The sequence below is a fragment of the Zingiber officinale genome, chromosome 6A (genome assembly GCF_018446385.1).
Source record: "Zingiber officinale cultivar Zhangliang chromosome 6A, Zo_v1.1, whole genome shotgun sequence".
NCBI classification, from domain to species: domain Eukaryota; kingdom Viridiplantae; phylum Streptophyta; class Magnoliopsida; order Zingiberales; family Zingiberaceae; genus Zingiber; species Zingiber officinale.
In genome coordinates, this window is record NC_055997.1 from 129,504,693 (window position 1) to 129,576,781 (window position 72,089).

The following is a 72,089-nucleotide window of genomic DNA, read 5'->3' on the forward strand; positions in this document are numbered from 1 at the left end:
GAACGCCCCTGCATCCAGACTATGAAATGGACAGAAACCAACTGTGTGGACTGGAGAACGCCCCTGCCACTGCTGTGCCCTCGGACGATGATCGCCGGAGCTCAGGAATCGCCACCGATGAAGAACTCTGCTCTCAGATCTGGTTTTGGTGAACGGGAGCTGCGGATCGCGCGAAGAAGACGACACTGTAGATGAAAATCGCGACCGAGCCCGTCTTCTGCACTGTAGCTTCTCGCTATTTAAACAACTCCCTCTCTGATCGGACGGCTGAGAAACTTCTGAGCTAAATCAACGGTGAAAGTTTGCCCAAAATATGATCTGAAGGTACTGATGTTAATCTAGGGTTTGGATCTACTCTCCTGTAGGTCGGATCAAACAGATCATCACTGGATGGTCCAGATCTGTCCTATTTTTGATGAACGGCCCAAAACGACCCAAAGCTTGATCTTCTTGTTTGAACTCCGATTCGAACCCAATTTCAATCCAAATAGATCCAAATCCAAGATCCTTTGATGCCTACAAAATAAGAATTAAATATTAGCACCAAATAACACCAAAAATAAGATAATTTGTAATTATGTCCAAAAATACACACAATGTACAAAATGTGATGTAACCATGATTTAAACTATGAAATCAACATCAAACCATGCATATATGAATCAAAATAATGCAATGAAAATCATGGTTATCAGACATTCTCAACCTAGATGACCAGGACACAGTTTCTTTCTATAATTAACAACACACACTATAAGTAATATCATTTACCAACTTATCGGACCTATTGATTTATCGAGCTAAATCTCACCCTTTGATAAGTCAAAGAAATAAATACTAAATATATGTACTTGTTATTATATTAGGATTAAGAGCACACACTTCCATAATAACTAAGGTCTTATTCTTTTATTAAGTCAGTATAACAAGAACTTACCTTAAATGGTCTTACTCAATGCACTTAGAGTATATTAGTGTAATTTATTAGTCAAGATAAACTAATATCTAATTACATTACGACTATTCCAATGGTTTATTCCTTTCCATCTTAGTCTTGAGCAACTGTTTATAATTTATAAAGAACTGATAACACGATCTTCTGTGTGTGACACCACACACCATGTTACCTATAATATAAATTAATTGAACAACTACACTTAACAAATAAATGTAGACATTTGACCAATGTGATTCTTTTATTTCAAATATAAATGTTTACAAAAAACTAGACTTTTAGTATACACTCTAACAATCTCCCACTTATACTAAAAGACTAAGCTGTCATATCTCTTGTCATACATTTGATTCCCAACCCTTCAACATGCCCATCAAAAGCTCTTGTCTTAAGGACCTTAATGAAAGGATCTCTCAGGCAATCATCTGATGCAATCTAGGTGGCAACAACTTCTCCTCGTTATACGATGTCTCGTATTGGGTGGTACTTGCGCTCTATTGTGTTTTACTTGCCTTATGGACTTATGGTTCTTTCGAGTTTGCTACTGCACCACTATTATTACAAAAATTGTAATAATTTTGGACAAACCAGCAATCATGCCTAAGTCCATCATGAAGTTTCTAAGCCATATAACTTCTGTGGCTGCTTAAGAGGTTGCCACATATTCGGCTTCTATGGTGGAGTCTGGAAAAGCACCTATGTTTAACACTCCTCCATAGATATGGCTTCACCTCCTAAAGTAAACACAAAACCCCGATGTCGTCTTACTATTATCCCTATCTGATTGGAAGTCAAAATCCGTGTAACTTACAGGGATCAAATCATCTGCCTAGTAAACTAGCATATAATCTCTAGTCCCTCTAAGGTACTTTAATATATGCTTTACGACAGTCTAGTGTCCCGGTTCTGGGTTACTTCGATATCTGCTAACTATGCCTTGGGCAAAACAGATATCTGGTCTCGTGCACAACATAGCATAAATTAGACTTTTGACAGCCGAAGCATAAGGAACTGCCTTCATGTCCTTTTATCTCCTTTGATGTCTTTGGAGACATCTCTTTAGAGAAAGCTACTCCATACTTAAAAGGTAAGAAACCTTTCTTAGAGTCTTACATGCTAAAACGAGCTAGGATTGTATGAAGCTCAGGATAAGCATAATATTTTTTTCTTGGGATCCCTTGATCCCTAGAATATGTGTGCATTCTCCCAAGTCCTTCATATCGAATTGCTTGGACAATCATACCCTTACTTCCGACAACACTTTGATATTGTTTCCAACTATCAAAAATGTCATCTACGTATAGTACAAGAAATACCACCACGTTTCCATCACACTTCTTGTATACATAAAAACTCATCCGAACATTGAATAAATCCATAGGTCTGGATTACTTCATTAAATTGGATGTTCTAAGATCTTAAAGCTTTTGCTTTAGTCCATAGACCGATTGAGCTTACATACTAGATGTTCTTAGCCCTTTGCAATAAACCCCTCTGGTTGCTTTATATGGATGCTTTCTTCAAGACTTCCATTAAGAAAAGCTTGTCTTGACATCCACTTGCCAAATCTCATAATCCATATGAGCAACAATAGATAAAAAAAATCCGGATAGACTTAAGCATGGCTACCGGTAAAAGGTTTCCCTTTTTCAACAAGTATTGTTTTGAAAGTTTCCACATTCCCGTCTGTCCCTCTTTTTCTATTGTAGACGTAATGACTTTTACATCATTTGGTAATTCAACAAGCTCCCAGACTTTATCAGAATATATATATTCTAATTCTGTATTCATTGTTCTTTGCCAAGATGCTGCATCTTTATCTTGGAGTGCTTCGTCATATGTCCGGGGATCAAGTTCATGTTTACCAGAGATTTTTTGGAGTGTATACTGAAAACCTAAGCTTTTGTAAACATTTATGTTAAATAAAGAATCACATTTGGTCAATTTATCTACATTTGTTTGTAGTTGTTTAATTTATTTATATTGTAGATAACATAGTATGTGGTGTCACATATAGAAGATGATGTTATCAGTACCTAATAAATTATAAACAGTAGCTCACGACCAAAATGGAAAGGAACAAACCATTGGAAGACCGTAGTGTAATTAGGAATTAGTTTATCTTGACTATATAATTACACTAGTACACTTAGAGTGTATTGAGTAGGACCATATGAGGTCGTTTCTTTTATACTGACTTTATAAAGAAACAAAGATTTCGGTTATTATAGAAGTGTGTGCTCTTAATCCTAATATAATAACAAGCACATATATTTGATATTTATTTCTTTAATTTATCAATGGGTGAGTCGATGAATCAATAAGTCTGATAAGTTGGGAAATGGTATCACTTATAGTGTGTGTTGTTGATTATAGAAGGAAACTGTGTCCTAGAGATATTAGGTTGATAATGTCCTCAAGAGTAGCTCATAAGGATTGTCATATTAAACCCTGCAGGTGGACTTAGTCCGACATGATGATAAGGTTGAGTGGTACTACTCTTGAACTAAGATATTAATTAAATGAGTTGTCAGTAACTCACTTAATTAGTGGGCATTCGATATCTTAAACACAGGGAGACTAACACACTCATAATAAGAAGGAGCCCAAAAATGTAATTTGGAATTGGTGCGGTAGTTCAATAATAGTTCTCTAGTGGAATGAATTATTATTGATAAAATTAAGTTGTGTGTTCGGGGCGAACACGGGATGCTTAATTTTATCGGGAGACCAAAACCAATTCCTCCTCTCGGTCCCTATCGTAGCCTCTTATTTATAGAGTACTATACCCACCTATACCCACCTTCATACCCATGAGAAGGAGGCCGGCCAAGCTAGCTTGTGGTTCAAGCTAGGGTCGGCCAAGTCATGGGTAGCCGGCCCTAGCTTGAACCCAAGCTTAGGTGGTCGACCCCCATTAAATTAAAAAGAGTTTTAATTTTAATTTTTATTATGTGGAAGATATAATTTATTACAGAGAATTAAAATTAAAATATTTCTCTTTAAAAGATCTACAAAAGATTAAAAGAAAGAGATTAGATCTCTTTCCTTATTTGTAGATTGGAAAGATATTTTATTTTTTCTCTCTGAAAAATTATTCACATATTGAAAATTAAAATTATAGAAATTTCTTTTTATCAACCATGAAGGGATTTTAAAAGGAAATTTTATTTTAAAAAATTTCCAAAGACAAAAAAGGAAGTTTTAATTGTTGTTTAAAATTATCCTATCTGCTCTACATGAGGTGGCCGACCACATACAATTAATTAGGAAAATTTATTTAATTTTTTCTTAATTAATTGTTGTCAAGGAAAGTTAAGGAAATTTTATTATAAATAAATTTCCTTATTTACCAAAGCCAAGGAATATAAAAGAAGGGGAAGAGGTGCCTTCATGGTACACAACCTCTATTATTTCTCTCCCTCTTTTGTTCCTTGGTGTGGCCGGCCATCATCATCATCCTCTCCCTCTCTTCCTCTTGTGGTGGCCGAACCTCTCTCTCCCCTTGGAGCTCTTGTGGTGGCCGGATACTACTTGGAGAAGAAGAAGAAGAAGGAGAGAAAGCTAGCATCTCTTGGAGCTTGGTTGGTGTTTTGATTTTCTTCCTTGGTGAAGCTTCCTTATTGTGGCCGAACCTAGCTTGGAGGAGAAGAAGGTGGTTGGTGGTTTTCTCATCTCGGAAGATCGTTGCCCACACAACGTCCGAGGTTAGAAGAGGAATACGATAGAAGATCAAGAGGTCTTTCTAGAAGGTATAACTAATAGTTTTTTTTCCTTTTCCGCATTATACTAGTTATTTATGGAATAATACCAAATACAAGAGGCTTACGTTCTAGTATTTCGAATATGTTTTTCGAAGTTGTGTTCTTTTGTTTTATTTTTCCTTGTGATTTGATTGTTCTTTTCGGTTAACCTAAAGTTATTTTAGGAAATTAAATATTAGATTTCTATAAAAGGTTTTGTCTAGTCGGTGGTGGTTGCTCCCATATCCAAGAAGGTCATGTGCCTCGCCACGTCAGTACTGGGAACTAATTATGGAAATTAATATTTAATGGAATTAATAACTTAAGGTGATTTGGGTCGAACGTGTTAAGTTCCGCAGGAGATCCAAGTCAAAATCTAAAAGAACAAATAGATTAAATTTTGGATCAAACGTGTTAAGTTCCGCAGGCGATCCAAAATTTAATTTAAAAGAACACATGGTAGCTAGGAAAAGGTTCAGACCTTTGTACAAAATTTTTGTACAGTGGAACCTCTAGGCTTTCCGAGTAGCAACCAATAAGATTAAGTCCAAAGACTCTTCTAAAACATGAATCTTTGTGGTTGCCTAACAACCCTCCCACTACGATGAGGTACTGTCTGTAATTATGTATCATTTGTGATACGTGTTGCAGTTTCTTGTGATATTTCATTTTGTACAGTTGGTACTAGATTAGACGTGTCCTTTATTATTTCCTTAAGAATAAATTTACTTATGGGCTTGTGGTTCATTACATAGTCCTCTTCTAAAAATCGAGTTTTGGTGCTAACAATGACCTTCTGATTTTTAGTACTATAAACCTCCTTTCGTTTCTCTAGGATAACCCACAAACAAGTGAATTACTGTCCAACTTATCAGTGTCTCCCTTCAGCACATGTGTTGGATTATCCCAAAACCGAATATTCTTTAGACTAGGCTTACGCCCATTCTACAATTCTATGAGAGTAGAGGATTCTGACTTAGAAGGTATTATGTTCACTTCTGTTTCTAGAGTATATCCTCAAAATGAATTTGGTAATTATGAATAACTCATCATTAATCTAACTATTACCATAAGAGTCCTATTCCTTCATGTCGGGTGGATGATGCCGAAAGCGCAACCACGAAGAAGTCGACCGCTCGAAAGGACGTCGAGTGAAACATGCACGTGGCTGAGTGGACGATCGGGCAAAGGATCAGGCGGCTACCAACGTGTCGACCGAGCGACAAAAAATATGTCCCGAGCGACTGTTAAGTAAGCTCAGGGCCGAACGGCAAGTAGGGGTGAGCATTCGGTCAAAATCGAATCGATCAAACTGAATAGACCGAAAACCGAATAAACCGAATTTCTTTTCAACCAACCGAGCCGACCAAATTTCCCTATGAAACCGAACCGACCGAACTGATAAGATATCGGTTAATTCAGTTTTCGACCGAATTAACCGACTTTTAAAACCCTATTCGGTTTTTACCTTTAAAAAAAAGATTTTATTTAATTAATTATATTTTAAAATAAAAATTAATTAATATAATATTCTTATTCGATTTATTCAGTTTAACCGAATTACAAAATTTAAAACCGAAACCGAACCAAATTAATCGAAAACTGAACCGAATTTTCAAAAAAAAATCAAAAACCGAATTAACCGAACCGAATTTCTAAATTTGGTTAGTTCGGTTCGGTTAATTCGGTTTTTCTGAATTTTTGCTCACCCCTAACGGCAAGTGAGCGCACAGGCGAATACAAAGCGAGCGATGAAGTAGCGTCGGGCAGGAGTGGAGCTCGAAAACGGAGCGGAAGCATAGCCCGCAAAATCACATGCTCACGGAAATGAAAGTCGTGCGCCGAGCCGACGCATCGCCTGTGAACTGAACCAGAGTGTAGCTCGTGAGTCGAAGGCGCATGGCAACGAAAGTCGTGAGCTGAACGGGCACATCTAACGTGAATTGAACTGGAATGTAGCCCGTGAGTCGAAGGCGCATGGAAGTGAAAGTCGTGAGCTGAACGGGCACATCGCACGTGAACTGAATTGGAATGCAACCCGTGAGTCGAAGGCGCATGGAAGCGAAAGTCGCTAGCCGAGTGGGTGCATCGCCCGTGAGATATTCTGGCCCAAAACCAGAGTAGATACTCTCGTTCGCGACCATTCAAGATAGCTCGACCCCGAATGGGGGAGATAAGCTGCTTTGATGCTCCGTGACAAATGAAGACCTCTTGACCCCGGACGGGGGAGATAAGAAAATATGATATGCTGGTTCGAGACCGGTGAAGACCACTCAACCCCGAACTGGGGCGGTAGAGTATCCGATGGTGGCAATTGCTCAACCCCGAAAGGAGGAGATAGCTTATCCGACGGACTGGTTCGTGAAGGTGGGGGTTTAACGTCACGGCTCGATGGTCTTCAAGCCAGGTATTTATAACCGTCGGCTCAGCTCTGGCGTTTAACTTCGCCGCTCGACAGTCTCCAGGTCGGGCATTTATAGCCGCCGATTCGGCTCTGGCGTTTAACGTCGCCGCTCGACGGTCTCCAGGCCGAGTATTTATAGCCGCCGGTTCGGCTCTGGCGTTTAACGTCGCCGCTCGATGGTCTTCAGGCCGGGTATTTATAGCCGCCGGTTCGGCTCTGGCGTTCAACGTCGCCACTCGACAGTCTTCTAGCATAACTCAAACTTGACCGATCGATACGGGGTCTTCGGCAATGAAATCGCGGCTCGGATAATATACGCCCGACCGATCGGCACGGGGTCTTCGACATCGAGCACATGACTCGGATGATATACGCCCGGCCGATTAGCACGGGGTCTTCGACATCGAGCGCGTGGCTCAGATGATATACGCCCGACCGATCGGCACGGGGTCTTCGACATCGAGCGCGTGGCTCGGATGATATACACTCGGCCGATCGGCACGGGGTCTTCGACATCGAGCGCATGGCTCGGATGATATACGCTCGGTCGATTGGCACGAGGTCTTCAACATCGAGCCTGTGGCTCGACTAATATATGTCCGGCCGATCGACACGAGGTCTTCGACATCGAGTGCGTGGCTCGGATAATATACGCTCGGCCGATCAGCACGGGGTCTTCGACATCGAGCGCGTGGCTCGGATAATATACGCCCGGCCGATCGGCACGGGGTCTTCGATATCGAGAGCGTGGCTCGAATAATATACGCTCGGCCGATCGGCATGGGGTCTTCGACATCAAGCCCGTGGCTCGGCTAATATACCCTCAGTCGATCGACAGGGGTCTTCGACATAGGAACTAGGGCAGATCATATAACTAAAAGAGAAAAGATAACGCAAAAACTGACCTGCCGACCAGCAGAGGATTTGACTCAATTCCTCGACTCCCGAATACCCGTGGAGTGAGGAGAATGACACATTCGTCAAAACCTACCGAGGTCATGAGGATGGTAGAATTTTCCGACATCGTCCATCTTCACGTACCAGATCAGGTGCTTTCCCTCAGATGACGCTAATTTGATCCTGTCGGGAATTTGGGAAGAAGGGGATGCCGGAATGACGTGTCTGGAATGTTGACCGCATCTCCCTGACCCGGGTGGTGAGTTGTGTTCTGCATTGACCAAGTCATCCGAAGTCCTCCGGTCAACGCTACCTGCAGCTAGCGACCGGGTCGCCCCGGTCTCCGGTACCCCGATGTTTGAGGCGGATTCCACGGATATATGAGTATCCGAATAATAGTAGAACAACTAACTAAATGCAACATAAGTACAGTGACGTACCCTGGCCCCGGGGGGCGCCCTTTGATGGATCGGTGAGCCGATCGCGCTGCTGATCGAGTCGTCACGGCCATGAAGGATAGATGAGTGTGTCAGCTGAGGAGCTAGATCTGCCCGCCAGGAGCCGAGCGTAACCTGAATCCGGCAAACAATAGGCCGACTAGGAGATACTAGCGACACACTGACCTAGAGATGACATCAGCACGCAGGGCAGGATATAATATAGGCACGCAGGCCAAACACACCACAGCGGCTCACAGGCCGGAATACAACGGTGGCTCGCAGGCCAACACAGTACCAAATCGGAGGATGACAACATCTATGGAATCGGTGGTGGTCGTGGATCGGCTAGTGACTGTCGCTGTAGGCGGCATCGTTGGGCGGCGAGGGTCACTAGAAGTGGTCGCGATGACTGCGGGACTCGGCGACAGAAGTGGTTACTAAACGTGGCGGCAAAGGCCTTTGGTCGCGTCGGGGTGGCCGCTGGACGCGGTGGTGATAGTGGCCGCTGGACTCGACGGCGGCAAGGGCGAAGTCGTGTCTGTGAGAGGCGTTGCGAGGAGGAGTGCAGCGGAGATGTTGCTGTCGGCAGCAAGGTAGGCTGCGTCCGGAGCCCTTCGTCGGCGGTAGTGGCGTCGGCACCCGTCTCGACGGAGGAAGGGACGAAGGCTAGGGCGACACCCGTGACGTTGGCGGTGGCAGGGAAAGGGCTCATGTGTGGAACTCCGGCCGGTAGCAGCAGCGACGGCGGCATCCAAAAGGAAATGATGGCGACGGCGCGGTGCCTGAGCCACGAGGAGGAGGGGAGCAACGGAGGTGGCGGCCGGCGAAGGCCGGCGTCGCCAGGAGCGTGGAAAGGGGGATCCCTCTTGGCGGCGGAAAACCATCACTCGAGCTCCTCCTCCCCTCCTCCCCTGCTAGCGGCAAAAAAACCCCATACGAAGAAGAACCCTCCTGCTCCCTGTGCTCAGCGGCGACGGCGAGAGTCCTGCACCAAGCCCCCTCGGCCCTCACCACGTGGAACAGTGTCCACTATAAATCCCAAGCCCTAATCCTCAAAAGATCAAAACACCCCTCCCCTTTCCCTTAATTCTCTTTGGGCCCTCTAACATATCCGCATCTAGGGCTGTAAATGAACCAAGCGTTCGTGAACAAGCTTGGTGTTCGGCTTGGTAAGAGCTTGTTTATGTTCGTTCAATATACATAAGATTAATTAAACAAACAAGCTTGAACAGCTCGTTAAGCTAAACAAACAAGCTTGAACACATATGTGTTCAGCTCGTTAACGTTCATGAACAACGTTCGTGAACAACGTTCGTGAACAATGTTCGTGAACAACGTTCGTGAACAATGTTCACGAACCATATTTATTAATAAAATTCTTTCAATATGCTAAATAAATAATAAAATAAAATAAATAAATTTAAATTATCAATCTTAATAACTAATCAAACAATTAAAAGTTTCAAACAATCAAACAAGCTTGAATCGAGAGTTTGATAACATCTAAACGAACCAAGCTCAAACCAAGCTCAAGCCAAGCTCGAACCAAGCCCAAGCCAAGCTCAAGCCAAGCTTGAATTGAGAGCTTGATAACATCTAAACGAACCAAGCTCAAGCCAAGCTTCAAACAAGTTCAAGCTCATAAAAAATAAACCAAGCCAAGCTTGAACACTCATTTCAAAAGTTTGGTTCATTTTAAGCTCGGCTCGGCTCGGCTCGATTATCTTATCAAACAAGCTTGAACACGCCAAAGCTCGACTCGGCTCGGCTCGTTTACAGCCCTATCCGCATCCCCTTTCCCTTAATTCTCTTTGGGCCCTCTAACATATCCGCATCACTGATGTTCTTGATTTTCCTATTGGATTCTTCTTCATCTTCTTTAATATTTTCCTGGGTTCTTCTCCATCTCTGAGTGTATAATTGTAAGCGGAGAGAATTGTTACCATGCTATCTAAATATTTCAAGTTTACAAACTATTGTGGCTAATTAATTTTGCTTCTGTTCCCAGCTTGAGAAACTTGTAAAGTATAGTGGAAGATTTCGTGCATCATCTTGCTTTTGGTATCAGTAGATGAGTTGATCTTGTAAGGCATGTCAAAAGAGAAGTTGGAAAGTTAGAGCAGTCTAAAAAAATTCTCAAACTTCTCGTGTTGTTCTAGTACATGAGCAGCTTGAGCTCGAGCAAGTCATCAATACACACGAGTCTGCAGTGCAGCTCTCTGATCAGCTACCTCATGAAGAGAAAAAGTTATTGCCTCAAACGGCAACTGAGGATTTAATTCAATCCTGAGGATGGACATGGATAGTCAAGCGGCAAATCAGAAGCAAGGGCAAGTATCTAGGGACAAAAGTAAAATGAGAGGGCAAGTCTAGTTTCAATTCATGTCCAATATATGAATATGGGATATCAAATGTGTTGTTGAATTGTGGGGTTTTTCTAGACTACAATGAGGAGTGTTGCTCATTGATGGTTCTCTATCCTAAGATGGGATGACTCCTAATACCCATTTGATAATAATTGGATTTTTTTTTAAAAAAAAGAAACATAAAAATAAAATCCTAAACAGACTTGATTGTTATAGTAAAAGAAACAGTGAAAAATGCTTATAGATTCTCATGCAGATATGTTTCAAGATTGGTGCATGAACAAAAAAATACCTTCTTCATGGGATCAAGTGGAAGTGTGAGGGCTGCACAATAATCCCATCTTCTGTTTTTTTTCCTTAAATTCTGAAAATTTTTGTTTCCCAGCCACATTGAAAACTAAAGAGAATTTTGAGATTATGATTAATATTATTCTTCCATGTATAAACAGCATAAGGTTTTACCAATTTTCTAGATAAAAATTATAAATAAAAGACAAAAAATTAAAAAGGGGCATTCCGAGAATTGAACTCGGGACCTCTCGCACCCTAAGCGAGAATCATACCACTAGACCAAATGCCCACATTGATTCATAATCAATTTTTTTAAAATAAATATTCTAAATTATATATATTTTCTGGATACATTTGATTCACGAACGCAAAATAAAATAGCAATGAGTGAAATTGAGAAGAATAAAAAAAATAAGTATTTTTATTTTATGGTTGATTGGTAGGAATATTATAATAAATAAATATGGACTATTTTTTATAATAATAAAATATTTATACATAAAAGATGTTTTTCAGACTCCTTTAAGTTTACATGAACTGCTTGATCTAGTGTGACTGATCGAACCTCAGATTTCATTATGATAACACCGCATGCGCTAGTCATAAGACTCATCCGAGAGGACTTTTTAAGTTTATTCCTCAATGTATATAAAAAAAGAAGAGATTGAAATAAAATAGGATTGAAAGTGTTGATTTAGTTTCTAATTGTCAAGACATGCACCAACCCAAAAAAAAAAAAAACAATAAAGGGAAAAAACTATTATTATTGGGATTTCACATAATACAAAGCAACAAAAATAACATAAGGTAATAACTTATTTCTTTTGTAAAAGGATAAATCATGTGAAGAAGAATGATCTCAAATACGTTAATTGTATAAAGAAAGATTTGTTCAGAAGTTAAGAAGTTAATATAGTCTTAGTACCTAATGGCACTTTGTGGACATATATGAGTATAATTATTTATGTAAGTGTCACGATAGCTGTTTAAAGAGTCGATTGCAAACTTAAGGGAGGCAAATGCTTTAAGCTTAATTTTAAAACTCTCCGTAACCTGTGACGTTGTCACGTGAACCGCCGGCTATAAATCACCGTTTCATGTCACAAGGATCGCTGGACTCTGCACCGCCTCAGGCTCAGTCACTGAGTCGCCGACTCGTCCACCGATCGAGCGAAAATAGTCGTCTCAGGGATGAGCTCCACGGTCCTTATCCGTGTAGGATCCTTCCTCACATCTCCGAGGACGGACGGAGTCCACGATTCCGGCTCCGGGAACTCGTTCCTGAGGTGGACCACCAGCTCCTTGCATTCTCCCCAGTGCCAGTGCGCTGCCGCGATTCATCTTGAAACAGAGGGCGGGAGGAAGAAGTGTCTTTTCGACGGGCCGGAGCCAATCTCGCCGGATCGAACCGCTCTCCTCCGATCCCGGAGAAGGTGGCGGAGGAAGAGGAGGATGATCTGGCGGTGAGATGGTGCGATCTTGGAATGTCGGTGCTGGCTGGGCTAGCGGGGCAGATGGAGTACTCAGGCGGCGGGACGGGAAAGGGGAAGAATGTCGGCCGAGGCAGGAGGGGCGGAGACGGCGATCATGACGACAACAGAAGGATCTCGGATTACTACCAGCAGATGTTGGAGACCGACTGCTAATCCGCTCCTCTTGAGAAACTACGGGAGATTCCTTCACGAGGTGAGAGGGATCGAATTCCTCAAAAATTCGAGATTCGATTGCGATTATTCAAAATGGGGCAGAAAATAAATTCCTACTTCGAGCTCGCCGTCAAAGCATCGCCGGACGACTGGTAATTATAAGCTTCATCTCCTAAATTCTTGATTGTGACATGATCTCTACAGCTCCGGTCCTAACAATCAGGAGGCCGGGGCGAAACAATCAAAATAGATCCTTAATTTTTTTCCATAAAGTAAAAATTATTTATAATGACTTCTTTTAGTTTTTCTAGATGTAAAATCATCTATAATATTATTAATTTCAAGATTTTCTAAAATCTCTTTTTCAATAGATAAAATTGTTAATCCATGCAATCTCTTTGTGATATTATTGATCTCATGTATATTCTTAACAATTTTAATTTCGAGAAACTCCTTTCAGTTAATCTTACGGTAACAGACATAGTTAACAATATTTTCTAAGCAATTGCAACATTTGGATAATAATCTATATTTTTCATAAAATTAAAAATATCAATTACTGACATTATCTCATTTGGTAAAGTTACTTGTAATATTTTTAATTTCATAAACAAATCATCTAACTCAACATCTAATAAATTTTCATGCGTAAAAGTGGATGTTAATACAATATTTTCTCAACTCATTATTATCTAATGATTTTAATGTTTTCGAATCAAACAAAAAATCAAATATATTTTCAAATATTATCATTTCACCAAATGTTTTCATTACAATAATTGTAAAACTATAATTTAAATAAACTGAATAAAACTATAATTTAAATCAATTAAAATAATTATACTTGGATGAAAAAGATGAGTAGATCTGTAGATGACAGTCCGTAACCGTCACAACTCGCAAACCTCCGTACCGTAAGCTCAAAACCTCCAGGAGCAACGTGTCAAAGGTGGTAGTGCAGCTGTGTAAAGAAGTGGCAAAGTCACAGCCTCGCTGTGATGCCGTCGCGGTCTCATGGAGTCGCTAGAAGAAAAGAGAGCAAACAAAAATCAGACAACAGTTTACCAAACCTAATTCTTAAAACAATTAATATATATATATATATATATATATATAATCATTTAAAAGTTAAAAGTTGTGGGCCCCTCCAAGAAGTTGAGGTTGTGCGACGGCGAAAGTCAAGTGCAACAGTGAAAAGTTATAAAACTTAGTTTTTAAAATAATTTATATATATATATATATATATATATATATATATATATATATATATATATATATATATATATATATATACACACAGAAGTGATATGCTGCGGACAAAGCCGTGCAGACCGCTGCGGACATGCCTTCCTGATCGATGTCTGGACCGATCAGGGAACCTCCTGATCGGTCTGTAGACCGATCAGAAAATGATCGGTTCCCTGATCGGTCTCTGGACTGATCAGGAGGTTCCCTGATCGGACTGGTGACCGATCAGGAGGTTCAGGAAGGCAAGTCGCGCACTGGCGATGTCTGGACCGATCAGGGAACCTCCTGATCGGTCTGTAGACCGATCAGAAAATGATCGGTTCCCTGATCGGTCTCTGGACCGATCAGGAGGTTCCCTGATCAGACTGGTGACCGATCAGGAAGGCATGTCCGCAGCGGTCCGCACGACTTTGTCCACAGCATATCACTTCTGTATATATATATATATATATATATATATATATTTAATATTTGTGGGTCCTCCCAAAGTTGGGGCCCTGGGCAATCGCCCAGGATGGCCCTGCCTCTGGGCCGGGCCTGGATCTCTAATCCAGAGGTACGTGTTTTAAGCTACGTGCTAGGTTCTTACACGCAGTTCCTATGGGACGCCGTCGAGGAGGACGAAGAAGAGGCACCGCCGGTGGCGAGAACGGAGTCATCCTCACCATCAGTGGAAGCATTTTGATGGAGAATGTACAAAAGCAATAGTAATATTGTCGTCATAATTCTAAGTACGACTACGAGAAGCAGAACGATGAGGAAACAGATCGTCAGCAGAGAACGCTGATGACAAATGTTAATTTTCTGACTGTCACGTCCCTGATTTTTAACTGTCCAATTTTATCAGATCACACCATTATGCATCGTATCATATCATGACTAATTAATTTTACTTCTATTCTCAGCTTGAGAAACTGGTAAAGTTGTGGAAGATTTCACACCAGTTCGGATCATCATCTTGCTTTTGGTATCAGTAGAAGAGTTGATCTTGTACGGCATGTCAAAAGAGAAGTTGGAAAGTTAGAGCAGTCAAAAAAAAAATCCTCAAACTTCTCGTGTTGATCTAGTACATGAGCTGCTTGAGCTCGAGCAAGTCATCAATACACACAAGTCTGCAGTGCAGCTCTCTGATCAGCTACCTCATGAAGAGAAAAAGTTATTGCCTCAGACCAGCCATGAGAAAGAAATTAATCACGCATTGTGAATGAACTCTCAACTAATTTGTCAGTTGCAAGTCAAACGGCAACTGAGGATTTAATCCAATCCTGAGGATGGATGAGGAGAAGTATCTAGGGACAAAAGTAAAATGAGAGGGCAAGTCAAGTTTCAATTCATGTCCCATATATGAATATGGGATATCAAATGTGTTGTTGAATTGTGGGGTTTTTCTAGACTACAATGAGGAGATTCCTTCGGTGGGATGACTCCTAATACCCATTTGATAATAATTAGATTTTATTTAAAAAGAAACATATAAAAATAAAATCCTAAACAGACTTGATTGTTATAGTAAAAGAAACATGAAAAATGCTTATAGATTCTCATGCAGACATGTTTCAAGATTGGTGCATGAACAAAAAAAATACCTTCTTCATGGGATCAAGTGGAAGTGCGAGGGCTGCACAATAATCCCATCTTCTGTTTTTTTTCCTTAAATTCTGAACATTTTTGTTTTCCAGCCACATTGAAAACTAAAGAGAATTTTGAGATTATGATTAATATTATTCTTCCATGTATAAACAGCATAAGAGATCAATACTTTTACCAATTTTCTAGATAAAAATTATAAATAAAAGACAAAAAATAAAAAAGGGGCATTCCGAGAATTGAAGTCGGGACCTCTCGCACCCTAAGCGAGAATCATACCACTAGACCAAATGCCCACATTGATTCATAGTCAATTTTTTTAAAATAAATATTCTAAATTATATATATATATATTTATTTATTTTCACTGACTCTATGCATTTTGTTCACGAACACAAAATAACCAAAAGGAGAAAGAATAAAATAGCAATTGAAAGAGAGTGAAACTGAGAAAAATAAAAAAAGTAAGTATTTTTATTTTATGGTTGATTGGTAGGAATATTATAATAAATAAATATGGACTATTTTTTATAATAATAAAATATTTATACATAAAAGATGTTTTTCAGACTCCTTTAAGTTTACATGAACAGCTTCATCTAGTGTGACTCATCGATTTTGATTTGCACTCTTGGTCTAATTATTATGGCTTGATAGACACTTGCGATGGTCTACCTTGCTCAGAGTCTAAATTGTCTAACCAGTTTGTCGACTAAATCTGACCAATTGTCCCATTCAGTTTGACAAACTTTCTTGGCAAACAATTTGTCATCCCTTCTTGATCCTTTTGATCAGTTTAGTCAATCTCCTTCAACTCATTTGGGTGACTAACCTATTTACTTAGTTAGCCTAATCAACCTTTTTTTACATGTTTAGCCCCTCTACCCACCAATCCATTAGTCCAACTTGGACTATCTAACCCGAGTCCATTGGGTTGTCACACAGCACGCATCCAACTCTTAATATTAAGAGGTAATTTTACTCGTATCAACTCTCAAATAATATACGAATCAGTATAATGAAAACACACCTTAATGCGTTTTATATCAGATACTTTGTAAGTAATAAGCAGGAAGGTGCCAACAAACTTAGATTGTAAGCAACTTACAAGTAATAAAAATTCTAAGTTTAAGAAACAAAATCTCAATGTATGAATGTTTAAGTGCTCTGTTAGGCATTTTAAAAACCAGCTACAGAAGGCGAGAGATGTGAACGTTTTGTTTGACAAGAATCTCACTAGATGAACCACAATATCTACAAGTAGCACATGGTCATGGGAATCACCCACCATGATGTATATTTACTTCTTTTCGTTGGTCAAAACTGTACTCACCTTGGGTAATGATCTATCAAGCATTTATCTGTTTCCATACACCCCAGTAAGTTGCGAGTTGCCTTGCAGCACGAGAGCTTGTCTGAGGGCCTAGGACCTACGATGGTCACAGACTTTTCAACCTGAGGTTGCATATTGTTCAATGGGGCAAACTCACTAGCTATTTCTACTTCAGTCAGATGCACTTGACCGAGTAGGGATTTTTGTGCCATGAGTGAATATTTTTGAAGGAACTTCTAAATATGATAAACATCTTTCTGATTTGTTTATAGATTCCGTCAACCTGAGTTTAAACCTAATGACTATGCCTGCAGGGAAGATAAAACTACATGGAGATTTTCAGGAAATGTAGAGCACAGAAATATTTGGATGCAAGGCAACTTGAACAAGCGAGTTTTGCTTTTACAAGGACATAAACCAAAGTATTCAACTACAAGTCATCCATTATTAAAATTCATCTCCAGAGTATTAAGCAGATTATGGGCAAAACATCAAGTCAAAGAAGAAATGCAGTAGATTGAACCAGTGTCGTCTGTTGTTACTCCGACTGAGTAAACCTGGAAAAGAAAAATTAATTAATTATTTTGATTTTCGAAGAAAAAACACTATATTCACTCAAATAAGTACTTAGCGTATAAAAATAAGAGGTCAACTACAGTAGGGCCTACAGGGATTGAGTAGTGGCAAAACCAATGGATATCCAACAAAGCATCATATTCGGGAAAAAAATCACCATTTGTTTGGATTAATGGAAAGCGAGCCAAAGTTTTTGGATTAATGGTAAGCGAACCATTTGTTCCTCTCACAGATTTTTGTTCCAGTCGCAGAGGCCTCTGGAATCTGGAGCAATAGTTGACCAAATAGAGCCTCTTATAAGGTCATCCAATGTTTCTTAAGACACTAATCAACAAACAACCCTTAACACAACTGGACACAACGCTGTTGGCCACAATTGCATGGAATACGGCAACAAAAAGTGAAACATGAATGCCATGAGCGGATTAGTACATAAACTAACACAAATCTACTTGGTGTACTATTCTTGGGCACAGATGCAAACGTAGAGTACTGAGACTGCTGGGGCAAGTTCCTCAGAAAGACACATAAGAAAACCCAAACCATTGTTCTCATCATCCATGCAGTCTATAATATGTTAAAGGAGATCTAGCCCGGCATCAATAAATATAACTTCTTCCAACAATATTAAGTAGCTGATACATAGCAACCAGCTTTGACAAAACCCAATTGGACAATTACAAAATAATCCAACAAATACCTATTTAGAAGGAATTTGACATTTTTCATTCTATATAAATCACTTATAAAAGCTAAAGCAGATGGCAAATTCTCTCCTCAGTTGAGGTTCAAGACATTGAAATAACTAGTATAACATATCACCAATAAGTTTGTTAGGGTATGAACATAAGGCACACTCCTAATGATAATCATGATTAATGTGCTAATGGCAGCTCAAGAGATTTTTTTATTATTATTCATTGTGTGTCATTCTTGAAAAAATATCTAATCAATTTTATTTTTCAACCAAGTAGGAGATCATTAGGCAATAAATGGATTGTGAATAAAAAAGGATTTTAAGCAATGCTTTAAGGCTGTATTTACTATTTACTTTAGCTAAGGAATGCAGATAAGGGTAAGGGAAACAGAATGGGGGGGGGACAGAAGTTGAGATGTTAGTAATTCCATCATGATGTTTCTCTGAGCATGTAGAATCTAGGAAGGGAGTATTGTACTGCATTATAATGAGATAATCACAGGTATATTTAGACTCAAATGATAAAATCAAGACCTAAAGTACCAATACGAGAAAAAACACATTCCTACCCAATGCCTTTAACACTATACAAAAAACTAACACCAGATGAGAATTCTCCTGAGATGGAAACGGGCAAAGATCATTCTCCTTAGTACAGATTAGCATACCCACACAAAAGTCTGCATCTATAACTGCTTATAATCCTCTCTAGTACAGGTAAACTATCCATATGTTTATTCAATAAGCTCAAAAAAATTCAATAATAAAAGCACTCAGTTCTTGCTCATTGGAACAGATGAAATGGTTATCCCTGTATCTAATTACAAAAACCAGAAGCTGAAGTGATCTAAGAACTATACATAAAAATCTTCTCAGAAGATTTCCAAAAAATAGAATGTGTAAGAATTTAAGCAGTGCAGACACAAATTTTCCGTAAACACATACAATTTAAGGTAGGAACATAAGTTTAATCTATGTTTAATGACCAATAAAGTGAAAAATTAGCAGTGATTCGTGTAAAACATAATTGACCTTTGCTATATTCCTCCTATTTGTTCGCTAGGAGAAATTTTTATTTTTATTTTAAAAAGATGGCACTAGTCTTTCATTACATACTGTATCGTACGGCACATCTAAACTCCAAGTGCAAGGGCATTGTAGAAACCAAGCAAGTAGACATTTCTTCAGTTCCATAAAACAGTTTTTATATCATACTAAGGAAATAGACAAACCTTGAAGAGGAACAGCGGCCCTACTCGGAAGTTTTCTTTGGACCTTAAAAATTAGAAAGAAAAAATCATTTAATTTACAGGAAAAATAACAAGACGGGATGGATAGAGATTTGACATATTAGGGAAAGAAACGCAGAAGAAAGACTCTGCACCGTGGAATTCAGGGGGGCGAGCATCCTTGCCCCAGCCGATTCCGCGAGTGGAATCAAGATACTGTTCGACGAGGTGACGGCACTTCTGCTTGTGGTTGATCCCTTCAACGCGGTAGCACCAGAGGAGGCGGTCCCGGATGATCTTAGCAGTCTCGATCTGGATCCACTTCTCCCGCACCAGGTGCTCCCTGTAATCGAGGAACGCCACCGGATCCGCGTAGGGATTGTTCAGATCGATTTCAGGAGGGGTCTCATCGAACTCTACCTTCGCCTTCCGCACCATCTCTTCCGCCTCCGAATCACCGTCGTTATCCCCCTCTTCACTTCGGTGAGCAAATGCCTTGTTTTTCCTGTCTATTTATTGGGTTTTGGAAGCAGGCCCAAAATTGCATAATCGGCCTGATTCAGATTGTCAGCCCATTTTAGTTGATTGTTGTGCATGGCAGGCTTTGATAGCTCGGTTTATTTTGAAATATAAATTAATAAATTGGCACATTTTATAAATAATATCAATGAAGCCCAACACTCATATTTTTTTAAGAAAAATAAATAATGCCCCGGATTATAGTGCAACTGGCACTTTTCCATGATTAATTTTGTGGTGCCGGATTTATCACCTCCGATTAATTGGTTCAAATAGGTGAGGTTTTAAATTTGTATTAAATGGTTAAGAATTTAGCCTCGTTTTAATAAATAAACGAACGGTACCAGCTGTTATCACTTATCAAATTTTGAATTTTATAAATCACACAATTTGGTTAAACCAAGTTTACGTATCTCTCACAACTGCACACCCTACCCAATAAATATAAAGTTTAAGCAGAAGAACCTTAGAAAAAAAAATTCTAACATCGTGGGAAAAAAGTAAATCCTTTGAAATGTGAGTAAGAATTTAAACCTCAATGAGATTTTTTTTAGCCCCAATATATCATATTAATATTATATTAAAAATAAAAAAATCTACTAAAAAAATCTTAACATAATTTTTTTATGGGTCGGTCCTATATTACAAATCATATATCTATCTATATTACAAAATATAAATCACAATGCAATACTATTTGATCATTAATTACGAACTTCATCTTTAAGAGAAAAAAAAATTAGGATGAGTTTGGTTTGTTTACATTTTCATTTCATTTTCTAGAAAATCATTTTTTCTCATTTTTTAGAAAATAATTTTTCAGCGTTTTTCGTTTTCTTAGAAAATATTCTCTCTTTTTCTTGAAAATGAATGTGGAAAATATAAACCAAACATGTTTTATATTTTTTTCAAAAAAAATAGAGAATAATATGGAAAATATAAACTAAACGCCCTTGAATTTTTAATATTACTTATGAATTATAAAATTCAAATCTTACCTTATAATGGTTCAATCTTTTTCATTAAGATTTTTTTTAGTTTTATAAATCTCTTACAAATCTTACATTGGATTGGAGATTGGAGATTGAGAATAGAGGTTCAGGATGAATCCACTCTTAGATCATTTGAATGACAGTTTAGTTAGTTGATTTAGTAGATTGTTTAAAGTCCAGTGAAGAATGTGCCCGTGAATTACATAGAAGTCAAGACAGAATCGATGGATTATCAATTCGTTTGTGTATCGTTTTTTATTTGTAGAAAATAAATATACTCTTCTTCATCCTAATTAAGTAAAATCTCAACCGCAAGCTCACTGGCTGGCGAGCTCACGACCTACTGGGAACCCATTGTTGCTTGCCTATGAGTTCGTCGTTGCCGGCGAGCCCACTGGACCTCGCGAGTCGGAAGTCAGAAGTCGGAAAATGAAAGAATGATGCTCGAAACGATGCCAACACCGATTCTTCATCAATTATTGCACCATTCAATCTTCTTCTTCGTGGTCTACTAGTCTTCCTACTCCTGGAGAAGCAGAGGCGCTTCCCTTTCGTCACCGGTAAGCCTTTCAACACCACTACGCTTGGCAAAACCGAAGCAGCCTCACCCCTCGCCTCTTCTTCCCCTTTAATCTCGTCGTCGCCATGTGTGCTTCCCAGAGAACTCCGACAGTCTCGACTTCTCCTCCGCCACCCACATCTTCCTCCTCCTCCTCCACTTCTTCTTTGTTGTGATATATATTACTAGACGTCATTGTTAAAAGAGATAAAGAAAATCATCAGAATTGAGCAGATCAATCGTCAAATTAAATTAATATTAGGATTATTCTAATAATTCTGTTATAATTATTCTAATAATTCTATTATAATTATTAGAATAATTTTTAGAATAATTCTATTATTTATTAATTGATCAATTGACCAAATACTTTATAAACATTATATATTATACTGTCCTCCTTATGACAAATATAAATAAATAATAAAATTTATCATTACTCTCACATTTTATCTTACCCTCTTTCTATTCTTCTTCTAACATAATATCTATTATTCTTCTAACATAATATCAGAGCTAGCATCTTGCCCTCTTTTTCTTTTTTATTTCTCTCTCTCACCGCTTCTCTCCCACTTCCATTTCCTCGTTTCTTAAAAATAAAAAAAAAACAAAAAAAAACACGAGAGGACTTCTTCTCTCCCTTCTCTGTTTTTTTTTATTTTTTTTCGTCGAAACGAGAGAAATTTTTCTCTCGCCTTCTTTTCTTCTTTCTATGCTTCCCATTGTTAGATTATATAATTAGAATTATTTATTTATAGCCTTAGGGTAATTTAGTCTTTTACCTTTTTAATTTAGGGTTTAGGTTTTATGATAATTCTCTATATAAAACTTTGTACTCTTTATTTTCTATCAATCATTTTTTTGGATTCATCGATAAAGATTGCTACTTTTCTTTAGCATCAATTTCTACATGATATCAGAACCTTCATCTTTATGTTTTTGATAATCAGATTGAAAAATTGTTAATTTGATCCACAGTTTTTAGCTTAATCGTACACTTTTGATTGGGTTTATTTTATTTTCGCAATACTTGGTTTTGTTTGGTGTTCGGTAATTCGTGAACACAATTTGTTTTATTATCATGAGTGGTCGTACAGAAGATTCGCTTCAATCGATTAGTGTCCGATTAGATGGAAAGAATTATTCGTATTGAGGATATGTTATGAAAAAAAATTTGCGAGGAAAATGTATGTGGAAATATGTTTCAGGTGTTAGAGTTCAACCTACGAACATTAATGCTGATGATTATGCAATTCGTTGGATGTGTTGGAGTGTATACTGAAAGCCTAAGCTTTGTAAACATTTATTATGAATAAAGAATCACATTTGGTCTAATTATCTACATTTGTTTGTAGTTGTTCATTTAATTTATATTGTAGATAACATAGTATGTGGTGTCACATACAGAAGATGATGTTATCAGTACCTTATAAATTATAAACAGTAGCTCACGACCAGAATGGAAAGGAACAAACTATTAGAAGGTCGTAGTGTAATTAGGCATTAGTTTATCTTGACTATATAATTACACTAGTACACTCAGAGTGTATTGAGTAGGACCATTTGAGGTCCTCCTTTTTATACTGACTTTATAAAGGAACAAAGACCTCAGTTATTATGGAAGTGTGTGCTCTTAATCCTAATATAATAACAAGCACATATGTTTGATATTTATTTCTTTAATTTATCAATGGGTGAGATTTAGTTCGATGAATCAATAAACCCGATAAATTGGGAAATGGTATCACTCATAGTGTGTGTTGTTGATTATAGAAGGAAACTGTGTCATAGTGATATTAGGTTGATAATGTCCTCAAGAGGAGCTCATAAAGATTGTCATGTTAAACCCTGCAGGTGGACTTAGTCCGACATGATAATAAGGTTGAGTGGTACTACTCTTGGACTTAGATATTAATTAAATGAGTTGTCAGTAACTCACTTAATTAGTGGACATTCGATATCTTAAACACAGGGAGACTAACACACTCATAATAAGAAGGAGCCCAAAAATGTAATTTGGGATTGGTGCGGTAGTTCAATGATAGTTCTCTAGTGGAATGAATTATCATTGATAAAATTAAGTTGTGTGTTGGGAGCATGGGATGCTTAATTTTATCGGAGACCAAAACCAATTCCTCCTCTCGGTCCCTATCGTAGCCTCTTATTTATAGAGTACTATACCCACATATACCCACCTTCTATACCCACCTAAAGGGGCCGGCCAAGCTAGCTTGGGAACCAAGCTAGGGCCGGCCTAAGCTTTAAGGTGGCGGCCCTAGCTTGAACCCAAGCTAGTAGGGCCGGCCATAATTAATTAAAAGAAAATTTAATTTTAATGTTTATTATTATGTGGAAGATTTAATTTAAAAGAGAATTAAAATTAAAATATCTCTCTTGTAAAAGATTTACAAAAGATTAAAGAAAGAGATTAGATCTCTTTCCTTATTTGTAGATTGGAGAGATGTTTTATTTTCTCTTTAAAATTATTCACATGTTAATAAAATTAAAATTATAGATATTTCCTTTTATTAACCATGAAGAGATTTTAAAGAGAAATTTTATTTTTTAAAATTTCCGGAAACAAATAAGGAAAGTTTTAATTGTTAATTGAAACTTGTCCAATTTGCTTCCTATTGATTTGGCCGGCCATCATTGTTTAATTGGGGAAATATTATTTTATTTTTCTCAATTAAATCATGTCAAGGAAATCAAGGAAAATTTATTGTAATTAAATTTCCTAATTTACCTAGGCCAAGGAATATAAAAGAAGGGGTGAGGGTGCCTTCACAAGACACAACATCTATTATTCCTCTCCCTCTTTTGTTCCTTGGTGTGGCCGGCCATCATCTCCTTCTCTTCCTCTTGTGGTGGCCGAACCTCTCCCTCTCCCTTGGAGTTCTTGTGGTGGCCGGATACTACTCGGAGAAGAAGAAGAAGGAGAGAAAGCTAGCATCTCTTGGAGCTTGGTTAGTATTTTGGTTTTTCTCCTTGGTAAAGCTTTTCTTTTGTGGCCGAACCTTGCTTGGAGGAGAAGAAGGTGGTTGGTGGTTTCTCATCTTGGAAGATCATTACCCACACAACGTCCGAGGTTAGAAGAGGAATACGGTAGAAGATCAAGAGGTTTTTTCTACAAGGTATAACTAGTAATTTCTATTTCCGCATCATGCTAGTTATTTATGGAAATAATACCAAATACAAGAGGCTTACGTTCTAGTATTTCGAATATGTTTTTTCGAAGTTGTGTTCTTTTGTTTCTTTCTTTTCCTTGTGATTTGATTGTTCTCTTTGGTTAACCTAAAGTTATTTTAGGAAATTAAATATTAGCTTTCTATTAAAGGTTTTGTCTAGTCGGTGGTGGTTGCTCCCATATCCAAGAAGGCCATGTGCCTCGCCACGTCAGATCGGGAACCTTTTATGGAAATTAATATTTAATGGAATTAATAACTTAAGGAGACTTGGGTCGAACGTGTTAAGTTCCGCAGGAGATCCAAGTCAAAACCTAAAAGAACAAATAGATTAAGTTTGGGATCAAACGTGTTAAATTCCGCAGGCGATCCAAAATTTAATTTAAAAGAACACATGGTAGCTAGGAAAAGGTTCAGACCTTTGTAAAAAATTTTTGTACAGTGGAACCTATAGGTTTTCCGAGTAGCAACCAACAATTGGTATCAGAGCTAGGGTTTTGCCTCTGTGTATTTGGTATTTAGTTTAATTATGCACATGTCATACATAATTTAGGCAGGATAATAGTAGGATGTGCTAACTTTGTGGATGCAGGATCCAACTATTATGGCTTTTAGTTAATTATGTGTGTGATTGGACCCTTGGACATGTCAAGGGCAATTTATATGTGTGTGCATGATTGTATTAAAATACAGCAGGAGCTGTATTTAGTTTTATTAGGATTTTATTTTTGATCTAAATACATGTACATTCCTTTTATGGAATATAGGATCAAAAATGTAAAATTCTATTTATGTCGCGGATCGAATCTTGCAAAGCGTGGAACCTTCTAAGGACCAGAGGCGCAGCGGAACTAGGAGCAAGATGGATGCGACAGCTAGACCCTAGGCGGTGGCCAAATATAGCAGCAGCTTGGGATGACAACACACGGAGGACAATTTAGAGATAAAAGCCATAATAGTTGAAAATTAAATTTTCTATTTATTGCTTTTATATTGTGCTGTGTGTGCATGTTAGTTTACAAGTCTAGTAGGCTAGCATAGTTAAAATTCCTCATTTATAAATAACTAAGTGGGAGAGAGATTTTTAAATAAATCCCATGGTCTCCATTACTGGTTTGTAAGTGATGCAAACAAGCTTGCGCTGGCTCGAGTGCCTTCCTCCATAACGGATGAGCTTGTTTGTGGATCACTAGAATGACTTCCATTTTGGATGACTATAGGAAATTAATTAAGAGCGTGTGATCTTCCCCAACCGGAAGGGCATAATCTTATTAATGGACTTAGTGTTAAGTAATGGTATACACTTAGACACATCTAATCGTATCCTCCCCAACGGAGTCACTATTATTATTTGTGTGACCAATAATACCAACTATTAATTTTATTTGTCAAAAGTTAGGTTGACAAGATAATAAAATTAATGGGTTAAACCCTCCTTTTACAAATGTTGAATTTGTATACGTCCACTCTCACGTGGCATACAAAATTCACGGTGTGATGAGGTGTTGGTTAATTTAAAATAGTATTGTTTGAGGAATTAATATTATTCTAAATTTAGAGTTCGACCAAAAGTTATTTGTGATTCTTAGGATGTCTTTCAACCCACCGTCCATCATACTTCAACTGAATAGACTTCATGGACCAAACTACATAGATTGGAAAAGAAACACGGACATTGTTCTTCATCACGAAAGCTATAAATATGATCGATCGAAGGCTCTGATGCACCCTCGGTGAATCTACCCAAGAGGAGATTGAATATCATAGGAAATGGGTAAAAGCGGATGAGATGGCGCGGTGTTACATTTTGGCTTCAATGTCAAATGTATTGCAACATCAAGATTTACCAACTGCCTATAATATATGAACAATCTCAAGGAACTCTTTGGTCATCGGGATAGGGCTTCTAGGCAAGAAGCCATGAGAAAGATAATGACACCACCATGAGAGGGTACTCGTAAGGGATCATATCCTAAAGATGATGGCTTATCCGAACGAGATGATCCTTGGAGGAGAAATTGATGGGAAACCCAGATCGATATGATCCTCCAACGCTACCTAGAAGTTTTGAGCACCCTGAATTATAATATGAATAAGAGGGTTTATTCATTAGCGGAACTACCGACGGAACAAGAAGCAGAAGGATTATTTCGTCACAATGCTCAAATTCACTATGTTGAAAATGGTTCTACTTCTAAACCGAAGGAAAGAAGAAGAAGAAACAAACGGTTCAAGAAAGAAAGTGAATAAAACTAGTACGGATTTAAAGTGGAATGAAGAAGTCAAGGGCAAGTGCTTCATCCGTAAGCGAGGACATTGAAGGCTGACTGTCTCGTAGGAACCAAAACAAAGGTATATCTCATACTCTAGTTGTTGAAACATGTTTAGCGGTGTTATCTACCAGCACCTGGTGTGTAGATACGGGAGCCACTGATCATGTCTGCAATTCCCTGCAGGGGTTCCAGGAAACCCGACGACTATCTAAAGGGGAGATTACCGTCTACATGGGCAATGCTACTAAGGTAGCAGCTGTTGCAGTGGGAGACGTCTACTTATCTTTTAGTAGAAATAAAAATTTGGTTTTAAGAAATTGTCTTTATGTACCCAGTTTTAGAAAGAATTTAATTTCAGTTTCTAAACTATTTTTAGATGGATATTCAGTTTCTTTCAGTAACGATGTAGTTATTAAAAGAAATAAAGTGATTATCTGTTCTGGTACATTAGTTGGCAATTTGTATACTTTAAATCCAATTTCTTCCACAAAGCAAAACATGGAAATTTATAACTCATCTTCTAATTCTAATAAGAGAAAAGAACCTTCGCAAATGAACCAAGCATATCTTTGGCATCTAAGGCTTTGACATATTAACTTAAGTAGGATTCAGAGGCTTATAGCCGATGGACTTTTGAGTTCATTTGAGTTGGAAAATTTTCCAACTTGTGAATCTTGCTTGGAAGGTAAAATGACCAAGAGGCCGTTCAAGGCCAAGGGGTATAGAGCCAAAGAAGTGTTAGAGTTGGTTCACTCTGATTTGTGTGGTCCTATGTCTGTCCAGGCAAGAGGAGGTTTTGAATATTTCGTCTCTTTCATAGACGATTATTCAAGATATGGATACATTTACCTAATGCGCCGCAAGTCCGAGTGCTTTGATAAGTTCAAAGAATACAAGGTCGATGTGGAGAAACGACTAGGTAAAGTATCAAGACACTACCGATCGTGGTGGCGAATACCTCTTAGGAGAGTTTAGGAATTACTTATCGAGGCCGATTCAATCCCAATTGTTCACACCGGAACACCCCAAATGAATGGTGTGGGAGCGAAGGAATAGGACTCTTATGGAGATGGTTAGATCAATGATGAGTTATTGAATTACCAAATTCGTTTTGGGGATATGCTCTGGAAACAAGCATATTCTCGAACTTAGTACCTTCTAAATCAATTTCTTCTACTCCCATAGAATTGTGGAATGGGCGAAAACCCAGTCTAAGACATATTCGGATTTGGGGTAGTCCAGCACATGTACTGAAACCAGATGCTGATAAGTTAGAATCTCGTACAGAAGTTCGCGTGTTTGTAGGATATCCCAAAGGAACAAAAGGTGGTTTATTTTATAGTCCTAAAGACCAGAAGGTCATTGTTAGCACCAATGCCCAGTTTTTAGAAGAAGACTATATAATGGATCACAAGCCCAGTAGTAAAGTCATTTTAGAAGAACTTAGAGAGGACATGTCTACTTCAATACCAACAGTACAAGATGAAGTACCACAAGAGATTGCAACGCGTGTCACACATGATACACAACCACAGATAGTGCCTCGTCGTAGTGGGAGGGTTGTGAGGCAGCCTGAAAGATTCATGTTTTTGGGAGAGTCTTCGGACTTGATCCCGGGTAAACATGAACCTGATCCCCGGTCATATGACGAAGCACTCCAAGATATAGATGCAGCATCTTGGCAAAAGGCAATGAATTCTGAAATAGAGTTTATGTACTCTAATAAGGTCTGGGAGCTTGTAGAACCACCTGATGGTGTAAAAGCCGTTGGATGCAAGTGGATCTACAAAAGGAAAAGAGGGACAGACGGGAAGGTAGAAACCTTCAAAGCTAGGCTTGTTGCAAAAGGGTACACTCAGAAAGAGGGAATCGATTATGAGGAAACCTTTTCACCGGTAGCCATGCTTAAGTCTATCCGGATACTCTTATCCATTGCTGCTCATATGGATTATGAGATTTGGCAAATGGATGTCAAGACAGCTTTCCTTAATGGAAGTCTTGAAGAGAACATCCATATGAAGCAACCAGAAGGGTTCATTGAAAAAGGCAAAGAGCATCTAGTGTGCAAGCTCAATCGGTCCATTTATGGACTGAAGCAAGCTTCAAGGTCTTGGAACATCCGGTTTAATGAAGTAATCCAGTCATATGGATTTATTCAAAGTCCGGATGAGTTTTGTGTATATAAGAAGTGTAACGGAAACGTGGTGGTATTTCTTGTACTATACGTAGATGATATTTTGTTAATTGGCAACAATATCAAGGTATTATCAGACGTAAGGGTATGGTTGTCCAAACAATTTGATATGAAGGACTTAGGAGAATGTGCACACATTCTTGGGATCAAAGTTATAAGGGATCGCAAGAAAAGAATGTTGTGTCTATCACAAGCTTCATATATCGATACAATCCTTGCTCATTTTAGCATGCAAGACTCCAAGAATGGTTTTCTACCTTTTAGACATGGAGTAGATTTATCTAAAGAGATTTCTCCGAAGATATCGAAGGAGATAGAGGACATGAAGGCAGTTCCTTATGCTTCGGCTGTAGGAAGCCTAATGTATGCAATGTCATGCACGATACCAGATATCTGTTTTGCCGTGGGCATGGTATGCAGATATCAAAGTAACCCTGGACAAGGACATTGGACTGCTATAAAGCATATATTAAAGTACCTTAGAATGACTAGAGATTATATGCTAGTTTACCAAGCAGATGATTTGCTCCCTGTGGGTTACACAAATTCTGACTTCCAATCAAATAGGGACAATAGTAAGTCTACATCAGGCTATGTGTTTACTTTAGGAGGTGGAGCCATTGCATGGAGGAGTGTTAAACAGAAATGTGTTTTTGACTCAACCATGGAAGCTGAGTATGTGGCAGCCTCTGAGGTTGATAAATAAGTTGTGTGGCTCAGGAACTTCCTAATGGACTTAGATGTGATTCCTAGTTTGCCCAAAATCATCACAATTTATTGTGATAATAGTGGTGCAGTAGCAAACTCGAAGGAACCACGAGCCCATAAGACAAGTAAACATATAAAGCGCAAGTACCACCTGATACAAGACATCGTAAAGCAAGAAGAAATTGTCATCGCCAAGATTGCATCAGCGGATAACCTGGCAGATCCTTTCACTAAGGCCCTTCCGGCGAAAGCTTTTGATCGGCATGTGGAGGGAATGGGAATCAGATGTATGGTAGAAGATATGGCAGCTTAGTCATTAGTATAAGTGGGAGATTGTTGGAGTGTATACTGAAAGCCTAAGCTTTGTAAACATTCATTATGAATAAAGAATCACATTTGGTCTAATTATCTACATTTGTTTGTAGTTGTTCATTTAATTTATATTGTAGATAACATAGTATGTGGTGTCACATGCAGAAGATGATGTTATCAGTACCTTATAAATTATAAACAGTAGCTCACGACCAAAATGGAAAGGAACAAACCATTAGAAGGTCGTAGTGTAATTAGGTATTAGTTTATCTTGACTATATAATTACACTAGTACACTCAGAGTGTATTGAGTAGGACCATTTGAGGTCGTTTCTTTTATACTGACTTTATAAAGGAACAAAGACCTCAGTTATTATGGAAGTGTGTGCTCTTAATCCTAATATAATAACAAGCACATATGTTTGATATTTATTTCTTTAATTTATCAATGGGTGAGATTTAGTTCGATGAATCAATAAACCCGATAAATTGGGAAATGGTATCACTCATAGTGTGTGTTGTTGATTATAGAAGGAAACTGTGTCCTAGTGATACTAGGTTGATAATGTCCTCAAGAGGAGCTCATAAAGATTGTCATGTTAAACCCTGCAGGTGGACTTAGTCCGATATGATAATAAGGTTGAGTGGTACTACTCTTGGACTTAGATATTAATTAAATGAGTTGTCAGTAACTCACTTAATTAGTGGACATTCGATATCTTAAACACAGGGAGACTAACACACTCATAATAAGAAGGAGCCCAAAAATGTAATTTGGGATTGGTGTGGTAGTTCAATGATAGTTCTCTAGTGGAATGAATTATCATTGATAAAATTAAGTTGTGTGTTCGGGGCGAACACGGGATGCTTAATTTTATCGGGAGACCAAAACCAATTCCTCCTCTCGGTCCCTATCGTAGCCTCTTATTTATAGAGTACTATACCCACATATACCCACCTTCTATACCCACCTAAAGGGGGCCGGCCAAGCTAGCTTGGGAACCAAGCTAGGGCCGGCCTAAGCTTGGGTTTAAGGTGGCCGGCCCTAGCTTGAACCCAAGCTAGTAGGGCCGGCCATAATTAATTAAAAGAAAATTTAATTTTAATGTTTATTATTATGTGGAAGATTTAATTTAAAAGAGAATTAAAATTAAAATATCTCTCTTGTAAAAGATTTACAAAAGATTAAAGAAAGAGATTAGATCTCTTTCCTTATTTGTAGATTGGAGAGATGTTTTATTTTCTCTTTAAAATTATTCACATGTTAATAAAATTAAAATTATAGATATTTCCTTTTATTAACCATGAAGAGATTTTAAAGAGAAATTTTATTTTTAAAATTTCCGGAAACAAATAAGGAAAGTTTTAATTGTTGATTGAAACTTGTCCAATTTGCTTCCTATTGATTTGGCCGGCCATCATTGTTTAATTGGGAAATATTATTTTATTTTTCTCAATTAAATCATGTCAAGGAAATTAAGGAAAATTTATTGTAATTAAATTTCCTAATTTACCTAGGCCAAGGAATATAAAAGAAGGGGTGAGGGTGCCTTCACAAGATACAACATCTATTATTCCTCTCCCTCTTTTGTTCCTTGGTGTGGCCGGCCATCATCTCCTTCTCTTCCTCTTGTGGTGGCCGAACCTCTCCCTCTCCCTTGGAGTTCTTGTGGTGGCCGGATACTACTCGGAGAAGAAGAAGAAGAAGGAGAGAAAGCTAGCATCTCTTGGAGCTTGGTTAGTATTTTGGTTTTTCTCCTTGGTAAAGCTTTTCTTTTGTGGCCGAACCTTGCTTGGAGGAGAAGAAGGTGGTTGGTGGTTTCTCATCTTGGAAGATCGGTGCCCACACAACGTCCGAGGTTAGAAGAGGAATACGGTAGAAGATCAAGAGGTTTTTCTACAAGGTATAACTAGTAGTTTCTATTTCCGCATCATGCTAGGTATTTATGGAAATAATAACAAATACAAGAGGCATACGATCTAGCATATCGAATATGTTTTTCCAAGTTGTGTTCTTTTGTTTCTTTCTTTTCCTTGTGATTTGATTGTTCTCTTTGGTTAACCTAAAGTTATTTTAGGAAATTAAATATTAGCTTTCTATTAAAGGTTTTGTCTAGTCGGTGGTGGTTGCTCCCATATCCAAGAAGGCCATGTGCCTCGCCACGTCAGTACTGGGAACCTTTTATGGAAATTAATATTTAATGGAATTAATAACTTAAGGAGACTTGGGTCGAACGTGTTAAGTTCCGCAGGAGATCCAAGTCAAAACCTAAAAGAACAAATAGATTAAGTTTTGGATCAAACGTGTTAAGTTCCGCAGGCGATCCAAAATTTAATTTAAAAGAACACATGGTAGCTAGGAAAAGGTTCAGACCTTTGTACAAAATTTTTGTACAGTGGAACCTATAGGTTTTCCGAGTAGCAACCAACAGGATGTTTGGGAGACAGATAATGTGAAGATTATTACATGAATCAATAATTTTGTTTCACACTCCATTGGTGCTCAATTGGCCAAGTACGAGACAACCAAAGAGGTTTGGGATCATTTGACAAGATTATACATGCAGTCTAATTTTTCCAAATAATATCAATTAGAAGCAGATATACGTGCACTTCGGCAGCAAGATATGGGAATCCAAGATTTTTATTCTGCTATGTCGAAACTATGGGACCGGTTAGTACTCACAGAATCCTCAGAATTGCGAGCATTCCCAGCTTATGTCACTCGTAGAGAAGAGCAACGTCTGGTCCAATTCTTGATAGCACTTCATGATGACTTTAAAGGATTACGTGGAACAATTTTGCATCGTAGTCCTCTCCCCTTCCATTGATTCAGTAGTACATGAATTGCTAGCTGAGGAGATTCGTCTTAAGTCTCAAGTTGATAAGAGGAATGTTGCACCATCTACGCCATCTATTTTTGCAGCACCACAACGGTCTATGCCGTATAATCAAAGTAGGGTGACTTCGAAGGTTTCTATTGATGAGTGTGCTTATTGCAAAGAAAAAGGGTATTGAAAGTCTCAATGTCCATTATTGTTAAACAAAGGTAAACTACCGCAGCAGCAAACAACAACCACCACAACCGCAATATCAACAACAACAACCTCAACAACAACCATTGCTACAGCAGAATGCTTCATGGAAATCTGGTAATCAACCACAACAGTCGCCAAATGGACTATCTTAGTCTAGTAATGCAGTGGTTGCCCCCTCTTTAGATCCTTATATGCTTGAGCGGTTTCAACAATTCCTTGCTTCACAGCCCTCTGCTATGTCTACTTCTTCTCATATAGGTTTGTCATCCTCTGGTACATCAGGTATATCTTCCCTTTATGGATCTTAGATTCTGGAGTCTCCCATCATATGTCACATAACTTATCATCTTTTATCTCCTTATCTTCTAATTCATCTTGATCAGTTATGACGACTGATGGTACTCCAGTGCCATTATTAGGTGTTGGTTCTGTTGCTACAACTTGCTTGTCTCTTCTTGATGTCTATTATATTCCTAATCTTACACTTAATATTGTTTCTGTTAGTCAATTGTCTAAGTCTGGATATTTAATATTTTTTTCTTCGTCCAATTGTTATGTGCATCACCCGCGATCTCAGAAGGTGATTGGGATAGGCCGTAGGCAAGGGGGTTGTATGTCTTGGATAAGCTTCAAGTACCAGATGTTACAGCTTCTAGTGTCGATTTGTCATCTTTCCGATTGAGTCATTCTTCTTCTGATTTTTACTTTTGGCATACTCGTCTAGGTCATGTTTCAACCTCTTGTTTACAATTTTTAACTTCGTCTGGAGTATTATGACCTTTAAAAAGTCATAATATTTCAGATTGTAGTGGTTATAAACTGGCAAAATTTTCTACATTACCTTTTAATAAAAGTATATCCTTTTCTCCTAATCCTTTTGATCTTGTTCATTCTGATGTATGGGGGTCTTCTCCTGTTACTACAAAAGGGGGATCAAGATATTATGCTTCTTTTATTGATGATTGCATTCGCTATACTTGGGTTTATCTTATGAAATATAGATCTGATTATCTTACTATTTTCAATAACTTTAAAGCTCTTGTCAAAACTCAACATTTAGCAGTTATCAAGTGTTTTCGTTGTGATTTAGGGGGTGAATACACTTCCAATAATTTTTCTCATTTACTTGCATTAGAAGGTACTATACATCAAACCTTGTGTCGAGAAACACCTGGACAGAATGAGGTTGCAAAGAGAAAATATAGACATCTTATTGAGACAACCCATTCATTCTTATTGTTTGCAGAAGTTTCTAGTATTTTTTGGGGAGAAGCAGTTCTTACTACTACTCATGTAATTAATAGGATTCCAACTTCTCACAATTCAGGTTTGTCTCCTTTTCAAAAACTATATGGTTTCTTACTGCTACTCATGTAATTAATAGGATTCCAACTTCTCACAATTCAGGTTTGTCTCCTTTTCAAAAACTATATGGTCATGCTCCTGACTATTCCTCTTTACGTGTTTTTGATTGTACCTGTTTTGTTCTCCGACCACATGTTGAGCGTGATAAGTTATCCTCTAAGTCTGCTTTGTGTGTCTTCCTTGGTTATGATGTTGGTTAAAAGGGATATCATTGTTTTGATCCTATTAGTAAAAAATTATATGTCTCTCGTCATATTGTGTTTCTTGAGCATATTCCTTTCTTCTCCATACTTCTTCTATCACATGATATGACTCATGCAAATCTTATTCGCATTGATCCCTTCAATACCGACACCGACGAAGCCTCCCCCACGGTTACTCTTCCATATGATGGCTTTACTGAATCTGGTATTCTCGAGACATCTCCTCCACCTCCCCCTCCTACAACTGTTCCTTCACCTCCAGAGATTGCGGACAATCCTATTCGTCGATCTACACATCTACTAAACTACATGATTTTACTTATTCTTGTTATTCTACTTCCTTTGCCTCTTTTGTTGTCTCTATTGATCATCTTTCTGAACCTTTGTCCTATAGAGAAGTTGTTGGTAATCCTCTTTGGTAGATTGCTATGGACGAGTAATTAACTGCTCTACATCATACTTATACTTGGGATTTGGTATCTCTACTACTAGGGAAACATGTCATTGGTTATCGTTGGGTCTATAAGATCAAAACTTAATTTGATGGTTCTATCGAATGGTACAAAGTTCGTCTTATTGCTAAAGGTTACTCTCAGGAGTATGACATGGATTATGAGGAAACTTTTGCCCCTGTTGCTAAAATGACCACTGTTCGTATGTTAATTGTTGTTGCCTCTGCTCGTCAATAGAAGATATCTCAGATGGATGTCAAAAATGCTTTCTTGAATGACGATCTTCAAGAAGAAGTATATATGGTGCCTCCTCCTGGAGTTGCTCACCGATCTGGTGAGGTTTGCAGGCTTCGCAAAGCTCTCAATGGACTCAAACAAGCACCGCGTGCTTGGTTTGACAAGTTCTCAACGGTGGTTACCTCGCTTAGTTTTCATCCCAATAATCATGATTCAGCTTTATTTATCAAGTGCACACGTGCAGGTTGTATACTTTTATCTTTACATATGAATGATATGATAATTACTGGTGATGATTTTGATGGAATTGAGTCTTTGAAGTTTGAATTAGCTCGTTGTTTTGCTATGAAAGACTTGAGTTTACTGCGCTATTTTCTGGGGATTGAGATCGCCTCTTCACCTAAAGGTTATCTCTTATCTCAGTCAAAGTACATAGCTGATCTATTTGAGCATGCACATCTCACTGACAATAGAGTAATTGATTCTCCCCTTGAGACTAATGCTAGGTACTCTCCATCAGATGGTTCTCCTTTGCCAAATCATAACCTCTACCGTATAGTTGTGGGAAGCTTAGTTTATCTCACTGTGACTCGTCCTGATATTACGTATGTTGTACATGTGGTTAGTCAGTTTCTCACCACAGTTCATTGGGTTGTTGTTCTTCGCACTCTTCGGGGAACTCAGTTTCAGAGTCTTTTATTTCCTTCTACTTCCTCATTAGAGCTTTGTGCATACTCTGATGTTGATTGAGCGGGTGATCTTATGGATCGTAAGTCGACCACTACTTCTGTATTTTTCTTGGAGATTCTCTTATCTTTTGGAAAAGTAAGAAGCAAGATGTTATTTCGATATTTTCCACATAAGCTGAGTATCGTGTCATTGTTAGAGTGTATACTAAAAGCCTAATTTTTGTATAAACATTTATTTTATAAATAAAGAATCACATTGGTCAAATGTCTACATTTATATGCTAAGTGTAGTTGTTCAATTAATTTATATTATAGATAACATGGTGTGTGGTGTCATACACAGAAGATCATATTATCAATTCCTTATAAATTATAAACAGTAGCTCACGACTAAGATGGAAAGGAACAACCCATTAGAATAGTCGTAGTATAATTTAGTATTAGTTTATCTTAACTATAAAATTACACTAGTACACTTTGAGTGTATTGAGCAGGACCATTTAGGTAAGTTCTTTTTATACTCACTGAATAAAAGAACAAGACCTTTGTTATTGTGAAAGTGTGTGCTCTTAATCCTGATATAATAACAAGCACATATATCTAGTATTTATTTCTTTGACTTATCAATGGGTGCAATTTATTTCGATAAATCAATATGTCCGATAAGTTGGGAAATGATATTATTTATAGTGTGTGTTGTTGATTATAGAAGGAAACTGTGTCCTAGTAATCTAGGTTGACGATGTCCCCAAGAGGAGCTCACAAGGATTGTCATGTAAACCTTGTTGGTTGCTACTCGGAAAATCTAGAGGTTCCACTGTACAAAAATTTTGTACAAAGGTCTGAACCTTTTCCTAGCTACCATGTGTTCTTTTAAATTAAATTTTGGATCGCCTGCGGAACTTAACACGTTTGATCCAAAACTTAATCTATTTGTTCTTTTAGGTTTTGACTTGGATCTCCTGCGGAACTTAACACGTTCGACCCAAATCTCCTTAAGTTATTAATTCCATTAAATATTAATTTCCATAATTTGTTCCCAGTACTGACGTGGCGAGGCACATGGCCTTCTTGGATATGGGAGCAACCACCACCGACTAGACAAAATCTTTTATGGAAAGATAATATTTAATTTCCTAAAATAACTTTAGGTTAACCGAAAAGAACAATCAAATCACAAGGGAAAGAAAAACAAAAGAACACTATATCGAAAACAAATTCGAAACTCTAGAATCGTATGCCTCTTGTATTTAGTATTATTTCCAAAAATAACTAGTATGATGCGGAAAAAAAATACTAGTTATACCTTTTAGAAAAACCTCTTGATCTTCTACCGTATTCCTCTTCTAACCTCGGACGTTGTGTGGGCAACGATCTTCCGAGATGAGAAACCACCAATCACCTTCTTCTTCCTTGCAAGTTTCGGCCATCAAAACATCTTCTAGGATGAAGAGGTTCGGCCACCACCACCATGCTCCAAGGGATGCTAGAAATGAGGCTTGCTTTCTCTCCTTCTTCTCCTTCCTTGATCCGGCCACTAACAAAAGCTCCACCAAGAGGTAAGTTTCGGCCAACAAGAGGAGAGGAGAGAAATAGGGCCGGCCACACCACTAAGGAAAAAAGAGGGAGAAAAATAGAATAGAGTCGTTAGCTTTGAAGCCTCCTCTACCCCCTCTTTTATAATCCTTGATCCTGGCGAATAAGGAAAAATTTAATAAAAATTTCCTTAATTCTTTTTCCATTGAAAAGGAAAAATTATTTAATTAAAAATAATTTTCTTTCTCAATTTTATTTGGCCGGCCACACCAAAGCTACAAACAAGGAGAGTTTTAATTAATTAAAACTTCCTAATTTGTCTCCAGAAATTTATAAAATTTCTCCAATAATTTAATCCCTTCATGATTGGTTTATAAAAGGGAATTTAATAAATTAAAATCTTTCTTTTAAACATGTGGATAAAAAGAAAGTTATCTCTAAAAATTAAAATATCTTTTAATCTACAAATAAGGAAAGATATCAAATCTTTTCTCAATCTTTTGTAGAAACTAATAAAAGAGAATTATTAATTTTTAAACTTTCTTTTAAATCATGAACATGGTTAAAAAGGAAAGTTTTCTTAAAATTTAAAATCCTCCTTTAATCAACAAATAAGGAAAGATTTCAAATTTTAAACTCTCTTTTAAACATGTAGATGATTTACAAATAAGGAAAGTTTTTACCAAAAATTAAAACTATCCTTTTAAACTACAAATAAGGAAAGAGATTAATCTCTTCTCTTAATCTTTTGTAGAAAGTTATAAAAGGAAATTTTTAATTTTTAAACTCTCTTTTAAAATCATGATATCCACATAAGAAATAATTTTAATAAAAATCCTTTTAAATATTCTAGTGGTCGGCCACCTAAGCTTGGGACCCAAGCTTTGGCCGGCCACCTACATGGCTCATCCACTTGGTCTTGCTTGGGTTCCAAGCTAGCTTGGCCGGCCCCATTGGATGGGTAAGAAGGTGGGTATGCGGTGGGTATAAATCTCTATATACTAGAGGCTACGATAGGGACCGAGAGGAGGAATTGGTTTTGGTCTCCCGATGAAATTAAGCATCCCGTGTTCGCCCCGAACACACAACTTAATTTCATCAATAATAATTCATTCCACTAAAGAACTATTATTGACCTACCGCACCAATCCCAAATTACATTTTGGACTCCTTCTTATTATGAGTGTGTTAGTCTTCCTGTGTTTAAGATAACAAATGTCCACTAATTAAGTAAGTTACTGACAACTCACTTAATTAATATCTAGCTCCAAGAGTAGTACCACTCAACTTCATCGTCATATCGGACTAAATCCACCTGCAGGGTTTAACATGACAATTGTTACTCTCCGCAAGTGTACGGAAATGTCGCAAGTAATATAAAAGATTATCGTATCCACAGGGACTGGAATAAGCACTAGAAATGTCTCAATGCGAATTAGCTAAACAACTATCCAATCGTTTCAAAAGCAAAGTAAAGGCAAACAAATCTAATATTAAAGATCAACAAACAAGAGTTCAGAGTTTTGGGTTATGATAAAAGAAGATTCTAGGAGTTTCGGTTTCTTTGTAAGATTTCTTGAATGTAAATGGTTCACCAATTCTTATCCCTCAATTGCCAAACATGTAGAAAGTTGCCGGTTCCCTCTTGCAATAGACAACCGGCTAAGGACTGAGAAATGTATCTAAATAGGATTAATTAGACATGAACCTATGTTGTCCTTACACAGAAGTGCACCTATTACTATGCCTTCCTCGGATATCAACGTAGAAGCCCACGACTCATTAATCTATCAAGATACAAGAAGCTAATCATAAAATCCATCCTACTCTCTTGAATATCCCTATTTCCTCTTCAAGATCATCTCTCAAACGTCCTTACACGGGCTTGCACCTGTCACGTGGATCCCTCGGATGATCGAGTGAGAGTTTATCTTTACAAAGTCCATAAGAAATCCAAACAATCAATCAAGAATGAGAATTAAGCACAAATCACCATCAATCATTCAAGATCTAATTGATACAAGCAAGATAATGTCATTGAAACAAGAAAATGACAAATCCATAAGAGATTACATCAATCCATCATACAAATACTCCCTTAATCCTATAATACAATATCTACTCCATGAATCGAGGAAGAAAACCCGAAGAAATAGAGATTACAAGCATTCCTTGAATCCCCAATCTAAGAAAACAAGAAGAGGGGAAAAGAGAAAACTTATCTATGAAGAAGCCTTATCTTCGGATCCAATCCTCGCTCCGGAGCCGGAATCGTCGAGATCTCCCTTAGAATCGCCCAGTAATCCTCCCAAGAATGGGAGGAAACCACCAAATCTTGCTTTCTCCCAAAGGGGGAGAGATCCCCTTTCAATTCATGAAGAAGGGTTTAAATAGAGGAGGGAATCGGGCGCCACACGGCCCCGTGACACGGCCGTGTGAGATTCACACGGCTATGTCCAGTTCCCTCTCCTGAAATGCACGTCGTGTGACTCCACACGCCAGAACCCTTCGCTCTCTCGAAATGCTACACGGTCGTGTGGTGCACACGCCTAGTCTCCTTCTCAATCTAGGTACTGTGGATCCTCCTCTGGTCTCTGGAAATCTCACACGGCCGTGTAGATCCACACGACCTGTAATACCTCCGGCTCTAAAGCTTGTGACACGGCGTGCGAGGTTCACACGGCCATGTCATCTTCCTCTTCTGTTGGTGCCAAACTCCACACGGCCCGATGGGCCGTGTGAGGTACACGGCCCGGTGCTTTCTCCCTTCGTTTCCTCCAATGGATGCTCAAAGATGTAGATTCTTCACCAAATCGACTCCTGTGTACAGAAAATGCACAAAAAGCAGATCTCCGAACCAAAAGAGTAAATATGCTAAAAGGAAAGCTGGAAGTATAAAAATGCATAGATCAAGCATGCTCAAAGTATGTAAATGTGCGTAAAAACATGCATAAAAGAGTATATAATCTTCGCACATCACACCCCAAGACTTAAACCTTTGCTTGCCCTCAAGCAAAATGCTGCAGTCTAAATTCATATGTTCTACAACACATTCATAAAACCCAGTGTACTTTCCTAACTCTATCAAAAAGTTTCATTAACAAGCTTGATCATGGAAACAAGTAAAGTATGGTTCAAGCATAAGAATCTTGTGCGCAGTGTAAAAGTAACTCAACACCCTTCAAGTTTCAATCCATGTCCTAGTCAAGTCGTCATCAAATTTGAATTCCTAATGTTTCCAGTGAAAGACAAGTAACCAGTGATAGACAATTACTTACCGTTCACTAAACCACTCCATCCTATCCTTTCAAATAGCCAAACTAAATCATTCTTAAACCCCAAAGTTTCTAAAGTTTCAACATCAAGAAACCTAGTACCTAAAAGAGGTCGTTTACATAAAGACGAATATCTATACCGTTGCTCATCACTAGAGAAAACAATACCAAAGTCATTAGAAATACCTTTAAAGCAAACATTCCCCTCCTTTCTTGCAACCACCTTCTCCTTCCCTTTTCTTGTGGCCGAAGTCTCCTCAATCACGTTTTCCATGGAAGAAAATCTAATCTCCTAAAGAAGAATGAGAAGGAAAAATTGGAAGAAGTAATTCAATCCTTTAGAAATGGGGAGATAGGGAAAAGGAGCAAGCGGCGGTACACGGCCGTGCGCCACCCCCACCCCATGCCCTAATTCCTTAAGAAGATGTGAATCAGGCCGTGTGATATCACACGGCCATGATCATTTCTCATCGCACGGCCGTGTCTGTGACACGGCCCAAACATCTTCTTTCACGGGTTTCTTCGCACGGCCATGTCTGGGACACGGCCTATTCGTCTTTCCCCTCGGGATTCTCTGCACGGTCGTGTCTATGACACGGCCTATACCTTTTTCTCCTCGGGAGATACCACACGGCCGTGTCTGGATGACACGACCCAAACACTTCCCTTCTCTGCAACCTTTGCCTGGCCGTGTATAGCACACGGCCTGACTCTGTTTTGCACCTAACCTGAAAACAAAAATCAAAAACAAGTAAAAACCAACAAAATGAATTTACACTAGCTAAAAGAATTCAATCTGGAGGGCGAGGTTCAGAAAAATACAACCTTTGTACCTCTTCTATTTTCGTGCCATGAATATATTTTTTCAGTCGTTGACCATTTACCTTAATTATCCCAAAATCTTTGTTCCAAATATCTACAGCTCCAAAAGGATAAACCTTCTTTACCTCATATGGACCCGTCCACCTTGACTTAAGCTTCCCAGGAAAGAGTTTTAATTTTGAATTGAACAACAAAACCAAATCTCCCACATTAAAGTCTTTACGAAGAATGTGTTGATCGTGCCATTTCTTTGTCCTTTCTTTGTAAGATTTAGCATGCTCATATGCGTCCATCCTTAATTCATCAAGTTCGTTCAACTGAAGCTTCCTTTTCTCCCCTGCTCCTTTTAAATCCATATTCAAATTTGCAATTGCCCAATAAGCCTTATGTTCTAGTTCAACTGGAAGATGGCAAGGCTTACCATAAACTAATCGAAATGGGGTCATCCCTATAGGAGTTTTATAAGCAGTTCGATAAGCCCATAAAGCATCATCTAGTTTCAACGCCCAATCCTTCCTTGAAGTAGATACAGTCTTTTCCAATATGGACTTAATTTCTCGGTTAGATATCTCAGCTTGCCCATTAGTCTGAGGATGATAAGGTGTTGCTACTTTATGCTTCACTCCATATCTTCTAAGTTTTCAAACTGTTTCTCTATAAAATGTGATCCTCCATCACTAATGACTGCCCTTGGCACCCCAAATCTTGGAAAGATAATACTCCTAAATAATTTGATAACTGTTCTCGCATCGCACGTAAGAGATGCCACAGCTTCTACCCATTTGGACACATAATCTACTGCCACAAGAATATACCTATTCCCATATGAAAGAGGGAAAGGTCCCATGAAATCAATTCCCCAAACATCAAATAACTCAACCTCAAGAATGTAATTTAACATTGTTTCATTTCTTCTAGTTATATTCCCAGTTCTCTGACATTGGTCACAGGATTGAACAAACAACTTAGCATCCTTGAATAAGGTCGGCCAATAAAATCCTGCTTGAAGAATCTTCGTAATCGTTTTTGAACTACCCAGATGTCCTCCATAGGACGAAGAATGGCAATGAAACAAGATATCTCTAACCTCTTCTTCAGGTATACATCTTCGATAAATCACATCATTGCATTTCTTGTACAGGAGAGGTTCATCCCACACATAATTCTTAACTTCTGAAAAAAACTTTTTCCTTTGCTGATGAGAAAAATCCGGAGGTAGCACTCCACTAGCAAGGAAATTCACAAAATCTGCATACCAAGGAGTTTTCACACTTGATAAGGCTAGCAAGTGTTCATCCGGGAATATGTCATCAATAGGCAAATCAACATCCACCTCATTTTCTGACTTTTGAGATATTCTAGACAAATGATCCGCTACTACATTTTCAGCTCCTTTCTTATCCCTAATCTCAAGGTTGAACTCTTGCAAAAGTAAAATCCACCTGATTAATCTAGGTTTAGCGTCCTTCTTTCCAAGTAGATACCGGATAGCTGCATGATCAGTATATACTATTACTCTTGATCCCACTAGATAAGATCTAAATTTATCAATAGCAAATACCACTGCCAATAATTCTTTTTCCGTAGTAGAGTAGTTTACTTGGGTTGCATCAAGTGTTTTACTTGCATAATGGATCGCATGCAAAATCTTATTTCTTCGCTGTCCCAAAACTGCTCCTACAACAAAATCACTAGCATCACACATTATTTCAAAAGGAAGATCCCAATCAGGTGCTTGAATGACGGGAGCTGTTGTAAGAGCACTCTTAATTTTATTGAAGGCTTCAATACATTCGCTATCAAAACAAAACTCAACATCTTTAATCAACAGATTAGTCAATGGCTTGGAAATCTTTGAAAAGTCCTTAATAAAGCGTCTATAGAAGCCAGCATGTCCTAAAAAACTCCTAACTCCTTTTATATTGATGAGTGGGAGTAATTTGTCTATTACTTCCACTTTTGCTGGATCTACCTCAATACCACGCTCTGAAATTTTATGCCCCAAAACTATCCCTTCCTTAACCATAAAATGACATTTTTCCCAGTTCAACACTAGGTTTGTATCTTCACACCTTTTTAGAATAGTAGAAAGATTTGACAAACAAGAATCAAAGTCATTCCCATAAACTGAGAAGTCATCCATGAAAACCTCCATAATTTTCTCTATTAAATCTGAAAAAACTGCCATCGTGCACCTCTGAAAAGTGGCTGGAGCATTACAAAGCCCAAATGGCATCCGACGATAGGCAAAGGTACCATAAGGGCAAGTAAAAGTAGTCTTCTCCTGGTCTTGAGGATGAATTGGAATTTGAAAAAAACCAGAATATCCGTCCAAGTAACAAAAATAAGAATGTTTAGCCAATCTTTCAAGCATTTCATCAATAAATGGTAAGGGGAAATGATCCTTCATTGTTTCTTTATTCAACTTCCGATAATCAATGCACATTCGCCACCCCGTCACTGTTCGTGTTGAAATTAGCTTATCATCTTCATTCTTGATAACAGTCATTCCTCCTTTTTTTGGAACCACGTGGACTGGACTCACCCATGCACTATCCGAAATTGGGTAAATAATCCCCGCATCAAGTAGTTTAATCACTTCCTTCTTTACTACCTCTTTTAAATTTGGATTTAGTCTCCTTTGATGCTCAATTGAGTTCTTGTACCCCTCTTCAAGTAAAATTCTATGCATACAGAGAGATGGACTAATCCTTTTTATATCATCTATTGTATATCCAATGGCCTTTCTATGCAACCTTAACTCATCCAACAGTCTCTTTGTTTCAAACTCATTTAACTGAGCACTAATTATAACTGGATAAGTAGAATTCGGCCCAAGAAATTCATACCTAAGATTTGGGGGTAATGGTTTAAGTTCAAGTTGAAGTGGTACTATCTCTGGAAAAACTGGCTCTTGTTCTATCAACATAGTCTCCTCCTCAGCCAAGCTTTCTTCTAACAACTCTTCATTGTCTAAAGACAGATCTTCCTCCTTATGATCACCAAGACATACCCCCTTTTCTGTTGAAAATGCTTTTTCACCAAATGTTTTTGATAATGATGCACAACACCAAGGAAATAATGTTTGGAAATCACTTTGATTCAAGATAAGCCCTTTTTCAACATCATCCTTTCCTCCAATGATATCCATTGTCAAGAATGAACTATCTTGCTCTGCCCAATCATTGGAATTTTGCGTGATTCTGCCAACTATCTCAAAAGTTTCTTCTAGACTTTTTTTCAAAAATGATCCTCCAGATGCTAAATCCAGTTGATTCTTATTTGAGAAAGAAAGCCCAACATAGAACAAATGCATAATTAACCATTTCTCAATTCCATGATGTGGACATAACTGCAGAAGAGAAGAATATCTTTCCCAGGCTTGGTACAATTTTTCTCCATCCAATTGCTTAAAATTTAAAATTTGACTTCTCAAATAAGTAGTTTTCCTTGGAGGGAAATATTGGTCAAGGAATTTTTGCTCTAACTCATCCCATGTTCTGATACTTTGAGACTTTAGAGAATTGTACCATCTTTTTGCAGCACCCTTCAGACTAAAAGGAAAAGCAAGCAACTGAATAATATCAGATGAAACTTCTTCATATTTCAAAGTACAACAATATCTATAAAACTCCATCAAATGGGAATAAGGATTTTCAATCTCTAATCCTCCAAACTGAGTTTTCTGAACCATGGAAACAAAAGATGGTTTCAGTATAAAATTTCTTGCTTGTATGTTAGGGTAAACAATTGCTCCCATTTGTTTTGCAGACTTCGGAGCTCCATAATCTCCTAATGACTTGCACACCATGTTTAGATATTCTTGTTCTTCGATTGCCTTTGCAGAATTCTTCTTTTATGGAAAGTTCTATCAATCTCAGGGTCAAGAGGAAAGAATTCCCCTGCAAAGTTAGATCTTCGCATACACAAGAACAAGATAGCAGATAGCAATTCGACACAAAAAGAAAATTAGAAGAATAAAAAATGCAGAATTGAATTTGTACAAAAAGAATTAACAAGAAGTGAAAGTTATACAAGAAACTAAAAAAACAGAAATTTAATGATTAGTTACAACTATGCAATATGAAAGGAAAACAAATGTTATGTTTAGTCTAACTCAATTGATAATTCCTAATGTTATAGCGCAGTCCCCGGCAACGGCGCCAAAAACTTGTTACTCTCCGCAAGTGTACGGAAATGTCGCAAGTAATATAAAAGATTATCGTATCCACAGGGACTGGAATAAGCACTAGAAATGTCTCAATGCGAATTAGCTAAACAACTATCCAATCGTTTCAAAAGCAAAGTAAAGGTAAACAAATCTAATATTAAAGATCAACAAACAAGAGTTCAGAGTTTTGGGTTATGATAAAGGAAGATTCTAGGAGTTTCGGTTTCTTTGTAAGATTTCTTGAATGTAAATGGTTCACCAATTCTTATCCCTCAATTGCCAAACATGTAGAAAGTTGCCGGTTCCCTCTTGCAATAGACAACCGGCTAAGGACTGAGAAATGTATCTAAATAGGATTAATTAGACATGAACCTATGTTGTCCTTACACAGAAGTGCACCTATTACTATGCCTTCCTCGGATATCAACGTAGAAGCCCACGACTCATTAATCTATCAAGATACAAGAAGCTAATCATAAAATCCATCCTACTCTCTTGAATATCCCTATTTCCTCTTCAAGATTATCTCTCAAACGTCCTTACACGGGCTTGCACCTGTCACGTGGATCCCTCGGATGATCGAGTGAGAGTTTATCTTTACAAAGTCCATAAGAAATCCAAACAATCAATCAAGAATGAGAATTAAGCACAAATCACCATCAATCATTCAAGATCTAATTGATACAAGCAAGATAATGTCATTGAAACAAGAAAATGACAAATCCATAAGAGATTACATCAATCCATCATACAAATACTCCCTTAATCCTAGAATACAAGATCTACTCCATGAATCGAGGAAGAAAACCCGAAGAAATAGAGATTACAAGCATTCCTTGAATCCCCAATCCAAGAAAACAAGAAGAGGGGAAAAGAGAAAACTTATCTATGAAGAAGCCTTGTCTTCGGATCCAATCCTCGCTCCGGAGCCGGAATCGTCGAGATCTCCCTTAGAATCGCCCAGTAATCCTCCCAAGAATGGGAGGAAACCACCAAATCTTGCTTTCTCCCAAAGGGGGAGATCCCTTCAATTCATGAAGAAGGGTTTAAATAGAGGAGGGAATCGGGCGCCACACGGCACGGCCATGTGAGATTCACACTGCCATGTCCTCTTCCCAATACGACAGTGTGACTCCACACGGCCGTAACCCTTCGCCTCTGGAAATGCTACTGCAGTGGTGCACACCACACCGCTTAGTCTCCTGGAAGCTACTGCAGTGGTGCACACGGCCCCTACTTGGTCTCTGAAAATCTCACACGGCCGTGTAGATCCACACAACCCTGTAAGGCTTCTGCTCTAGTTGGCTTCAAATCTTGACACGGCCGTGCGAGGTTCACACGACCATGTCATCTTCCTCTTCTGTTGGTGCCAAACTCCACACGGCCCGAGCTCCATACCAGTGCAGGGTCGTGTGAGGTACACGGCCCGGTGCTTTCTCCCTTCGTTTCCTCCAATGGATGCTCAAAGATGTAGATTCTTCACCAAATCGACTCCTGTGTACAGAAAATGCACAAAAAGCAGATCTCCGAACCAAAAGAGTAAATATGCTAAAAGGAAAGCTGGAAGTATAAAAATGCATAGATCAAGCATGCTCAAAGTATGTAAATGTGCGTAAAAACATGCATAAAAGAGTATATAATCTTCGCACATCAACAATCCTTATGAGCTCCTCTTGGGGACATTCTCAACCTAGATCACTAGGACACAGTTTCCTTCTATAATCAACAACACACACTATAAGTGATATCATTTCCCAACTTATCGGGCTTATTGATTTATCGACCTAAATCTCACCCATTGATAAATTAAAGAAATAAATATCAAATATATGTGCTTGTTATTATATTAGGATTAAGAGCACACACTTCCATAATAACTGAGGTCTTTGTTCCTTCATAAAGTCAGTACAAAAGGAACGACCTCAAATGGTCCTACTCAATACACTCTAAGTGTACTAGTGTAATTATATAGTTAAGATAAACTAATACCTAATTACACTACGACCTTCCAATGGTTTGTTTCTTTCCATCTTGGTCGTGAGCTACTGTTTATAATTTATAAGGTACTGATAACATGATCTTCTGTGTGTGACATCACACACCATGTTATCTACAATATAAATTAATTGAACAACTACATTTATCATAAATGTAGATATTTGACCAATGTGATTCTTATAAATGTTTATACCAAAACCTAGGCTTTTAGTATACACTCTAACAAACCTTGCAGGTGGACTTAGTCCGACATGACGACAAGGTTGAGTGGTACTACTCTTAGAGCTAGATATTAATTAAGTGAGTTATTAGTAACTCATTTAATTAGTGGACATTCTATATCTTAAATATAGGGAGACTAACACACTCATGATAAGAAGGATCCCAAAATATAATTTGGGATTGGTGCGGTAGTTCAATAATAATTCTTTAGTGGTATGAATTATTATTGATGAAATTAAGTTGGGTGTTCGGGGTGAACACAGGAAGCTTAATTTCATCTTTTACCTTTTTAATTTAAGGTTTAGGTTTTCTGATAATTCTCTATATAAGACTTTGTACTCTTTATTTTCATTAACCCTTTTTTTTTTATTCATCAATAAAGACAACTACTTTAAAGTTCTTCAATCAAAGCTTTTGTTGGTGAACGCACAAATAAACTAGCTTGATATGCTCGACTTAGTCATCCTTCCCTTCACATTGTTCAATCAATTATCAATAGATATGGTTTACCTACTTCCATTACCTCCTCTCCTTCTCATTCATGTAGGGCCCTCTCTATCTCATTCATGTAAGGCCGACATGAAATCTAAAAGTCATAAGTTACATTTCTCTTCATCCGATCATGTTTCTAATTTTTCGCTTAAAATAATTCATTCTGATGTTTGGGGCCCTGTACCTATTTTATCTAATCAAAATTTCCAATATTATGTTACCTTCATTGATCATTTTAGTAAATATACTTGGCTCTATCCTATGAGAAGGAAATATGATTTATTTGATATATTCTATAAGTTTTAAATTCAAGTTGAACGATATTTTAATCACAAAATACTCTCTTTTCATTCTGATTGAGGAGGCAAATATCAAGCTCTCCATCGTCGTTTTATCTCTTGTGAAATTGTTCATCGAGTTTCTTATTCTCACACTCCAGAACAAAATGGTTATGTTGAGAGAAAACATAGACATATAGTTGAAACTGCCTTAGCTCTTCTTCATCATGCATCGATTCCGTGTAAATTTTGGGATAAAGCTGTTAGCACTGCAGTATATCTCATAAATCGACTTCCTACTCCATTGCTCAATCATAAGTGTTCTTTTGAAAAACTTTATAATCAAATCCCTGATTACACTTTCTTTCAAATTTTTGGTTGTGCATGTTATCCATAGTTACACCCCTATTCTAAACACAAACTTGACTCTTGTTCACTACAATGTGTTTTCCTTGGTTATATCAATTTGCACCATGGTTATCGTGCCTTGCATGTACCAATAGGACGAATTTATATTTCATGACATGTTACTTTTAATGAGTTTCTATTCCCTTTTCCAATAGCTTCTTCGATCTCTTCTCCAGATACAAGTGACACCTTCTTAATGTTGGTTGCTACTCGGAAAACCTAATGGTTCCACTGTACAAAAATTTTGTACAAAGGTTTGAACATTTTCCTAGCTACCATGTGTTCTTTTAAATTAAACTTGGATTGCCCGCGGAACTTAACACGTTTGATCCAAAGTTTAATCTATTTGTTCTTTTAGGTTTTGACTTGGATCTCCTGCGGAACTTAACACGTTCGATCCAAATCACCTAAGTTATTAATTTCATTAAATATTAATTTTCAAAATTGGCTTCCAGGACTGCATGGCGAGGCACATGACCTTCTTAGATATGGAAACAACCACCACCGCCTAGACAAAGCCTTTTAAGGAAAGCTAATATTTAATTTCCTTAAATATCTTTAGGTCAACCGAAAAGAACAATCAAATCACAAGGAAAAGAAAAACAAAAGAACACAACATCGAAAACAAATTCGAAATACTAGAATCGCATGCCTCTTGTATTTGGTATTTTTACATGAAGATAAAACTAGTATGATGCGGAAATTAAATACTAGTATACCTTTTCTTTTGCAAGAAAAAACCTCTAGGTCTTCTACCGTATTCCTCTTCTAACCTCGGACATTGTGTGGGCAACGATCTTCCGAGATGAGAAACCACCAAGCACCTTCTTCTCCTTTCTTCAAGTTTCGGCCAAGCACAATGCTTCCAAAAGATGAAGATCTTTTTCCACCAACCAAGCTCCAAGGGATGTAAGCTTTCTCTCCTTCTTCTCCAAGCTAAAATCCGGCCACCACTTGATCTCCAAGGAGGAAGAGAGGTTCGACCACAAGGATGGAGAGAAGAGAAAGGGAAGAGGTCGGCCACACCAAGGAACAAAAGAGGGAGAAAATAATAGAGGTTGTTCGCATTGAAAGCTCCCAAAACCCCCTCTTTTATAATCCTTAGCTTTGGCAAATAAGGAAATTTAATTACAATAAAATTTCCTTAACTTTCTTTGACATGAATTAATTAAGAAAAATTAAACAAAATTTCCTAATCCCTCATGTCATGGCCGACCACCTCATGGAGAGCAAACAAAGCAATTTTCAATCAACAATTAAAATTCCTTATTTGTCTTCGAAAATTTTAAAAAAATAAAATTTCCCTTTAAAATCCCTTCATGGTTGATAAAAAGAAATTTCTATAATTTTAATTTTTCAACATGTGAATAATTTACAAAGAAGAAAAATAAAATATCTTTCCAATCTACAAATAAGGAAAGAGATTTAATCTCTTTCTTTAATCTTTTGTAGAACCTTATAAAAGAGATATTTTAATTTTTAATCTCTCCAATAAATTATATCTTTCACATAAGAAAATTTTAAAATTAAAATTCTTTTTTAATTTAATAGGGTCGCCACCTAAGCTTGGGTTCAAGCTAGGGCCGGCCACCCATGGACCAAGGCTTGGTCGGCCCTAGCTTGATCCACAAGCTAGCTTGGCCGGCCCCTACAACATGGGTATGAAGGTGGGTATAGGTGGATATAGTACTCTATAAATAAGAGGCTACGATAGGGACCGAGAGGAGGAATTGGTTTTGGTCTCCCGATAAAATTAGGCATCCCGTGTTCGCCCCGAACACACAACTTAATTTTATCAATAATAATTCATTCCACTAGAGAACTATTATTGAACTACCGCACCAATCCCAAATTACATTTTTGGGCTCCTTCTTATTATGAGTGTGTTAGTCTCCCTGTGTTTAAGATGTCGAATGTCCACTAATTAAGTGAGTTACTGACAACTCATTTAATTAATATCTTAGTCCAAGAATAGTACCACTCAACGTTATCGTCATGTCGGACTAAGTACACCTACAGGGTTTAACATGACAATCCTTATGAGCTCTTCTTGGGGACATTATCAACCTAGTTCACTAGGACACAGTTTCCTTCTATAATCAACAACACACACTATAAGTGATATCATTTCCCAACTTATCGGGCTTATTGATTTATCGAACTAAATCTCACCCATTGATAAATTAAAGAAATAAATATCAAATATATGTGCTTGTTATTATATTAGGATTAAGAGCACACACTTCCATAATAACTGAGGTCTTTGTTCCTTTATAAAGTCAGTATAAAAGAAACGACCTCTAATGGTCCTACTCAATACACTCTAAGTGTACTAGTATAATTATATAGTTAATGATCCTGTCTGAACCAGGGGTCAACGAACGCTGGGGATGTGGCGCTCCCTGCTGGATCCTCGAGTGCTCCGGTGAACCTGCAACAAAACCGAGCCGGGAGGGGTGTCCCGGCGACGGCCCTCCGACGCTCAAGTCAGGCGAGGAATAACAAAGAGGTGGCTTAGAAATAGAAGACCCGTGTACCTCCGGTGAAGAAATGGAGACCTTATATAGACCTCTCGAAGGAGCCTGGGCACGCCAATCAAAGCAATCACCTGCTTTCGACCATGGCCAGGTATGGGTCTGTCAGAAGGGCATCCATAAGGCCATACCGCTACTGTATCAACCTCTCCATGATGTGATGGCAAGATCCTCTATCGTGAAATCTCGTGTACGGCATAATCATTAGGCATGCCTTTGCTGACCTCCCATATCCCGAGCCGAACGAATAGGCCGTTCGGCTAACCTTTGTATCCTCGCCCTTATCCTGGCCGAACGGACCACCCGCTCGGCCCTTCGGTTCCAGCCGGGCAGACACCTGCTCGGCCCTTCGGTTCCAACCGGACAGACACCCGCCTTGGCGTCGGAAACCCAAGCCGATGGCTGGGTTATATCTAGCTCCGCTTGGACCCGCTCAACTGCCCGACGCGGCCCTTACCCGCTTAGTCAGCCCTCCATCTGTCCTCAGGCTGGGACCCTTCAAGAAGTGGGTCCCCTATTCTCACCGCCGGATCACTTGCCTCCCCTTCAAGTCTAGTCGAAGGAGGCAGTGAGTCCGACTGACTGGACTATGTGTCCGAGCGGGCGGTCGTCGCCTTACCGTCGCTTATAATTGTTAGAGTGTATACTAAAAGCCTAGCTTTTGGTATAAACATTTATCTAGAAATAAGAATCACATTGGTCAAATGTCTACATTTGTGATAAATGTAGTTGTTCAATTAATTTATATTGTAGATAACATGGTGTGTGGTGTCACACACAGAGGATCATGTTATCGGTACCTTATAAATTATAAACAGTAGCTCACGACCAAAATGGAAAGGAACAAACCATTAGAAGGTCGTAGTGTAATTAGGTATCAGTTTATCTTGACTGTATAATTACACTAGTACACTTAGAGTGTATTGAGTAGGACCATTTGAGGTCGTTTCTTTTATACTGATTTTATAAAGAAACAAAGACCTCGGTTATTATGGAAGTGTGTGTTCTTAATCCTAATATAATAACAAGCACATATATTTGATATTTATTTCTTTAATTTATCAAAGGGTGAGATTTAGTTCGATGAATCAATAAGCCCGATAAGTTGGGAAATGGTATCACTTATAGTGTGTGTTGTTGATTATAGAAGGAAACTATGTCCTAGAGATACTAGGTTGATAATGTCCTCAAGAGGAGCTCATAAGGATTGTCATGTTAAACCCTGCAGGTGGACCTAGTCCGACATGATGATAAGGTTGAGTGGTACTACTCTTGGACTAAGATATTAATTAAATGAGTTGTCAGTAACTCACTTAATTAGTGGACATTCGATATCTTAAACACAGGGAGACTAACACACTCATAATAAGAAGGAGCCCAAAAATGTAATTTGGGATTGGTGCGGTAGTTCAATAATAGTTCTCTAGTGGAATGAATTATTATTGATAAAATTAAGTTGTGTGTTCGGGGCGAACACGAGATGCTTAATTTTATCGGGAGACCAAAACCAATTCCTCCTCTCGGTCCCTATCATAGCCTCTTGTATATAGAGATTTATACCCACCACATACCCACCTTCTTACCCATCCAATGGGGCCAGCCAAGCTAAGCTTGAAGCTCAAGCTTAGGGTCGGCTAAAGGTTGGCCTTAAGGTGGTCGACCAATAGCTTGGAGCCCAAGCTTAGGTGGCCGACCACATCATATTAAAAAGATTTTTATTAAAATTATTTCTTATGTGGATATCATAGTTTTAAAAGAGAGTTTAAAATTAAATCTTTCCTTTTAAAAGCTTTACAAAAGATTAAGAAAAGATTTGAAATCTTTCCTTATTTGTAGATTGAAAGGAGATTTTATTTTAACTTTCCTTTTTAACCATGATAATAATTTAAAAGAGAAGTTTAAAAATTAAATATTCTCTTTTATTAGTTTCTACAAAAGATTAAGAAAAGATTTGATATCTTTCCTTATTTGTAGATTGAAAAGAGATTTTAATTTTTAAGAGATAACTTTCCTTTTGGAAATTATCCACATGTTTAAAAGAAGAATTTTAATTTATAAAATTTCCTTTTAACCACCATGAAGGGAAAATTATTGGAGAAATTTTTTATAAATTTCTGGAGACAAATTAGGAAGTTTTAATTAATTAAAACTCTCCTTGTTTATAGCTTGATGGTGGCCGGCCATGTAAATTGAGAATAGGAAAATTGTTTTTAATTAAATAAATTTTTCTTTTTCATGGCAAAAGAATTAAGGAAGTTTTTAATTAAATTTCCTTATTTGCCAAGACCAAGGATTATAAAAGAGGGGGTAGAGGTGCCTTCATGTGTGATTAACTCTATTATTCTTCTCCTCTCTTTTCCTCCTTGGTGGCCGGCCCTAGCTTCTTCCTCTTCTCTTCTTCTTATGGCCGGCGGCAACCTCTCTTGGAGCTCTTGATGGTGGCCGGTTCTAGCTAGGAGAAGAAGGAGAGAAAGGTGGTTTTGTTTCTTGCATCCCTTGGAGCTTGGTGGTGGTGGCCGGACCTCTACTTCTCTTGGAGAATTGTGGTGGGTGAAACTTGCAAGGAAGAAGAAGGTGCTTGGTGGTTCTCATCTCGGAAGATCGTTGCCCACACAACGTCCGAGGTTAGAAGAGGAATACGGTAGAAGATCAAGAGGTCTTTTTAGAAGGTATAACTAGTAATTTTTTCTTTCCGCATCATGCTAGTTATTTATGGAAATAATACTAAATACAAGAGGCATACGATTCTAGAGTTTCGAATTCGTTTTCGATATAGTGTTCTTTTGTTTTTCTTTTCCTTGTGATTTGATTATTCTTTTCGGTTAACCTAAAGTTATTTTAGGAAATTAAATATTAGCTTTCTATAAAAGGTTTTGTCTAGTCGGTGGTGGTTGCTCCCATATCCAAGAAGGCCATGTGCCTCGCCACGTCAGTACTGGGAACCGATTATGGAAATTAATATTTAATGGAATTAATAACTTAAGGTGACTTGGGTCGAACGTGTTAAGTTCCGCAGGAGATCCAAGTCAAAACCTAAAAGAACAAATAGATTAAGTTTTGGATCAAACGTGTTAAGTTCCGCAGGCGATCCAAAATTTAATTTAAAAGAACACATGGTAGCTAGGAAAAGGTTCAGACCTTTGTACAAAATTTTGTACAGTGGAACCTCTAGGCTTTCCGAGTAGCAACCAACAATTGGTATCAGAGCTAGGGTTTTGCCTCTGTGTATTTGGTATTAGTTTAATTATGCACATGTCATACATAATTTAGACAGGATAATAGTAGGATGTGCTAACTTTGTGGATGCAGGATCCAACTATTAGGGCTTATAGTTTTATGTGTGTGATTGGACCCTTGGACATGTCAAAGGCATTTATATGTGTGTGCATGATTGTATTATAAAATACAGCAGGAGCTGTATTTAGTTTTATTAGGATTTTATTTTTGATCTAGATACATGTACATTCCTTTTATGGAATATAGGATCAAAATTGTAAAATTCTATTTATGTCGCGGATCGAATCTTGCAAAGCGTGGAACCTTCTAAGGACCAGAGGCGCAGCGGAACAAAGAGCAAGATGGATGCGACAGCTAGACCCGGTGGCGGTGGCCAAATATGGCAGCAGCTTGGGATGACAACACACGGAGGACAACTAGAGATAAAAGCCATAATAGTTGAAAATTAGATTTTCTATTTATTGCTTTTATATTGTGTGCATGTTAGTTTACAAGTTTAGTAGGCTAGCATAGTTAAAATTCCTCATTAATAAATAACTAAGTGGGAGAGGGATTTTTAAGTAAATCCCATGGTCTCCATTACTGGTTTGTAAGTGATGCAAACAAGCTTGCGCGTTGGCTCTGAGTGCCTTCCTCCATAACGGATGAGCTTGTTTGCGGATCACTAGAACAGACTTCCATTTTTGGATGACTATAGGAAGTTAATTAAGAGCGTGTGATCTTCCCCAACGGAAGGGGCATAATCTTATTAATGGACTTAGTGTCAAGTAATGGTATACACTTAGACACATCTAATAATATCCTCCCCATCGGAGTCACTGCTATTATTTGTGTGACCAAATGAAACCAACTATTAATTTGTCATAAAACTAGGTTGACAAGATAATAAAATTAAAGGGTTAAAACCCCTCTTACAAATGATTGATTTTGTATACGTCCACACTAACATGGCATACAAAATTAACGGTGTTTGAGATAATTTTATTTATCATAAAGTTACGTTGACAAGATAGTTAATGGGTAAAACCCTCCTCTTACAAATGTTGATTTTGTATACGTCTACACTAACGTGGCATGCAAAATTCACGGTGTTTTGAGGTGTTGGTAAATTTAAATAGTATTGTTAGAGGAATCAATATTATTTTAAATTTAGAGTCTTGACCAAATATTTGATTAAAAATAGACCAACTATTAATTTTATTCGTCATAAAGAAAGGTTGACGAGATAATAAAATTAAATGATAAAATTTCCTCTTTGAATTTGTATACGTCCACACTAACGTGGCATACAAAATTCATGGGGATTTTTAAGGAGTTGGTCTTAACCAAATATTTTTGTGATTCTTAGGAAGATGGTCAATCCCTAGCTGATATACTTTAGGATAGACTTAGTGGTCCCAATTATAATTGATTGGAAATAGAATTTGGACATTAAGGTAGACTTCCTCTTAGAACTAAGAACAATATAGTGTATTTTATTCATTAGTTGATACATGTTTAGTGGAGTTATCTACCGCATGGTGTGTAGATATGGGAGCCACCGATCATGTCTGCAACTCATTGTAGGGTTCCAGGAAACCGACAACTAAATGAAAATAAGAAACACCGTCCATATGGGCACTAAAAGTAGCAGCCATTGCAGTGGGAGAGGTTTATTTCTAATAGGAATAAAATTTGGATTATTAGGAATTGTCTTTACATACTAAGTTTAGAAAGAACTCGATTTCAGTTTTAAACTATTATAGAATAGATATTGTGTCTTTTTGATAAAGTTGTTATCAAGAAAAATAGGCAAGTTATCTATTCCGTATGTTAGTTGACAATTTATAATCCAATAACTCCCATGATGCAACAAATGGAAATTAATAACACATCTTCTAACTTAAGAGAAAGCAACCTTCGAAAATGAACCAATTATATCTTTGACATCTAAGGCTAGGTTATATTAACTTAAGTAGGATTCATTGGTAGCTGATGAACTTTTGGGTTCATTAGTAGTGGAAATCTTTCCAACCTGCAAGTCTTACTTGGAAGGAAAATAACCAAGAAGCTTTTAAGTCCAAGGGGTATGGAGTCAAAGATATGTTGAAATCGGTTCATTCGATTTGTGTGATCCTATGACTATCCAGACAAGAGGTAGTATTGAATATTTCATCTATTTTATAGACAACTATTCAAGATACAAATAAATTTACTTAATGTACCGCAAGACTAAGTACTTTGATTAGTTCAAAGAGTACAAGGCTGATGCGGAGAAATGTTAAAGTAAATGTCACTATGGTAAGATCGTAGTGGCAAGTACCTCTTGGGAGAATTTAGGAGTCACTTATCAAAAGTAGGGATTCAATCCCAACTAACTGCACCTGGTACACCCCAACAGAATGGTGTAGTAGAAAGAAGGTAAAGGACTCTTATGAAATAATTAGATAGATGATGAGTTATTTAGAAAATTACCAAATTTGTTTTAAGGATAAACTCTGATAACTAAAGTGAACATAGTACCTTCCAAGTTAGAACTCTCTATAGAATTGCTGAATAGGTGAAAACCTATTTTGAAGCATATTCGGATTCGGATAATCCAGCACATATGTTAAAGAGAGACAATGATAAGTTGGATAGGAGTTCACTTGTTTGTAAGTTATCCTAGATAAACAAAAGTAGGTTTATAGTCTTAAAAATCAGAAGGTAATTGTTAGCATCAATGACTGATTTTTTAGAAAAGGACTATATAATGAACCACGTGCTCATAAGTAAATTTGTTCTTAAGGAAATAATAAAGGACATGTCTAACCTAGTACCAATTGTACAAGATGAGATACCACAAGAAAACTGCAACACGTATCACAAATTGATACACAATTACAGAAAGTGTCTTATTATAGTGGGAGGGTTGTTATGCAACCTAAAGAGGTTCATGTTTTGGGAGAGTTTTTGGACTTGATCCCTGGAGGGCATGAACCTGATCTCCGGTCATATGATGAAGCACTCCAAGATAAAGATGCAGCATCTTGGCAAAGAGTAATGAATAAAAGAATTAGAATATATGTATTCTAATAAAATATGGAAGCTTGTAGAATCACCAAATGGTGTAAAATCCGTTGGGTATAAAAATGTCTATAATAGGAAAAGAGGGATAGACAGGAAGGTAGTAACTTTCAAAGCAAGGCTTGATGAAAAAGGAAACTTTTTCACTGGTAGTCATGCTTAAGTCTATCCGGATTCTTCTATCTATTTGGCAAGAGGATGTCAAGACAGCATTCCTTAATGGAAGTTTTGAAGAAAGCATCCATATAAAGCAACCAGAAGGGTTCATTGCAAAGGGCTAAGAGCATCTTGTGTAAGCTCAATCAGTCTATGGACTGAGGCAAAGCTTCAAGGTCTTGGAACATCCGGTTTATCAAAGTAATCCAGATCTATGGATTTATTTAGTAACTGGATAAGTCTTGTGTATACAAAAGGTGTGATGGAAGCGTGGTGGTATTTCTTGTACTATACTTAGATAACATTTTTGGTAGTTGGAAACAATATCAAAATGTTGTCGAAGTAAGGGTATGGTTGTTCAAACAATTCGATATAAAGGACTTGGGAGAATGTATATATTCTTGAGATCAAAGTAATAAGGGATCGCAAGAAAAGAATATTTTACTTATCCCAAGCTTCATACATCGGAAAATCCTTGCTCGCTTTAAGCATACAAAACTCCAAGAAAAGTTTCTTACCTTTTCAGATGGAGTAACTTTATCTAAAGATATGTCTCTCAGACATCAAAGGAGATAAAGAAAATATAGGCAGTCTTTATGCTACTACTGTTGAAAGCCTAATGTATGCTATGCACGAGATCGAATGTTTTGCCAAAGGCATAGTTAGTGATATCAAAGTAACTCGGCAAGGACAAGGATCGCAAGAAGATATATTGTAGTACCTTAAAGGCACTAGAGATTATATGCTAGCTTACAAGACAGTTAATTTGGTCCCTGGGTTGCATGGATTTTGACTTCCAATCGGATAGGGACAATAATAAGTCAACCTCGGGTTTTGTGTTTACTTAGAGGTAAAGTCATAACTATGGAAGAGTGATAAGCATAGGTGTTTTTCTGGACTCCACCATAGAAGCTTAGTATACGGCAAGCCTCCGAGGTAGCTATAAAAGTTGAATGACTCAATAATCTCAAGATAGACTTAGATATGATTTCGGTTTGTCCAAAGATTATTACAATTTATTGTAATAATATTGGTGCAGCAAACTCGAAGAAACCATAAGTCTATAAAGGCAAGTAAACACAAAAGAGCGCAAGTACCACCCAATACGAGAAATCGTATAAACGAGGAGAAGTTGTTGCTGCCTAGATTACATCAGGTGATGACCTATAGATCCTTCCACCGAGGTCCTTAAGGCAAGAGCTTTTGATGGACATGTTGAAGGGTTAGGAATCAGATGTATAGCAGCAGATATAGCAGCTTAGTCTTTTAGTATAAGTGGGAGATTGTTAGAGTGTATACTAAAAGCCTAAGCTTTGTAAACATTTATCTAGAAATAAGAATCACATTGGTCAAATGTCTACATTTGTGATAAATGTAGTTGTTCAATTAATTTATATTGTAGATAACATGGTGTGTGGTGTCACACACAGAGGATCATGTTATCGGTACCTTATAAATTATAAACAGTAGCTCACGACCAAAATGGAAAGGAACAAACCATTAGAAGGTCGTAGTGTAATTAGGTATCAGTTTATCTTGACTGTATAATTACACTAGTACACTTAGAGTGTATTGAGTAGGACCATTTGAGGTCGTTTTTATACTGATTTTATAAAAGAACAAAGACCTCGGTTATTATGGAAGTGTGTGTTCTTAATCCTAATATAATAACAAGCACATATATTTGATATTTATTTCTTTGACTTATCAAAGGGTGAGATTTAGTTCGATGAATCAATAAGCCCGATAAGTTGGGAAATGATATCACTTATAGTGTGTGTTGTTGATTATAGAAGGAAACTGTGTCCTAGAGATACTAGGTTGATAATGTCCTCAAGAGGAGCTCATAAGGATTGTCATGTTAAACCCTGCAGGTGGACTTAGTCCGACATGATGATAAGGTTGAGTGGTACTACTCTTGGACTAAGATATTAATTAAATGAGTTGTCAGTAACTCACTTAATTAGTGGACATTCGATATCTTAAACACAGGGAGACTAACACACTCATGATAAGAAGGAGCCCAAAATGTAATTTGGGATTGGTGCGGTAGTTCAATAATAGTTCTCTAGTGGAATGAATTATTATTGATAAAATTAAGTTGTGTGTTCGGGGCGAGCACGGGATGCTTAATTTTATCGGGAGACCAAAACCAATTCCTCCTCTCGGTCCCTATCATAGCCTCTTGTATATAGAGATTTATACCCACCACATACCCACCTTCTTACCCAACCAATAGGGGCCGGCCAAGCTAAGCTTGAAGCTCAAGCTTAGGGCCGGCCAAGCCTAAAGGTTGGCCTTAAGGTGGCCGACCAATAGCTTGGGCCCAAGCTTAGGTGGCCGACCACATCATATTAAAAAGATTTTTATTAAAATTATTTCTTATGTGGATATCATAGTTTTAAGAGAGAGTTTAAAAATTAACTCTTTCCTTTTAAAAGCTTTTTACAAAAGATTAAGAAAAGATTTGAAATCTTTCCTTATTTGTAGATTGAAAGGAGATTTTATTTTTAAGAAAAACTTTCCATTTTAACCATGATAATAATTTAAAAGAGAAGTTTAAAATTAAATATTCTCTTTTATTAGTTTCTATAAAAGATTAAGAAAAGATTTGATATCTTTCCTTATTTGTAGATTGAAAAGAGATTTTAATTTTAAGAGATAACTTTCCTTTTGGAAATTATCCACATGTTTAAAAGAAGAATTTTAATTTATAAAATTTCTTTAACCACCATGAAGGAAAATTATTGGAGAAATTTTTATAAATTTCTGGAGACAAATTAGGAAGTTTTAATTAATTAAAACTCTCCTTGTTTATAGCTTGATGGTGGCCGGCCATGTAAATTGAGAATAGGAAAATTGTTTTTAATTAAATAAATTTTTCTTTTCATGGCAAAAGAATTAAGGAAGTTTTTAATTAAATTTCCTTATTTGCCAAGACCAAGGATTATAAAAGAGGGGGTAGAGGTGCCTTCATGTGTGATTAACTCTATTTTATTCTTCCTCTCTTTTCCTCCTTGGTGGCCGGCCCTAGCTTCTTCCTCTTCTCTTCTTCTTATGGCCGGTGGCAATCCCTCTTGGAGCTCTTGATGGTGGCCGGTTCTAGCTAGGAGAAGAAGGAGAGAAAGGTGGTTTTGTTTCTTGCATCCCTTGGAGCTTGGTGGTGGTGGCCGGACCTCTACTTCTCTTGGAGAATTGTGGTGGGTGAAACTTGCAAGGAAGAAGAAGGTGCTTGGTGGTTCTCATCTCGGAAGATCGTTGCCCACACAACGTCCGAGGTTAGAAGAGGAATACGGTAGAAGATCAAGAGGTCTTTTAGAAGGTATAACTAGTAATTTTTTCTTTCCGCATCATGCTAGTTATTTATGGAAATAATACTAAATACAAGAGGCATACGATTCTAGAGTTTCGAATTTGCTTTCGATATAGTGTTCTTTTGTTTTTCTTTTCCTTGTGATTTGATTATTCTTTTCGGTTAACCTAAAGTTATTTTAGGAAATTAAATATTAGCTTTCTATAAAAGGTTTTGTCTAGTCGGTGGTGGTTGCTCCCATATCCAAGAAGGCCATGTGCCTCGCCACGTCAGTACTGGGAACCGATTATGGAAATTAATATTTAATGGAATTAATAACTTAAGGTGACTTGGGTCGAACGTGTTAAGTTCCGCAGGAGATCCAAGTCAAAACCTAAAAGAACAAATAGATTAAGTTTTGGATCAAACGTGTTAAGTTCTGCAGGCGATCCAAAATTTAATTTAAAAGAACACATGGTAGCTAGGAAAAGGTTCAGACCTTTGTACAAAATTTTTGTACAGTGGAACCTCTAGGCTTTCCGAGTAGCAACTAACAATTGGTATCGAGGGTTTTGCCTCTGTGTATTTGGTATTAGTTTAATTATGCACATGTCATACATAATTTAGGCAGGATAATAGTAGGATGTGCTAACTTTGTGGATGCAGGATCCAACTATTATGGCTTATAGTTTTATGTGTGTGATTGGACCCTTGGACATGTCAAGGGCATTTATATGTGTGCATGATTGTATTATAAAATACAGCAGGAGCAGTATTTAGTTTTATTAGGATTTTATTTTTGATCTAGATACATGTACATTCCTTTTATGGAATATAGGATCAAAATTGTAAATTCTATTTATGTCATGGATCGAATCTTGCAAAGCGTGGAACCTTCTAAGGACCAGAGGCGCAATGAACAAGGAGCAAGATGGATGCGACAGATGGACCCAATATGGCAGCAGCTTGGGATGACAACACACGGATGACAACTAGAGATAAAAGTCATAATAGTTGAAAATTAGATTTTCTATTTATTGCTTTTATATTGTGTTGTGTGTGCATGTTAGTTTACAAGTTTAGTAGGCTAGCATAGTTAAAATTCCTCATTAATAAATAACTAAGTGGGAGAGGGATTTTAAGTAAATCCCATGGTCTCCATTATCGGTTTGTAAGTGATGCAAACAAGCTAGTTGGCTCGAGTGCCTTCCTCCATAACGGATGAGCTTGTTTGCGGATCACTAGAATAGACTTCCATTTTGGATGACTATAGGAAGTTAATTAAGAGCGTGTGATCTTCCCCAACGGAAGGGGCATAATCTTATTAATGGACTTAGTGTCAAGTAATGGTATACACTTAGACACATCTAATAGTATCCTTCCCATCGGAGTCACTGCTATTATTTGTGTGACCAAATGAAACCAACTATTAATTTGTCATAAAACTAGGTTGACAAGATAATAAAATTAAAGGGTTAAAACCCCTCTTACAAATGATTGATTTTGTATACGTCCACACTAACATGACATACAAAATTAACGGTGTTTGAGATAATTTTATTTGTCATAAAGTTACGTTGACAAGATAGTTAATGGGTAAAACCCTCCTCTTACAAATGTTGATTTTGTATACGTCCACACTAACGTGGCATGCAAAATTCACGGTGTTTTGAGGTGTTGGTAAATTTAAATAGTATTGTTAGAGGAATCAATATTATTTTAAATTTAGAGTCTTGACCAAATATTTGATTAAAGATAGACCAACTATTAATTTTATTCGTCATAAAGAAAGGTTGATGAGATAATAAAATTAAATGATAAAATTTCCTCTTTGAATTTGTATACGTCCACACTAACGTGGCATACAAAATTCATGGGGATTTTTAAGGAGTTGGTCTTAACCAAATATTTTTGTGATTCTTAGGAAGATGGTCAATCCCTAGCTGATATACTTTAGGATAGACTTAGTGGTCCCAATTATAATTGATTGGAAATAGAATTTGGACGGCTGCGGCGGTGAGATGGTAAATCCCTCGTGCTTTGTCCTCCTGACTCCTCTGTTGCTGCGGCCTCCGGCGATCCAGTTCCCGTTTTTCTGCGGCTATCATCTCACCGGCGATCTTCTCCGCCCATCTCCTTCTTAGTGAGCCTTCTTTCCTCGCTTACCAGGTCTTTCCTAATCGTTTCACCTCTCTTTCGCTGCTATCCTTTTGTCTTTTCAAGATGGCGAGCTCTTCCGAACCCATTACCCATGTTCACGGTCCATGGTATATGAGTATGGAAAGTAAATTTGACGAGGAGGGCGCTCGGCGTCTTGTTCGGACGTACGGGATCCCGGACGACCATGAAATAGTTATAGCCGACCCGACTGATCGGCCCCATAACCCGCCGATCGGTACCATTTGCTTTTTTCTAGACCAATTCCAGGGCGGCCTTAGATTTCCTACCCATCCATTTATTTTGAAAGTTTGTAATTATTTCCGCATCCCGCTCGGCCAACTTATGCCAAATTCCTTTAGGCTGCTGAGTGGGGTGGTCGTCCTCTTTAGGCTGCATAGTATTCCACTCGACCCCAAAATATTCCACTTCTTCTTCTACCCCAAACAATCCGAGTTGGGCACCTTTATTTTCCAAAGTAGAATAGGCTTCAAATTTTTTGATAATATGCCGACCTCCAACAAGCACTGGAAGGAGTTTTTCTTCTATATACGACTTCCCGAGCGGCCAGCATTCCGAACTAAATGGCAGACCGCTGTGCCGACCCAGCCGGAGCTCGGCAAATTCAGAAGCAATCCAGCCTACCTTCATGCGGCAAACTGGTTGTCCGGTCAGCGGTACAAAATCGACCAGTTGCTTCTCAAGGGGGTGTTGTACATTTTTGGATTATCTCCCGTTCGGGCCAATCTTCCCTACCGCATGAGTAAGGACTCTTTACTCACTTCGCCTTTTTTTGTCTAACTGATTTTAATTTTTTCTACTGCAGCTGAAGTCATGTGGCGCTCCAAGGCTACTGATCATCTGAAATTGAAAGCCGTGGAGATTGAGGCGGCTACCAAAAAAGAACTAGCCGAGCGGGGTCTAATCCCCAGCCGCCCGGCAGCTACAGGAGAGGGGGGGACGCAGTCCGCCCCTGAAACAGAAGCTACTCCATCCGTTTCAACAAAGGTTGAGGCGGATCCTGTTTCCTCTGCCCCAGCCGAGCTGGGAGTCCCCCAGGCCGGGGATTCACCACGGGAAGTTCGGCGGAAACGTCGAAGAGACCCCAGCCTTCCGCCGACCCAAGAAGGCGAACCCCAGGCGTCGATCGAGGTCGCTTCGCCAGATTGCATGCCGTCGCAGATCAGGACCCCCGTTGCCTCGCCCACCGCACAACCCTCTGGCTCTCCTCCACTGACTCGTCGTCGCTTATGACGGTTGGGCGAGACTTCAACCATAGGGGAGTCCTCGGGCCATGCGACTGCAGCTGAGGAAGTGCCGGCCGGCCACCCGACCATCAAGACTACCCTTCGATTCCCATCGGAGGAATATTTACTGTCTGCCGATCGGCCTTCAAGCCCCGTTCATGAGATAACCTTGAGGGGTCCGCTCGCCAAGCTTTTTGAGGACGCTCAGATTAGGGTGGCCCTCATGACGCCCAAGCAGCTTGGTGATAACCACATGCAGCAGGCCACTCAGGTAGGTTCATTTTTCTTCTCGTGCCCTGCTACTGTTTGGTTTCTGATTTTATTATTTCCCTTACAGCATTGGGCCGAGCAAATCGCCACTAGCCATCGGCTGGCCGAGCTGGAGGATCTCATGGAAAAACTCCAAGTCTCGGGGGGTCCATCAGCCGAGCGGGAGAAACAAGCCCGTGAGGCCGAACAGAAGAAGGCCGCCGATCTGGCTACAGAGGTGGCCCGACTTGAAGGCCTGGTGAAGAAACGCGACGCAGACGTGAAGCGCGCCAGTAGCCGGAAGAAGCGGGCGATTGCTGATCTGGACAAGATGAAAGTTGAAGTCCGAGCCCTAGATTAGAAATCTAAGAATCTGGAAGCCCAACTAGCTGCCGAACGGGATGGGCGCTCCGCTGAACGCACTAAAGCGGAGGTGGACCAGAAAGTTCTCCAGGACTCGCTAATTACCTCCCGAGCGGCTTTCAGAAAGTACAAGGAAGGGGAGCCGAGTCGCCTAGCAGCAGCGCGCCAAGAATACCTCCGCTCGGAGCGGTTCGGTGAAAAGTTCGGTGGCAACATCTCCTCAACTTTCGCCGAGGCGGTCAAGGTCACCATGGCGTACTTGAAGAAGGGGGGACACCTTCCTGCTGACCTGAGCATTCCCTCTTCAGATTTGGCGGCTATGATTGGCGATATCCCGGACGCCTTTTTTAATTTTGAGGACCCGGAGTGAAGCGAGTTCTTCCCAGTACTTTCTGTATTTCATCTGCTGATGTAAAATTTTTGCATGTGCCGATCGGCGTAATTGTCTTCTATTGTCTCTATTTTTGCTTGCCCTTCATTGCCGTTTTTTGTCTGTTTGGTGCTTATTCGTAGAATCAGTTAAGCTCCACGTGTCCCACACTAGACGACCGATCGGGTTAATCAGTTGACTTGTTTTCCTCGAAATCGTTTAGCGCTTGGCTATGCTGTTTGCATTCAGTGAATGCGAAGTATTGGCAAACTGATGGCCGATCGGACTTAATCAATTTAGTACTTGTGAACGCTCATTATTCGGCGTCCTTAGTTTCGTCCAGTAAGCTCACAGTCGCGGGTTTGACTCTCGATCTTTAACGTCGGATCTCGACGGCGCGGATATTTATAGCCGGTCGGCGCGGCTCTACGGTTTAACGTATGGGCTAGACGGTCTTCGGCGCAGATATTTATAGCCGGTCGGCCGGCTCTCGATTTTTAATGACGGGGCTCGTCGACGCGGATATTTATAGCCGGTCGACGCGGCTCTCGATTTTTAACGACGGGGCTCGTCGGTGCGGATATTTATAGCCGGTCGGCGCGGCTCTCGATTTTTAACGACGGGGCTCGTCGGCGCGGATATTTATAGCCGGTCGGCGCGGCTCTCGATTTTTAACGACGGGTTTAACGTCTGGGCTAGACGGTCTTCGTTGCGGATATTTATAGCCGGTTGGCGCGGCTCTCGATTTTAACGACGGGGCTCGTCAGCGCGGATATTTATAGCCGGTCGGCGTGACTCTCGATTTTTAACGACGGGGCTCGTCGGTCTTCCGCTCGGAGAGTTTATAGACGTCGGCTCGTCTCTCGATTTTTAACGTCGGTGCTCGACGGCGCGGTTATTTATAGCCGGTCGGCGTGGCTCTACGGTTTAACGTCTGGGCTAGACGGTCTTCGACGCGGATATTTATAGCCGGTCGGCGCGGCTCTCAATTTTTAACGACGGGGCTCGTCGGCGCGGATATTTATAGCCGGTCGGCGCGGCTCTCCGGTTTAGCGTCTGGGCTAGACGGCCTTCAAGGCTAACTCCTTACCAGGTCGAGCGACCTTGGCCTTCATAACTTATCTCGCACTTGAACAGTCTTTGTGCCCGGCCGAACGGCACGGGTCATTTGCTTGCGAATCCAATCGGCTGGGAGGCCTTCACTATTTGGGCGCTTGGCTCGGATAATCCATATGCCCCTTTCACCCAGCTTGGAGAACGTACTCCTGGCCGAACGGCTCAGGGTCTGCTTCGTCGAGCATTTTGGCTCGGATAATTTACCTCTGTCCGGAAGGTACTGGGTTTTTGATCCTTGAGCGCTTGGCTCGACCCATTTACCTCCGGAGCGCTTGGCTCGGTTGGAGTCTCCTCCAGTCGGCCCACCAGCAATAACGTTGATCTCGCCTCGGGAAGTATTGCTTCTATTTTCCTCTTCTCGAGCGGGCGGCCGGGATCGTTCTCGTGACGCTCGGCGATTCTCCTGCCTTGGAGATCGATGCTGATCGGGCGTCTGTTGATGTCGCCTCTCGGTGCGAGTCCGGTCGGCTTCATGGGTCCTTTGCCTCCTGTCGATGGAAGGAGACCGTCGCTCGGCCTTCCTGGGAACGGGATTAGCCACGAAGGGAAGACTTCGACAATCCCTTGTGTTGTGCGTATCTGTCCGGTGGAAGGATTTCTTCTTTGGCTTGCTTCGAGCAGCACTTGTACTTGGGACCTTACACGAGGGAGCGGATTGCTCGCCCTTGGTCCCTCGGTGGTTGATGAGCGGCGTCGCTTCCGTCGACCGAATAGGTGCCCGCCGGTTGGAGCTTCCTTTTTCCGAGCGGCTTCTGCTTAATGTACTCGTTGGCCCGATGTAGCATGTGATCATAATCCCGGGGCGGCTTTCGGATGAGCGATCGGAAGAAATCTCCATCCACTAGGCCTTGTGTGAAGGCATTCATCATGGTTTCCGAGTGGCCGTTGGAATGTCCATCGCCACTTGGTTGAATCGCTGGATGTAAGCTCGAAGCGATTCCCGGGCCTATTGCTTGATGGCGAACAGACTTACGCTTGTTTTTTGATAACGCCGACTGCTGGCGAAGTGGTGGAGGAAGGCCGTTCGGAAGTCCTTGAAGCTTGTGATGGATCCGTCCGGCAGCCTCCGAAACCACCGTTGAGCCGATCCCGAGAGAGTGGTAAGAAAGACTCGGCACTTGACTCCATCGGTGTATTGATGGAGCGTGGCTGTGTTATCAAACTTACCCAGATGATCATCGGTCAGTTGTTCCATTGTACTCGCCGATCGTCGGAGGCACGTAGTGCTTGGGCAGAGGGTCACGCAGAATAGCCTCCGAAAATTGGCGATTGATCCGCTCGGGAGATGAGTCCGCTCGGGGAGCTTTCCCCTTTCTGTCATCTCGCCTAGGCATCTCGTCTGAAGAAGATCCTCTATCCCTTCGAGCTGGTACGACTTCAGGGGTACGAAATAAGGCTCGATGGAATGCGACAGTGGCTGGAGGTGCTTCCGCTCAGCCACCTGACGCAGACGTTGCTTGTTGCTCCGGTCGTTCGGCTGCTGATTTCTGTTTTTGCTCCACAAGTTTGGCGGCCCTTATCTCGACCAGAGCGTCCAACTCTTCTTGTGAGAGTGCCACGGTATGTATTCTTCCAGCCTCGTCCATTGCCTCTGCTCAGATGCAGGTGCGTTCCCACAGACGGCGCCAAATTGATCCTGTCCGAACCAGGGGTCAACGAACGCTGGGGATGTGGCGCTCCCTGCTGGATCCTCGAGTGCTCCGGCGAACCTGCAATAAAACCGAGCCGGGAGGGGTGTCCCGGCGACGGCCCTTCGACGCTCAAGTCAGGCGAGGAATAACAAAGAGGTGTCTTAGAAACAGAAGACCCGTGTACCTCCGGTGAAGAAATGGAGACCTTATATAGACCTCTCGAAGGAGTCTGGGCACGCCAATCAAAGCAATCACCTGCTTTCGACCATGCCCAGGTATGGGTCTGTCAGAAGTGTTGGTTGCTACTCGGAAAACCTATAGGTTCCACTGTACAAAAATTTTGTACAAAGGTCTGAACCTTTTCCTAGCTACCATGTGTTCTTTTAAATTAAATTTTGGATCGCCTGCGGAACTTAACACGTTTGATCCAAAACTTAATCTATTTGTTCTTTTAGGTTTTGACTTGGATCTCCTGCGGAACTTAACACGTTCGACCCAAGTCTCCTTAAGTTATTAATTCCATTAAATATTAATTTCCATAAAAGGTTCCCAGTACTGACGTGGCGAGGCACATGGCCTTCTTGGATATGGGAGCAACCACCACCGACTAGACAAAACCTTTAATAGAAAGCTAATATTTAATTTCCTAAAATAACTTTAGGTTAACCAAAGAGAACAATCAAATCACAAGGAAAAGAAAGAAACAAAAGAACACAACTTCGAAAAAACATATTCGAAATACTAGAACGTTAGCCTCTTGTATTTGGTATTATTTCCATAAATAACTAGCATGATGCGGAAATAGAAATTACTAGTTATACCTTGTAGAAAAACCTCTTGATCTTCTACCGTATTCCTCTTCTAACCTCGGACGTTGTGTGGCAACGATCTTCCAAGATGAGAAACCACCAACCACCTTCTTTTCTCCAAGCAAGGTTCGGCCACAAAAGAAAAGCTTTACTAAGGAGAAAACCAAAATACTAACCAAGCTCCAAGAGATGCTAGCTTTCTCCTTCTTCTTCTTCTTCTCCGAGTAGTATCCAGCCACCACAAGAACTCCAAGGGAGAGGGAGAGGTTCGGCCACCACAAGAGGAAGAGAAGGAGATGATGGCCGACCACGGAACAAAAGAGGGAGAGGAATAATAGATGTTGTGTTTTGTGAAGGCACTCTCACCCCTTCTTTTATATTCCTTGGCCTAGGTAAATTAGGAAATTTAATTACAATAAATTTTCTTAATTTCCTTGACATGATTTAATTGAGAAAAATAAAATAATATTTCTCCAATTAAACAATGATGGCCGGCCAAATCAATAGAAGCAAATTGGACAACTTTCAATAAATAATTAAAACTTTCCTTATTTGTTTCCAGTAATTTTAAAAATAAAATTTCTCTTTAAAATCTCTACATTGTTAATAAAAGGAAATATCTATAATTTTAATTTTATTAACATGTGAATAATTTTAAAGAGAAAATAAAACATCTCTCCAATCTATAAATAAGGAAAGAGATCTAATCTCTTTCTTTAATCTTTGTAAATCTTTTACAAGAGAGATATTTTAATTTTAATTCTCTTTAAATTAAATCTTCCACATAATAATAAACATTAAAATTAAATTTTCTTTTAATTAATTATGGCCGGCCCTACTAGCTTGGGTTCAAGCTAGGGCCAGCCACCTTAAGGCCGGCCCTAGCTTGGTTCCCAAGCTAGCTTGGCCGGCCCCTTTAGGTGGGTATAGAAGGTGGGTATATGTGGGTATAGTACTCTATAAATAAGAGGCTACGATAGGGACCGAGAGGAGGAATTGGTTTTGGTCTCCGATAAAATTAAGCATCCCATGTCCCCCAACACACAACTTAATTTTATCAATGATAATTCATTCCACTAGAGAACTATCATTGAACTACCGCACCAATCCCAAATTAACTTTTTGGGCTCCTTCTTATTATGAGTGTGTTAGTCTCCCTGTGTTTAAGATATCGAATGTCCACTAATTAAGTGAATTACTGACAACTCATTTAATTAATATCTAAGTCCAAGAGTAGTACCACTCAACCTTATTATCATGTCGGACTAAGTCCACCTGCAGGTTTAACATGACAATCTTTATGAGCTCCTCTTGAGGACATTATCAACCTAGTATCACTAGGACACAGTTTCCTTCTATAATCAACAACACACACTATGAGTGATACCATTTCCCAATTTATCGGGTTTATTGATTCATCGAACTAAATCTCACCCATTGATAAATTAAAGAAATAAATATCAAACATATGTGCTTGTTATTATATTAGGATTAAGAGCACACACTTCCATAATAACTGAGGTCTTTGTTCCTTTATAAAGTCAGTATAAAAGGAACGACCTCAAATGGTCCTACTCAATACACTCTGAGTGTACTAGTGTAATTATATAGTCAAGATAAACTAATACCTAATTACACTACGACCTTCTAATGTTTGTTCCTTTCCATTTTGGTCGTGAACTACTGTTTATAATTTATAAGGTACTGATAACATCATCTTCTGTATGTGACACCACATACTATGTTATCTACAATATAAATTAAATGAACAACTACAAACAAATGTAGATAATTAGACCAAATGTGATTCTTTATTCATAATGAATGTTTACAAAGCTTAGGCTTTCAGTATACACTCCAACAAGAAGGGCATCCATAAGGCCATACCGCTACTGTATCAACCTCTCCATGATGTGACGGCAAGATCCTCTATCGTGAAATCTCGTGTACGGCATAATCATTAGACATGCCTTTGCTGACCTCCCATATCCCGAGCCGAACGAATAGGCCGTTCGGCTAACCTTTGTATCCTCGCCCTTATCCTGGCCGAACGGACCACCCGCTCGGCCCTTCGGTTCCAGCCGGGCAGACACCCGCTCGGCCCTTCGGTTCCAACCGGACAGACACCCGCCTTGGCGTCGGAAACCTAAGCCGATGGCTGGGTTATATCTAGCTCCGCTTGGACCCGCTCAACTGCCCGACGCGTCCCTTACCCGCTTAGTCAGCCCTCCATCTGTCCTCAGGCTGGGACCCTTCAAGAAGTGGGTCCCCCATTATCACCGCCGGATCAGTTAAGATAAACTAATTCCTAATTACACTACGACCTTCCAATAGTTTGTTCCTTTCCATTTTGGTCGTGAGCTACTGTTTATAATTTATAAGGTACTGATAACATCATCTTCTGTATGTGACACCACATACTATGTTATCTACAATATAAATTAATTGAACAACTACAAACAAATGTAGATAATTTGACCAAATGTGATTCTTTATTCAAAATAAATGTTTACAAAAGCTTAGGCTTTCAGTATACACTCTAA

At 38.9% G+C, this 72,089-nt stretch overlaps 1 protein-coding gene and 2 non-coding genes across 3 annotated transcripts; all 3 read right to left on the reverse strand.

Annotated features, from left to right (window-relative positions):
• Positions 1 to 11,313: 11,313 nt before the first annotated feature.
• Positions 11,314 to 11,385, reverse strand: TRNAP-AGG. The gene has a single exon. It is a non-coding gene; the product is annotated as a tRNA-Pro (tRNA).
• Positions 11,386 to 15,801: 4,416 nt separating this feature from the next.
• TRNAP-AGG lies at positions 15,802 to 15,873 on the reverse strand. The gene has a single exon. It is a non-coding gene; the product is annotated as a tRNA-Pro (tRNA).
• Positions 15,874 to 17,291: 1,418 nt separating this feature from the next.
• On the reverse strand, positions 17,292 to 19,895 carry LOC121998070 (NADH dehydrogenase [ubiquinone] 1 beta subcomplex subunit 10-B-like). The gene is made up of 3 exons (XM_042552812.1): positions 19,568 to 19,895; positions 19,416 to 19,458; positions 17,292 to 17,467 (listed from the first exon to the last, which is right to left on the reverse strand). Exons 1-2 carry the CDS (start codon positions 19,848 to 19,850, stop codon positions 19,436 to 19,438), a joined length of 306 nt encoding a protein of 101 aa, XP_042408746.1. The 5' UTR covers positions 19,851 to 19,895; the 3' UTR covers positions 17,292 to 17,467; positions 19,416 to 19,435.
• Positions 19,896 to 72,089: the final 52,194 nt, after the last annotated feature.

Coding starts and splice junctions, on each gene's coding strand:
- LOC121998070 (XM_042552812.1), bottom strand. CDS start 19,850: ATGGTGCGGAAGGCGAAGGTAGAGTTCGATGAGACCCCTCCTGAAATC. Junction 19,459..19,567: donor TCGCCCCCCTGAATTCCACG/GTGCAGAGTCTT, acceptor CTAATTTTTAAG/GTCCAAAGAAAACTTCCGAG.